Source organism: Diceros bicornis, chromosome 5 (genome assembly GCF_020826845.1).
Source record: "Diceros bicornis minor isolate mBicDic1 chromosome 5, mDicBic1.mat.cur, whole genome shotgun sequence".
In the NCBI taxonomy this organism is placed as follows: domain Eukaryota; kingdom Metazoa; phylum Chordata; class Mammalia; order Perissodactyla; family Rhinocerotidae; genus Diceros; species Diceros bicornis.
The window spans coordinates 7,251,063-7,323,151 of NC_080744.1; the positions used below are offsets into that span (position 1 = coordinate 7,251,063).

The window sequence follows — 72,089 nt, forward strand, 5'->3', positions numbered from 1 at the left end:
TGAAGAACGTGTGATGAGTGCTGCCCCTTCCCCTTGCTGATGTGGTCATGAAGTCTCCTGGTTCAGTCCTCTGTCTAGGCAAGCAAGGCCTCTCCACGCAGAGCATGTCTGTGGTCCTTCTCACCTAAATGTAAGCACTAGGGCTCCTCCTAACCTAGTTCCTTCCTGACATTTGTGTGATAGGTGGAAACAAATCCACCATACACATATACACACCATAGCTTTCCAACAGGCTGTATTAAAGCCTCAGTAAGTCAATGCAGTGACTCAGCTTTTTCTCATATATAGAAACTAAAACTATTTTGAGTGCCAAAAATCGTATATTAATGAGTCCAAGTAGATTTGATGTTCTGAAATGTGGGAACCCGAAGTTGAGAAGGCCTTATTGTGTTTGTTTATTTGTTTGTTTTCTCATGTACTCATCATTATTACCTAAATATTTGCCTTCCTCTCAATTTTGCTGTGAACCTAAAACTGCTCAAAACATATAAAGTCTTTAAAAATATATATTTAGTAGGCCTTTTCCCATCTTTATTTCATGCAAGATCTCTCTAGACAAAAGGAACAAATAATTCCACTGGATCATTTTCTTTAGCAATCTACGTGTCTGTGTTTCTATCCATTGATAAATGTCTCATTTTAATTTTAAATAATTAAGTTTTATTTATTTTCTTTCCAAATTTCGCTAAAGTTTACTTAGATAGATTAAAAAAATAAACTGAAATGCAATAGCTTTTTCTACTAACATTGAATAATGAAAAAACGTACTGAAAAGAATGACTGTTCATACATGTGCATACAGAGATATTTTGGCCTTTGGTCGCATCATTAGTTCAAGATCAATTTCCTAGGAAATGATATATTTTCTTTCATGTTGTGAGTTACTTTCTGCAAGAATTCACTGGCATTGGGCTTTGCAGCATAACTGGTTATATATTTTATTTTCAACAGTTTACTAAAAGATGATTACTAATAGATGTTTAACTCCACTGTATCTTGAAAGCTAACTCTTCCTCGTTAAATAATGTATGTCTAAATTACAATCCTATTCTGAGTGATTTCTATTACATATGTTCCTTGAGAATGTGTCAACAAATTTTTCATTCCCTAGTCACCTGAAAGAAAATTTTCATATAAGAAGGAATTGCCCCCATTGGTACAGAGTAATAACGGTTATGATGATGCAAGCCTTGATATGAAGAGTGAATACACTGGTGAACCCCTGGGGCCACTGAGACAGGCTGCTGAGTTAACAGAGTCTGCAAGGTTAGACCTTCCTCCCATGAAATTGGAATCGGTCTTCAGGGCCCCATGTGGACTCATAAATGGTATAGAAGGTATACCTAAACTTAAGCCATTGTCTAGTATTCTCTTCAAAGAATAAAGTATATGTGTTCTTATGTGAGGGGGATTAGCAATATTAGTTTTCCCCAGGAGAGGAGTACTTCTATTTCCTCCTTGCAAAGAAAAACATTTCTATGGACTCTCTTTCTATATTTTTGAAAAAATAGTTCAACTGTGTCTTGCTAGAGGGGATCAGCAGAGAGATCCTCTTGACGTGGAGTGGCCCTTGGCAGCTCTTGAGGATGTGATTCTACCAGGCACCAAGTTTGATTAAAGTGAAACGTAAAATGGATTTTGGTAAGATAAATGTTAAAATGTTTTTCCTATAAAAATGACATAAGAGGAAAATTGTGTATAATGCATTATAAATATTCCATCATGTATGTGTTAGAATTGTATCACAGACTCTTTTTTTCCTATCACAGAATTTTTTTTTTCTTCTTAAGCATCAGTTTATGGGCAAATACCCTCAGACCTAAGCAAGTGTTTCTCACACTTCCGCTCATAGCTATGGGATGTGCTGTGTTGGATACAAAGGAGCATGAGCCAGGATCTGCAGGGAATCACTCTCCGTCTGCTGCCCAAGGGCTCTGCTCTGGGTAGAACTTTCTTTATTACCTTTAGCCCTCTGCCAGGATTAGCACCTGGATGTAGTTTACCGTCAGCCCCTTGGCTGTATTTCAGGCAGAAACCTGACAGGAAGGAAAAACGTATTGTAGGGAAGTGCAGAGTATTTCACTTTATTTTTATGCTTAGGAGGGTGGTAACTAAAAGCTTTACTTGCTGAGAATTTGACCTCCAATATAAACACAGGATTTCTGTAGTTCTTGTCCATATAATAGGCACCTTCCAGAACAAAATCTCCTCATTATCTGGCATTTACAGGATACCGCTCAGCTCTCTGCAGTTGGTGGTTGAGAGGTGAAATGGCTCCGGAGGGTTGCTCGCAGACCTGGCTGGGGTCAGTCCTGGAGAGCTGAGTCAGGCTGCGCGCTCTCCGGGACTCCATTATACACGGCCTCAGCTTCGGGAGGCTTACCCTTCCAAAACAACTCTTTTCAGGATATATCATATGCACCAAGCCTTTCATTTGCTGTAGACAATCTTTCTCCTTGTTAGATACACACACACACTTAACCTAAGTTTTTAAGTTGATGGTCCTAAGGAGGTATATTTGCATGACCCTACATTGAGTCTTTTACATATGTGTGACTCTTTTTGACAAGAATTTATAAAATAGACGTGTGTTTGCTCCATAATACTTACACACATGTAATATTACTTCTCTTGTTTTTATGAGTCAAATTAAATCGGATGGTGAAGGCGAACAGTAAATTGTCAGCATTCTCCTAGTTTTCCTTCTAAGGTATTAGTTTTCTATTTCTGCTGTAACAAATTACCACAAACTTAGTCATTTGAAACAACAAGAAAAAAATATTATCTTACAGTTTTGTAGGTCGGATGTCCAATACAGATTTACGGGTCTAAAATCAAGATGTTGACAGGGCCATGTTCCTTTCTGGAGTCTGTTGAGGAGGATCCTTTTTCTTGTCTTTCCAGCTTCTGGAGGCTGCTGGCTGTCCTTGGCTCATAGACTTTTGCTTCCATTTTCAAAACCAATGGCAGGTTGAGTTCTTTTCACATCCCATCACCCTGATGTCTTTTGTCTCCCTCTTCTACTTTTAGGAAGCCTCATTGAACTGGCTCTGATGGCCTAGTGGTTAAAATTTGGCACTCACCACTTCAGCAGCCTGGGTTTGCTTCCCGATTGCAGAGCCACGCCACCCATATGTCAGTTGTCATGCTGTGGCAGCAACTCATGTAGAAGAACTAGAACGACTTACAACTAGCATATACAATCATGTACTGGGACTTTGGGGAGCAAAAAAGAAAAAAGAGGAAGATTGGCAACAGATGTTAGCTCAGGGCGAATCTTTCCCTACAAAAAAAAAAGAAGAAAAGAAGAAGTCTTGTGATTACATTGGACCTGCCTGCGTAATCTCCGTATTTTAAATTCAACTGGGTAACAACCTTTAATGCTATCTGCAACCTTAATTCCCCTATGCCATATAAGGTGACGTATTCACAGGTACTAGGAATCTGGATAGGGGCATTTTTGAGAAGGGGGACATTTTTATGCCTACCACAGGATATATGGAATCTAGGATCTTACTCAGACTAGAGGAGTTTAGCGGTTAGGTATAGTGTTTGCTGTTATTACCAGTATTGCTTCTGCCATTTGAGAATATTTTCCTTCTGTTAGACACTGTGCTTTCCACATGCTCCTTCACAAACGCAGCCAAGATCATTGGGCTTTATGACCCGTGCATGCACACATCCTCTGCCCACGTGAGAGGCCCCACCTTTGCAGCACTTTGTGGTAGTGTCTCAGTTCCTGCCAACGGCAGAATCATGGGATGCTCATCCTAGTCTTGGAATTGTCTGGTCCTTTAGTGTCCAGTCTAAGGAATCTTCCCCAAGGGACTGACCACTCCTCCTGTTCTACTCAAATCACCAGCCTCTCTTCTCCTTCCCCTCATCTTGCTAACATGAGCTTAATTCTTTAATTAATCTTAAAACTCAAAAGCCAAATGTGGTGTTGGGGGATGTCCTCCACGGTCCACTAACCCAGGGTGGTTAGAAGAGCTTGGCTTTAGAACAACACGGCTTAATTATTGTTCTAGGAAGGAAAATGTGTGAAAGGAAAACTTCCAATATTTCTTCCCTTGAATTTCCTCTCCTTTTCTTGCTCTCCGTTTTTCTCCTCTCTTCTGATGCTTTTCAAAATTTCTTATCCTTAACTGTCTTCTGCTATATATAGAAGAGAGGGAAGATATCCTAGAATAGATGATTTATTTCTATTGCCTTTATTTATATATCATATTAAAGACATGCATCCTTCTGAAATTAAATCTACACCTGCACATACTAGTTCTTTTCTCTGGGAGCTAATATTTTATTTGTTGCAGAGAATGGTAGGGGCATAAAAGGTGCTTTGTATCCTGTAGTAAACAGAGTAAAAAATTAAGGTGAAAAATTGTTAGGTATACACATAAAGAAGGTGTATAGTATTGTAGCAGTAGACAAAGTAAGAGTGGAAAATCTTGAGGCACATAACAAACCTAAGCCGTAAGTGAGATGATCAAGTCAAGATAGAGTGACAGTGATCAATGAGAATGACATAGAAAATGCTAATGATAAAAAGAAAAGAAGAGGGAAAAGAGGGAAGAAGTCAAGAAGGAGAGAGAGAGAGGAGAAAGAGAGAAGAAAGAAAAAAGGTGAAAGGAAAAGAGAAAGTCTTTAAAGTCAAATTACATTTTCATGAGAATATGCTGGTCTTTGAAAGGGGCACATATTTTTTTAAAATAATGAAATAAATTCCTTGTGCCATCAAATATTACTGACATGACCACATTCCAGAATAGGCTTAGAGAAGTAATACCAAGCAGGAAACTGACAAAATGAAGAAAAGTAGTGGCATCCAGATGCAATCGATTAGTGCATTATTTAATGCACAGCCTGGGCAGTTGCTATACCACACAGCACAAGGAAATCCATTGTGCAGCCTCTGCACTACATATAAATTTAAAACTGAGCTGAGATTCGATTTTGCGATACCAAAGATGCTTTTAGTAGTGTTTGCTTTAGTAGTATTGCCTTAGGATACCATATCTTAAATATGATAATTACTCTCCAAAATTGATAGCTATGACCGAATTAGTTTTCTTGTCTTGGCTTTTTCCTTTCTTAGTGAACTGTAATTGTTTCTGCAGTGGTTCTAACTGAAATATTATACTATATAATGAAAAAGGTCTTGATGTTTTCATTGCTTCCCTGGTATCAAGGGAGCATAATGACCTAGCTTCCTATCTCCTGGGTACCTCCAAAAACCTCTTGAATTACAGATTTTTTCCAATGTCATTTAAAAATCATGACCTTGTTCTCTGAAAATCCTGTTAGTTTTAGCATTATACTACTTGCAAAAAGTAAAAACTGTTGAAAGCACTTAAAATTTTTTCTTTTATTGTTTATATGTTGAAAATAAATTTTAAAGTTGGTAATTACAGGACATGACAAACAATATCTCTCAATTTAAGGAAAAATATAATAGTCTGCCACATGTCTATCATTTTACTTTCTCTACAGAGAAGCAACTTATCCTTTTCATTGCTATATACCAAAACCTCCTAGACGATTAACTGGCATATAGTATGCTGTCAAAAAATAACTTTTTGGGTGTACAAATATGTAATATTTCGTAGTGGCTCCAAGTTAAGAAATCACTGGCATATATTTCCCTTTATCTACACGTAAAAATCATAGGAAAAAATAGGGATCAGTAATTCAATTATTTTCACTCTCAGCTTTATTTATTTTTAATTGTAAATAAGATCGTTTATAAATCCTGGAATATTACAGATTGAATGTTGTTATATTGCAATCTTCAAAATTATGAAGGGGAAAACAAGCCCCCACATATGTGCATGCTTGTGAACAGAGGACTGGTACAAAGGAGTGAGCGACCCTCAGAGTCACCAGTTTGCAGGGCAAATGTGAATAGGCATCTGGGAACGATGATTTTGTGTCCAGGAAATTTGATGTGTGGCCCGCACTCTCTGGTCAGGTCCATCTCACAGTCCAAGGTGAAACCTTCCCTTCCAGGACCTAACACGGGGCTTCCCCCCTCTCCCATTCATTAATTCCTGGGCTCCAAGGATCTAAGGGTGAATAAGTCACAGTCCTTGATCTCAAGTAGTGGAAGGTAAAGTGAGGAATAGAGAAGAGAAAGTGCACGTAGGGGTGCGATGAGCACGTGTTGAGCTGGAGTGAACGTAAAGAAACAATTTTGAGGAGCACTGAGAAAGGGCACCAACTTTTACGCACGTTGATTTCCTAGGCCAGTGAAACAAGGCATCAATTCTGTTTCACACTGTGAAGTTAAGGCAGAATGCTGTTTTTCCAAAATCAAATGTTACTGTATGTGTAAATACTGGACAGGAATTCACATTTTCTGGCTTCCACCACCCTTCTGATCAGTCAGGGTGATTGGAAATGAATAGAGATTGTAAAATACTGTCCATTACTTTTGTCTTCCTATTTACCACTTCTAAAATTGTTTCCTGAAAATTCCCCATGCAATTTAAAACAATTACTCTTATCATAAAAAACAAATCGCTTTTTTGTTTGTATTTTTTAAATCCGAAAAGCCACAATAATAAAAATGAATTTCCTAAAGTTATATTTCCTTCTAGGTCCTGTGTTTTCCTTCTACCCTAAAACTTTCCTATTTTCTGCTCTCACCTTATTTCTTCTATGGTCTGCTTCCCACTTGTGCTACCACGCACACATGCTTTCTGACTTCTGCAGCCTGACTTTCCTATGCTCTTGTCTGTCATACCCTAATTCTCTCTGACATACCATTCCTTGTCACTCACGTTGTCTCATAGATATGTTATCTTTTCAAATAGCCCGTCTTTTATAATTCCTGTCTTCTCCATATTCCTTCTCTGTCACTACCTACCTATCCTCACTTATTATCTGCCTCTCATACATATTCCCAGGCTAATGTCTAAATCTGCAAGGCCAAATATGCTCACACTCAAAAAATCAGTAGTGCCAATGCACCACATCCCAACTCCTCAGCTATGTCACCAAGTAGTGACCTAGAAACACTCAGCTTCCTACAGCACTAAGAGAACACTCGATAAATCTCAGCATTGACCCCCCATCTCTTACATAAGTGCACACACACACACACACACACACACCATATACCAGAGATACCTAGTACACACACGCATGCCCACATATATACACCCCCTCCCAGTGCTGTTCATCTCCACTGTTCTCTCTAGGCTCAACCTTTCTCAGTGATTTCAACTCTTAGTGGTCTTGGGAGCATAGAGGACACAGAAGATGGCCTGGCTGGTGGTGCACGGTACATGGGAGGAAAGGAACAATGCTGGGAATCCTATTCTTTTGTGAGTCAAATATCCTTGGGGAGAAGATGAGTGAACATAATGTCTGTGTGACAATGGAATCTAGGGCTCGAGGAAATGAAATGGAAACTGCCTATGTTTATCTTTTATATTGCTATTCTTTTAAAAAGACAAGAATCTACCATCAAATTTTATCTGGAATTACTCTTATTCAAGAGAGATTATAAAAAATTTTTTGCAAGCAAAAGTTCAAAGTGCAATTTATAATTTACAAGAAATTAACACATTTCCACACTTCAAGATAAATTTGAAAATAACATTGTCATCGATTATTTTTCATTGGAGAATATGGTGCCTTTTATCATGTTCCCTTATAAATAAACTGTTTGGAAGAAAACACATATTTCATCATGTTCTACATGGGCCACAGAATTAACTGTAAGAAAAAGTGAGGCGTGAGTCAGCGTTACCCATTCGCCAGGCTAGAACAATAAAAGTGAAACTGCGTGAGTCCAAAGGGAAAAAAAAAAGGTTGTGTAAATTCAAATTAACATAAATTGAAACAAAAATTTATCTTTCTGGTTCACACTTGAAAGATCTGAGCAGAAACTCGTTTAATTTTTTTTCTAATTTTCAAAAATTCTGAGTAATGTATTATACCAAGATGTATACTACACATCAAACACAGATTACCAAAAGCATCTGGTATTGTTCAAAAACAGCTCAGAAGTATAAGTAAGCAGATTTTGTATCTTCAGGCCTGAACATGCATTAAATCTCTTCTTGTATATTTTCTTAAAGTAATTGGAATTCTTTATCTCACTTTGCACTGATATAAATGATAAAGTCATTGTTTTCTAAGTAGGGTTTTTGTTGGCCCATGCGCTAAAGTCATTACATGCCTTATTTTATTTTTTTAATAAAGTTATTGTGCTTATATATCTGGAATTAATAAAGCTGCATTGCTTTAAAATATTTTGTATGTAGACACTGCAGTTATATTCAATATCTCTGAATCATAGTGTTCTCCCTATTTTAAAAATTTCCTTATTTAAAATAAATTATTTTCTGACTTTTGAATATTGTATAGTCATTTCTAGGTACAAATACATTTTTAAAACCCTCTTTTTTCAGGATAATCCTTATCACTTTCTGTTTCTGCCTCTTTATCCCCCTCAGTGAGAGGATCCAATGTATCTCCCATTTTCACCACTTGGTTTTCTTTCCTAGTTTTTCCCCATTCAGCCCGAGGTCATCTTTGTAGAATGCATCTTCCACTTTGCTTCTCACATTGTAGCATTTGTGAAATCAGGTGTGTTTTATACTTGCTATAACCATCTGCTATAGTGATTCCTTTTCTCCTCGAGAAGCTGTTATTGACTCAATGGTTCATCATATATTAACTGTGTCTTAGAATCAAGGAACTGACACACCGGATTTGCAGGCAGTCACCTGACTTCTTTGGGAATTGCTTTTCTCATTTTCTTCCAGCACCTAGGCCCGTCTTCAGGGTAATGTCCTGCAGGAAAGACGGCACTATTTTTTCCAAGTTTTTGTGTCTCTGACCACCCCAGGGTCATACTCGACCTCCTCTTCCTGCTCGCTCATCTCCGTTTGATCACTCTTCATCAGAGTCCTCTTCATCTTCTATTTTTTGCAATCTCTTTTCAGTGACTATTTTTAGAGCTTATATTACTTTTGAGTCTTGTGGAAAATGGAAAAATATATTCTAGACATATTAAAAACTCTAGGAGTCTCAGTGAGAAAATATTATGGGAAAATGTTTTATAATTTGATGCAATTAATATGATCCTAGAAAAATGTTAAGTATGGGTTCCAAGAAGCACAGAGTTAGTGTGAAGAAAGTGTCACTTGGAGCGCTCCCCAGAGTCCGATCCAGACACCTGGCTTTCTTAAAATCAGCCAATCTGACTAGTCACAGACATTGCATATGAGCTTGATGACAGGGGACAGGGCCTCTGGTCACTCCCTGCCCTTGGCCTTGAGCACTGCTGACTTCAAGGCCACACCTGCCCATCAAATACTATTTTGAAAGGTTCGGGTATGTGTGAGGCAGGGAGATGGAACTGAGAACATTTATAGATCTGGGGCTTTAAGAGGGCCCTAGGGTGACCATATATAGTGGTTTTCCCAGGACAGGTGCCAGTTTTCACCTATTATCCAAGCATAATTTTCCCTATTTTTAAAATTAATTGTATCTTCATCCACTTAATAAGGGGATAGAAAAGCTATGCTCTCTAGTCCAACAGAGCAGCAAGTAATCTTGCCTCTTCCTGGAGCTTAGGGAAGGAAACAGATTCTACCCAAGGCACTAGCACCCTGGTTTGCAAGTTTGGAGTGATATTTACACTTCTCTGGGACCCTTAATAGTAGCAAAACCTTACCGCTGTCAGAGACTCTTCTAGAACAGGAGGTGCCAGAAACCTCCACAGAAGGGGAAAATTTTTGTTAAAGATGAGCACACAATAAAAATATTTGTCACATAAGGGAATGATACACTGAGGGAGATTAAACTAACCCAGAAAAAATAAAAAAAAAAAAAAACCTAGGAACTTCAGATAATGGAACATTCTGCACGGACTATGGCTCTGCCAATCACCTCCCTCCCCATCCTTCCTCCCCTCTTCTTTCTAATGAAAGTCACACACACACACACACACACACACACACACACACACTCACACACACACATATATACAATGAGTTTTAGTTGGGAAAATAGCTACTGGTCATGACTAAGGTTTCAAATGGGTGTGTTTGTGCATCTTCCATATCACATCCTTGAAAATAATTTACTTATTCTCCAGCACCTTCTTGTCTCTTCCCATAAGCCGGAACAGAGACACGGTGGGGATGAGCCAGAATTGACCCTCCAGATATGCTAACAAGAATAACATCCTAGTCAAGGGCAGAATAACAAGAGGAAGAAAACTGTGTCTGTGACAACCTGTGGATAGAGTTGCCTACACTCCCTGCCTGACCTGTTATGTGAGAAGGAAATACAGTTCCATGTTATCTGAAAAACTGTAATTTAGAATCTCTTTCCAAAAGCAGCTTAAAATATTTCTTAACCAATAGAGATACCACAGCATAAATATAGTGAAAATAAATGAGATAAAAGAAGGAAGAGAAGCCAGAATGAAAGAAGAAGACACCACAAAAAAAAGATAAAAAATTTGAAGAGATCCAAATAAAATAGAAAAAAAATTAAAAACTTGAATAGAAATAAAAGTAGAAACATCACAAAATTACCTTGTATCCGTATGTATATATGAAAGAGACTGCTGGGGTCAACATTGTCTGAATAGCAATTCCGGAAGGGGAGAGTATGAATAAGAGAAAAGAGACAATATTTTAAAGGATAATGAGTGAATTTTCCAGGATTGAAGAATGTAAGAATCTTCACATTGCAAAACCCACCTCATTCCAAGAAGTCTACACCTGGACATCGCAATAAATCTGCAGAAGTCCTAAGGTAAATAGAAATTAATATAGGCAACTAGAATGACAGCTGACTTCAAAACAGTAATAGTAAATGCAAGAACTTAATGAAATAACATTTTCAAATAACCAAGAAAAATAATTGTCAACTTAGAGTTCTACACCAAGTTAAATTATCTATCAGGATTGAAGATAAAATAAAGTCATTTTTCAAATAAGAAAGAATGACACATTTTATGTTTAATTGTCCTGAAAATTATTTTTAAAATGTATGTAAATAAATAGGCAGTTGAACTTCAGAAGATGAAATGCAAAGCAAGAAGCAACATAAAGGAAAACAAAGTAAATGTAATGTTAAATATAATTAGCTAGTAGGTATAAAATCATATATGGACTAATTAAACAATTAAGAAAGTGGAGCATAGAAGGTAGAAGGAATGACTGGGTAAATGTTTAACAGACTCTAAGGTTCTTATATTTGGAAAAGAATAGATACATTGATAACCTTTAAACTTTATCAGTTCAATTAGTCAGAATAATTGTCTACACCCATTGTTTCCAAATTCCCCCTCGTCATTCTTTCATATACTCGTTAAAATCATAATTTCATTTCATCGTTCTCTGAAACTTCTCTCATCCAAGTCAACGGTGACCTCCACTTAGCTTAATCAAATATGCAATTCTCAGTCCACATCTTTATGAATGGGTAACATTAGACAAAGTCGATCACTCACCCCTCTTCTAAATATCTCCTTACCCATCTATGAAGACACCATACTCGTTTACTTTTCTTTCTACCTGCCATACATCCTTAGTTTTCTTTGTGTATCCCCCCTCATCTCTCCAACATCTAAGTAGTACAGGGCCCCAGAGTTCAGTTATTGGATCTCTACTCTTTCCTATCTACACTAATCCCTTTGGTAATATTACCAAGTATGATGGCTCTTAATAATAGTCAATATAGCAATGTTTCTAAAAAGTACATTTCTGACCTGAACTTTCTCCTCAATCTCAGAAACATATAGCCGTATATGTACTTGACATGCCCATTTCAGTCTTAATTGACATCTCAAACTTAGCATTCTTTCCTATGTCAGTTAATGACAATTTTATTTTTACAGTTTCTCAGACCATAATCCTTAAAATCATCACTGACTTTTCTCTTTTTTCTCACAACCTGTTCTCAAACTACTGGCCTCCTCTCTGCTTTACCATCAAAATATATCCACAATCCAATCATTTCTCAGAATCTGCACTTCTATGGTCCTAGATCAATTTCAGATACACACACACCACTGACACTTCCTCTCACTATTTTCTGCGTTGTTTTTCTAACCTTAGCATCTATCCCTCTCGTACTGAACGATCTTTGCATGTTTTTTTTTAAGAAATGGTCTGTTTTCTACTGATATTTGTTTCTGCTTTATTTACTACTGTATACTCAACACCTTTAACGGTGCCACGAAATGCTAGGAGCTCAATAAATATTTCTGGATAATATTATAGAATGATTGATGCATGGAAGTTTAAAGGTAAGTTTTGAAAGTAGAGATACAATGTATAATATCAATCAATAGAGGAAAAAAACTCCTGCTGAAAATGAGAGGAATTTATTAGGTTGAATGTAAAAAAATGCAAACCAAAAATATGGAATAAAACCCAGATAACTTTAGTTTTTCTTGTAATAAAACATGTAAAAATTATAACATAGAAGAGTTAAAATTAATACAGTGGAAAATATTTATCAGGCAAATACAACTTAAAGAGAGCTATTGTACCATTATTGACAATAGACAATTAATTTTAATGTTACGAAGCACTGAGAGATAGTTCAAAGATTATTAAGTATGAGAAATTAACAATTCAAAATATTATAATATTTAAAGACCTAAACTTAAGAGCTAAAACCATAAAACTCTTAGAAGAAAACGTAGGAGGAAAGCTTCATGACATTGGATTTGGCAATGATTTTTTAGATATGACACCAAAAGCATGGGTAACAAAAGGAGAAAAGTAGATAAATTGGACTATATCAAAATTGGAAACTTTTGCACATCAAAGGATACTGTCAATGGAATAAAAAGGCAGCTCACGGAGTGGGAGAAAATGCTTGCAAACGATACATCTAATAAGGAATTCATATCCAGGAAAGTAAAGAACTCCTAAAACTCAAAAACAAAAAAACCAAATAACTCAATTAAAGGATGAGAAAAGGATGTGAACAGACATTTCTCCACAGAAGGTATACAAATATCCAAAAAGCACATGAAAAGATGCTCAACATCACTAATCATTAAAACCACAATGAGATACTACTTCATACCCATTATGATGGCTATTATCAAAAAACAGAAGATAAGTGCTGACAAGGATGTGGAGAAATTGGAATCCTTGTGCATTGTTAGTGGGAATGTAAAATGGTGCAGTTACTGTAGAAAACAATACATTGGTTCCTCAAAAAATTAAACATGCAGTTATCATATGATCCAGAAATTCCATTTATATTTGTAGAATTTATTTTTTAAATATTTATTTATATAAAAGAATTGAAAACGGACTCAAAGCCTTATTTGTACACCCATTTTCATAGCAGCATTATTCACAAGAGTCAAAATGTGGAAGTAACCCAAGTGCCCATTGACTGATACATGAACAAACAAAACGTGGAATATGCTTACAATGGAATATTTTTCAGGCTTAAAAAGGAAGGAAATTCTGGTGGTTGTTACATGGAGGAAACTTGAAGACATTGTGCTAAGTGAAATAAGCCAGACACAAAAGGAAAAATATTGTATAATTCTACTGATTGAGATACCTGGAGTAGTCTAATTCATAGAAACAGAAAGTAGAATGGTGATTGCTGGGAACTGGGAGTAGTGGGGAATGGAAAGTTAATGTTTAGTAAATGCAGAGTTTCCATTTGGAAAGATGGAAATGTTCTGTAGATGGATGGTGGTGATGGTTGCATGAGAACGTGAATGTACTTAATTCCCTAGAACTCTACACTTAAAAATAGTTTAAATGGTAAGTTTTATGAATATTTAATCAGGATATTATGAAGACACATAAGTGGCCATTGGATTCGGCAAAAATGAAGAAATCTGGGATTCTGACAACAGCATGCTCAATAATATTTCTGTGGCGTTAGATTTATACATATAAATTTATATTTGAGTTCTTGAGTTTGTGCAATTCTTAGCAACCTAAAATGTTTTAATTGGATAGATAGCTTATCTCATTTTTTGTGTCCCCAATAATTTCTACACAACACTGTGAATTTAGTTGGAGCTCAAAATTAGTTATGGAATTGATACCAAAAAAGAAAAATCAGTTTTAAAATTCATAAAAATATGCTAATATAAATTTTCTGAAATGATATGCCCCGAAATGGAGCCTGACATTGAATAATCCATGTTTTCCCTCACAAATCAAGTTGTCACCTTTCTCATACTTAAAATCCCATAGGGGATTATGGGACAATTCTATTTTCTGCATTTGTTCCATTGGACTATCTAGGTATGTGATCACACCACACTGTTTTATTTCAGCTCCACGGCATAGCTCCAGCATGCTTCGTTACGTTAATTATTCTTATCATTCTTCTTTTTCAGATTTTTATTCTAGCTATACTTGCTTGTTTATTTTTCCATAGAAATTTACCTAGTTGTAAGAATATCTTATAGTTAATTATCTTAAGATTATGTTTATTCTTCAGTATTACTTTGGTGGAAATGGGCATCGTTTTAATGTTTAATTATCTGTCCAGAACATGGTACACCTTTCCACTTACTCATGTCATCTTGTAGATTTAGGAACATATAGCTATTTTCAAATAGAATTCACTTATTTATTGTAAACATTAAGATATTTTATTTTGGGGGTTCCTGTTGTAAGGGGGTCTTTTTTTCCAAATATAGTCTTTGTTTTTTATATATGCAAAAGTTATTGTTTTAACTAGTTAATTTTATAAACAACCACATTGCCGTTTTTTCCTATGGGTAGTTTTGTAACAACTGGGTAGCTTTTTGGAAGAATAAATTGAGTTGGACCCATAGTTCTCATCTTATATTGGAATACGTGTCATATCAATCAAATATTTATGAATGTGAAAACTAAAACCATAAAAGCACTAAGCAAATCTGTAGGAAAATTATTTTTTAATTCTTTTAAATATTATAGTGTGTAAAGTCTTTATAACTTAAATGAATCCCAGAAGACATAAAAAATTAATATCTTAAACTACATAAACACATTCTGCAAAGCAAAAGCTATTGCAAGTAAATATGAATGACCATAGGAGAATAGACTTTGCAACTTATATCACAGTAAAAAGACAAATTTTCTCAATCCATAAAACATTTCTTCGAGTAAATAAAGATTAAAAAATCTAACCACCAATTATGAACAAGTTGAAGAATATTAATAAATGATTCACAGAAAAAAATTCTAACTCTATGATAAAGGTACTCAATATCACTTTAATTTAAGAAAATGCATATCAAAATTTTATTGATATCATTTTTTAACATATCAGATGGGCAGAGATCAAGAAGTTTGATAACCCTCCTCTTTGTTGAGTTTGTGGGAGAAAAGTCATTCTCAAATATTATTGGCTGGAGTATAAATAAATATAATTCCTTTGTAGAGCATTTTGGAAAATCAACCCAAATTATGACTGTGCATTCCTTTATTTTGCTGAGAAAGATTCACCCTGAGCTAACATCTGTTGCTAATCTTCCTCTTTTTTTTTCCCTTTGCAAAGTCCCAGTATATAGCTGTATATTCTGGTTGTAAGTCCTTCCAGTTCTTCCATGTGAGCTGCCGCCACAGCATGGCTAGCGACAGGCAGGTGATGTGGTTCCGTGACCAGAAACTGAGCCTGGGCCGTGAGAGCGCGGATCTTTAACCACTAGGCCATCAGAGCTGGCTCCTAACTGTGCATTCCTTTAATCAGAACTTCTACTTGGAATTTTTATACAGTCGTGTGCCACATGATGACATTTCAGTCAAGTATAGACCACACATACGATGGTGGTCCCATAAGATCAGTTGCATCGAGCCTAGTGTGTAGTAAGCTATATCGTCTAGGTTTGTGTAAGTGTACTCTACGATGTTTGCATAACAACAAAATCACCTAACAATGTATTTCTCAGAACATATCCCCATCATTAAGTGACACATGACTGTATTCTTTACTCATTATAACATTGTTTATAATACCTAAAGATTGAAAACAACATAAATATTTCCCAATAGGGGTTTAGTTAAAGAATTTAGAGACCAAAAGTACAATATAATGTTATGCAATATGGGAAAGTGTTTTATGTATTGGTATGACATTATCTCCAATATACACTGTTATTTTTAAAAATTGCTGAACACAGTGTACACTATACTACTACATCTGCAAAAAGAGGGGAAAAACACAATACCTCTGAAATTCGATTTGTTTGTGTCATCTTTGTGACGTGTGTTAGATCTTTGAAAACATAAGTATGAAGATTTCCTATTTAGCCATAACTTGTTTATTTTGTATAGGATTATATAATTCAATGTGACTCCTTTCTCTCATTGTAGCATTTCATCTCTTTCCAGTTTAAGTCCCTCCAAATACCATGACAATCAGACTATTATCAGGAAAGAGTCAGTTTATCACTATAAACCTGTTTCAAAGATGTTTGTCCTGGTAAGTATCTAGATATCTTATCGCAAGGAATGTTCAGACTCTGTGGTATTTAGAATGACAACTTGATGTTTGCATCCTTCACCCCTGTCAAACTTCAGATAAAATCCCCAAATCTTATCATTCTTAAATACCAACTATAGAAAAGGTCAAAATAATTCATGTAACATACGATTGTGAATGTCTGTACTCCATGGCTGAGTGTATGACATTATTTACTTTGGTAAAATAATAATAAGAATATTAACCAGAGCAGATTTGCCTCTAGACCACTGCTGCTTAAGATAGAGTCCAGAACAGACTCCAATTTTGCTGAATATATCCTTAACACGTTCTTCCTTATGAGGTGTCATGGAATTTGATTTAAACAAACAACAAGAAATATTTATCTTCTTCTGCCTTTCTTCCTCCCTTGCTTGCAATGATAGTGATGATGGTAGGTCCATTCCTTTCATTATGAATGGCCAAGTATTTCCCTTCACAAAGTAGAAAGGTGATCATCTCTCTTCAGAAATTTGTCGAGCAATTCAACTGGTAGATGAGTATAATAATGCCAAGATATAGAAATAAGACAGAAATAGCAAAACTGATAGAGAGGAGTGGAGGCAGCCTCTGCCTTCCCTGTTTGAACTGAAAAGGATGAGAGGGTTTCCTCTGGGTTGCAAAACTCCAAAGAAGGTAGTTGTGCTTCTGCTATCTTGCTTGTATGCCCAGAGCTGAGTATATTAAATCAAATCAACAAATGGACCAAAGTAGCAAGAGGATATGGTGCAGACCCTCATTGTTGTGATGACGGCTGTGAAAAGGACATGTCTTGTCGATATGATTCAGTCAAAAGGAATTGTCACTCCAAAATCACCTAATGTGCCACAAGGAAGTACAAAATCAAATGACATCTGAGTTCTAAAGAGGGGGTCACAGACCAAACAACACTTCTGTGGTTTATACAGAATTTCCTGCCTTCTGAGATGCTTTCAAGCCACTTTCAATGAGATGTGGAATTTCTGATATTGAGATTATAAACAAGATTGTTAGTGATATTTTAGGAAGTGCTGGTCTATAAAAATCTCTGAATGAGAATGCCCAGGACAAAGTTGAAATATTTCTTACAGCTTCTAGGCAGACTAGTGGAATTCACGGCCAAGAATCAAGAGTTTATGCAGATTTGAAACTGTGTGGTAACTATTTAGTACAGCTGGTACAATTACATTTCCTAAAAATAGATATTTGTTATTGTTGTTGTTTTTTTATGAAGGATTTCTATGGCTCTGGGAGGTAATTGGTGAGTAATTTTGGCAAGTCGCACATTTTGTAGGTTCGACAGTGGCGTGGCTCTGAAAGAGCATATTTAGAACTGCAATCACAGCTCTCCTGTGTAGGTGACAGTGCTGTCCCGGAGAGGAGTTCTGGAGAAGAGATTGGTCTGACCAGAAGTCCTCTCCACAGACACATTTTTGGCATGGTTGAGTGTCTTCTTTGTATCAAAAGACCTTCAGCAAAATCAATTTCTTGTAGTCATAAAACAGCAATCTGTCTTACAAATAGCAGATTTTTAAAATCGTTTACATCAATAACTCATCAAACACAATGTAAGTGGCAGAAGAATGGGAGGGGAGTATCTTTTTTTGGAAAAGATCTTTGAGTACCTGTTGAGTGCAACTGAAATCATCACAATCTGTCTTTATATGCCATTAAAAAAATCAAGAATAAAGGAGATTGGAAAAAGAGAAAAATTATTAAAAGAGATAGAAGTTATATTGAATGAAAATCACCTAAGTGACAATAATTACTGTTTTGCACATTTACATAGTCATGATCCTTCAACAAGACTTAATTATCATTTTCAGAAGTCTAATCATGCTATCTGCTATCAAGTATATTCTGACTTGATTTAAATTGATAAAATGAACACTAATAACTGAAGTGCCAAGTAGCAACAAGCAAATGTAATTTCAAATTAAGAAAATCCATTTTAACCTGCACTAGTTAGAAGATAGAGGAACATGATCTTAACGGAGCATCGCTGGGAGAAAAGTCTGAACTAGCAAGTATAATGTCCCGGTTTAGGGTCAGATCTACTAGCGCCTACCATCCTGTGGACACTTCAATATAGACATGTGTATTCTCATTATGATGTGCTAGCTAAGAAGGTAACACATGAGAACTCGAGCCCAGAGGCACAAAAACATTTGGTTGCCTTGAAGTAGTCAAATTTAGGGAAAATAAAGCCAGTTAAGATTGAACCAGTTAAAATGTAAGGCATCAATGGTTATTTTGATTTGATGATTTGTTTATTTTTCCCTCATTTTGAAATAATTCAGTGATTGGAAAATTTATTTGTAGAGGAGATGGGGGAAATGCCAGAAAATGAAGGGCCATTTGTACCAATTTAATAAATCTTTGCCAGTGACTAAGTTTCAGTCGAACCATGGGAACAACCATAGCACAATTAAAATAATTTTTATTTTTACATGTTAATCCTAAGGTGTCAGGTTATAACAACTATATTTATTTTCGAAACAAAGGAACTGGGAAGAAAGAATCTAGTGACTCAGACCCAATTAAGAATTATCAGCTTGGATAATGCTACATTCTAACCACTATTTGAATTACACGGTGACCTCTCATGATTAGAGCAATGCATTGGCAAAGATGTATTTGCTCGTTTTTATTGAAATATTGGAAATAATTGTATGGTCTGTTCTCCTATTTTAAAATGTACCATTATTTTAATTCTTAACCTTTCTTGGAAGACCTGTTACCACACATAAGTCATACCCATCAGCTTTAATTACGAAGGTCGTAAATTCTCTGATAGAGACCCCAGAGAATGAACTACCACCATTCACGATGTCTGTAATCTCATGCTTTCACACTGTCATATAGGATAAGAAAAATCCAGAAAGCATGGAATAGAAATTAAATGTATAAATCAACCTAAAGTTCTTTCTAAAGCTGCTTATAAAAGAAAACAAATTAGATGATTATAATTACACTAATTGAAGAGCTTCAGGTTCTTTTATTTTGGGGTGTGGTTGTAGTGGAAAGTTCTCTATTCCCAAAATTTTTATAAAGGAAAAAATAACATCCGTGTTATAAATGGAATGAAATGCAATTTCACATGGGGTAGATTGGCTTTACATAACTCAGCAGTATTTTTAACATATTCTTTGGTATTTTTTCCTATACTTAAAAATAGTTATATTATATATTTTCTGTTATTGGAACAGTACACTAATGTCTTTATTTCTCTTCAACAGTGTGTCATATCTTAGCAATTGTTGGAAAAATATTCTTTGCTTTTAACAGTCCCTTATGTGACCTATTTTATAGAACTTTCCAACATTTAAGGGTCCCTGGAGACTCTTGAGTTTGCCAATGTTACTGTCAATGTTAATAATTTATACTTTCCCTACGTGAGAAAAGTATTGGAGATAATAGAAATGAAAATAAGGAAAAATAAGAACAAGGGTGCTGTAAATTTGAAGAAAGTTCAGAAATTTAAAGTAAGAAAGCATCGTGTGTAGGGGGTATGTGATAAAATAAGGAAAAACAAAAAAGAGAGAATGATTAATTTATAGTTTAGAGTTTCTAATATTAAGAAGCATAATAAGGGGGCAGGCCTGGTGGCGCAAGCAGTTAAGTGTGCGTGTTCTGCTTCGGTGGCCCAGGGTTCGCCAGTTTGGATCCTGGGCACACACCGATGCACCACTTGTCAGGCCATGCTGTGGCGGCATCCCATATAAAGTGGAGGAAGATGGCCATGGATGTTATCCCAGGGTCAGTCTTCCTCAGCAAAAAGAGGAGGATTGGCAGATGTTAGCACAGGGCTGATCTCCTCACCAAAAAAAAAAAAAGAAGTATAATAATTATTTAGGTCAGGCAAATACTTTTAGACCTTAAACTCCTAGAATTATGTTTTCTATGACTGTAATAGCTCTTGCATTTATTCTTTCATTTTGCAAATCTTGATTAAATATTTTTACTGTGTTAGGCTTCCTGTGATATGTGTCAGAGGCGTCAACATCTTTAAAGAGCTTAAAGTTTAGTTTAGCTGGGTGAATTCATCAAAAAGTGGCACAACACAATTTCATAGGTATTGCATGGATATCTATGTGGGGCTCTGCAGAAGGAAGAACAAAGGAGAAATGTCCCATGCTACCTGTAGTTAGGCTATGATGAACTTCATTGAAGAGGAGTTGAGTATTTAGACAAAGATCCCTAGAAAACAAAGACAGAAAGGCAAAAGCTTATTGATAAAACTTTATTAGGGAGTAAATCCCTGGGAAGGAGCAAAAGGAGATTGAAGCAAGCAAGAAGAAGAATGAGTAAAAGCTGACCACACCTCCCTGACAAGCTATTTTCTCTATTTCCCAGGACATCTTCACAAGGGCCCTATGACAGGGGAGAAGAAAGGCAGACATATTTTTCTACTGGCTCGCATCTCCCATTGGTCAAAATTTGCCACCATGAGTAATAACTCTCCATCATTTCCAGGTGAGCATGCTGAACACCTGCTGACTTTGGCTACTTCTCATGCCAGAGCAGTAAGAAGGATGCCCCAGATCTAGAGGCAAGAGGCGGCAGGAGCATTTGTGCAAGGTGTGGCTCTGTATGTTGTGCATAGAAGCAAGGAGAGGGATCAGGAGTAGTGGCCTTAGAGATCCTTCAGCTGGAAGCAGCAGCAGCAGCAGCAACAGGAACTCACATGACCATGAGAATCCCACAAGTCTGTGCTAGGGCAGATCTGACCAGAGAAGAATGAAAGTGTACAGATCTGAAATGATCCATAAATCGAATCTTGTGCATGCTGGTTGAAGTTGGTCTTGAAAAATAACTACATGTTCACCAAACTGACATGAGAAATGCAACCAGAGGGAGAGCATCATAGGAAAATACATGATGGTGTGTAAGAATGACTGTATTACTCTTGAATCCATCTACGTCTCTCCATTGATACAGCCACAATCCTGCCCCAGGTCTCTAAATTAATAGCGTCTTAATTAATAGCCTTTTAAAAATCACCATTTAATTAATCTGTCCATAATCAAGTTTTCCACTTCCCTTTTATAAATTCATTTTTCATCATCAAATGCAAATCTGGTCATGGCATTTCAAATCTTAAAATACTTCAACAAATTTCCATTCACTTAGGATAGAATTTCCAATCCTCAACATAGCCTACCAGGATTTTCTAGCACCAGCTTATGTTTTCTCTTATCCCCAAACTTAATGGCTCACTGCTTCCTTCAGGTGACAAGATCTTTCCCATTCCTGTGTCCTCAGTGCCTAGCAGAGTGTTTGACACCTATCGATGCAAATAGTCAGGAAGTGAGTGACTACAGTATTGCCCCTTAGAAGCTCCATTGAGCAGGAGGGGCAGACTTATGGATGTGTCAAAGATTGGAATACAGTCTATATAACATTCCATAGATGGTGGTTGTTGTTGTTGTTTGTTTTGTTTTGTTTGGAAGAGGAGAGGGGCATTAGAAAATCTTTAGGGCATTAGCCCCTGAAGTAAAAGAGGAGTGGACATCTAGTTATTGACTGTAGTGCGTTCTAGAAGAAAAATACAATGGCAATGTTTGGCATTGTGAAACCCTATGGCATGATCAGAGGACGGGGAGTGATCCTGTGTCACGGGCCCATGGGGTGTCAGGGAAATGCTGGAGATGAGACTGGATGGCAGGCTTTGCTTCAGCATATTTTACTCTCTACAGTCTCAGATTTATGTTTTTCCATAAAAGTAATACCTTCATAACAAGCTCCTCTTCACTTGTCCGTTTGTTGTTATAATGTTTGGACTTACTATGGGATGCTTCAATTATAAATCCCATCCTATCATACTTAGTATTACTGTAAGGTTATATTTACCTCTTTGTGTTAAAACATCCAGTCCATTTGGTTTCTTACTTAAATCCAGTTTTTGGCCTACAGCTATATGAGTTCAAAATTGCCTTTTACTTCCCTGTGTTTTGTCTTGATTTTTTTTTTAAATCAATGCAATCGCTATTGTACTTTCTTTGTCAAAGCAGCTGTTCTCCAAAATATTTTCTTTCACAGTTTTATTAGCCCTTGTGAATCAGTCAATGAGTCTCTTGCCAAACATGTGACACATTTCCCTAGAGATATTTTTTTTCTCTCTCGATAGCTATTTATTTTTCTGGGATCATAAGCAATGACCTGAAAGAAGAGAAGCTGTTCTTTGACATTTTCTATAAATACAAGTTCCTCCCTGCTCTACTGCCCTTTTTATCCAAAAACATAGACTTCAAATAAAAATAAAGATGTATTGATCTTTTCAGAAAAAAAATAAGACCTTAAATTTATATTCTCTATTATTCATATAAAACACATTTCTATTATATCAATACATGGGTAATTCCCAAGGATCAAAGTAACTAGAAATAATAACCGTCTTCCCTAGGTAATAACAGTGTTCAACATGAGCCAAAAATAAAAGTAATAATGATTGTTTAATAGTCATAGTAACAACAGTGCGCTCTTTTCAAAACTCTGTTCTAAGCACTTTATATAGATTAATTCAAATCTTCAAAACTTCCTATGATGTTGATAAAAATATAATATCTTCTGTTTAAAATAGTGGTCATTAAAGTAGAGAGATCTTTAGGTAAAAAAATAAGTAAATTTTTATTACTCAATTATGTAACCCCAGTCTGCAGGTAGTAATAATGTCGCATGGACACAAATTACCAGACTTTACATGCTCATTAAGCCTTACCTACCAGTAGGATCTCAGTAATCATTCCCACCATCAAATTGCCCTGGTTGATCTTGCCATAGAAGATGTTTTTAAACATGTGTTTGGAAGAATAGCCACTCAGATTGGCTCTCCGAGTACAGGTGTGGTGATGGGTGATGCTAGTGGTGGTGTGGACATCAGCTGTACCTATATCATCGAACAGTCACCTCCACTATGTAAGTAGATATAACACGAGAGGGGAAACAATTATGTACGGGAGTTAAAGCTTTTGCAAATGTGAAGATCCTGATGTAATCTTATCTGTGACTTTAAATTTTTTACATTTGTTCTTTTTTATCTTTGAGGATTGAGAAAGTCAAATGAGAAGCTATTGGCATAATAATACTTTTTGCATCAAACAATAATAACATCATTTGTTTTGAGACAATTAAACTAAATTTTCACCTTCTATAAAACATCCCTTAAAATAAAAAAAAATTTAATTTAATTTTAAAAAGTCACAAAGAAAACAAACTTTTAAAATGTATACTCACAATAATAGCTTTTGAAGTATCTGATTTCAAGTCACAATTCAAAAGCATTAATTAACGTGTTATCCCTACTGAATGTGAGTTTTTCAGTATAAAGCATTTTGCGTTAGCAAAATTGTGTTTGGTAATTACTTTTGTTATAGTCCCTCAGAACAAATTAATGAAAACTAAATATATTATTTTTTAGCCTAAAGTAAAAAATAAAATAAAATAATTATAAGTAAATAAGCAGTCTGCCACACATTACTGCATAGTATGGTGGGACTGCCAGTAATAAAACTCAGGTCACTTGTCTCCCAATTGTATGCTCTGTCTGGTAGTCTGTTATCCTTCAGCCAGATTATTTCACAGCTGCCAGTTGGAATATTTGCACAAAATAGACCTCAGTATTTGATTTTCCTAGGAAAGTGTCATATCTCCCCTCTTGTCTGATTTTACATGTTTTAAAAAAGAAAGAAATGGAAATAAAATGGCAACTGTTTTACGGACTATGTATGCTAATTTCCCATGAGAAACTATTTCTCAATTAAAACCCATTCATATTATTAGGGATTTGTTGAGTTCTGAGTATACGGTATTTCTGAAATAATTTTATGTCTATTTTTAACCATGAATTTTTTTACATTGTTGCCAAATTTGCACATTCTATTTCCTAGATAGTGTTTGGTACAGACAAAAATTCCCAATTTTTCAGTTTCTTAGCAATCATGAAAACTATCAGTTAATAATTGATACCTGTGGAAATTTACATCAGTGACACAATATTTCCTGAGATAAATGTAACCATCAGAATGAAATCTAAAGATGAAAAGCAGTGTTTCTCACATAGTTTCTCACATAATTTGATTCAATCATGCAAAATGAATATGTAAAGATTTAGGGGAAAATGTAGCTTAACTATTAAGCATCTTGGTTTTGTGGTGGTTGGTAAAGGAGCAAAAATTCACTGATACAATCACCATGTCTGTTTCACTCACTGCTCTGTTCCCTGGATGTCTCTTCATGTACAACTCTTAGTAGATATAATTGTTCGGTGAATGTACAAACACAGGAATGAAGGGCTGACACTCATCAATCCTCATTTTTTTTTTTTTTTCTGTGAGGACGATCAGCCTTGAGCTAACATCTGATGCCAATCCTCCTCTTTTTGCTGAGGAAGTTTGGCCCTGGGCTAACATTCATGTCCATCTTCCTCTACTTTATATGGGACGCCGCCACAGCACAGCTTGACAAGCGGTACATCATTGCGTGGCTGGGATCCGAACCTACGAACTCCTGGCCACCAAAGCTGAGTGTGCACACTTAACTGCTATGCCACCGGGCCAGCCCCAATCAATCCTCTTTTTAAATTTTTATTTTCTTTACATTTTCCAGTCCAATACAAACTCATAGTTCAGAAATCCAGTATCTTTTTTCTTCTAATCTCAAATGACTTTTTTTTTTTTGTGAGGAAGGTCAGCACTGAGCTAACATCTGCTAATCCTCCTCTTATTTTTGTTGAGGAAGACTGGCCCTGAGCTAACAATCGTGCCCATCTTCCTCTACTTTATATGGGACGCGACCACAGCATGGGTCTACAAGCAGTGCGTCAGTGTGTGCCTGGGATCCGAACCGGCGAACCCCGGGCTGCCGCAACAGAGCGCGGGCACTTAACCACTTGTGCCGCCGGGGTGGCCCCTCAAATGACTTTTTAATCTAGTCAATTCAGGATTATACTTTGTATCATAAATAAGGAAATGTAATAATTTGTTGAACAGTCACACCACTGTATGTGCCATCTTATTTGTTTATGTACCAAATTGATTAATTTATTTGTTTTCCTTTGATATGACACAGGCAGAGTTTGAAGCCATTATTAGTGCTTAGGTCCTTAAATTATTTCTTGACAAAACATACTAAATTCTGAAAACTAAAGAAAGGGTAAAACTGGTGAGTCTCATTGAATCTATTCATTTAAACCTATTCATTGCAGGTACACAAATTTTCCTATAACATATCCTACTAGCATACCTTAATTATGGGTTTAAATTTTAGTTATTCTGGCTCTTTACTCCTTTCTGTACTTGATGTTAATTACATACTTTGTTATCGATGTTATATACATTTACGTATTCTCTTCTACTGATCTGGTATTTCTTGTCTCGATGTTTATATAACCTAACTTTTGGGACAATATGCGTATTCTAAATCAACTGATAGTCTCCACGTAAACGTTTGTTGACAATTTTTATGTTTTACTGCACATATGTCTTTTCCTGGAAAGTCCAATGAAATTTAAATAATCGTAAAAATCACCTTAGGTATGTGAAGTCATATTTGTATTTATAACTAGATTCCTTAGTAATCATTGCTTAATTTATGATATGTTTAGTTTGCAGGGAACAGTGAAAAAATCCAATTACTCTTTCCTGGGACTAAGTGTAGAACTAGATTTATTCACCTTCCTTATGTTCAGGCAGTCTGGCTCTATTTACCTATGTTCACTCACTTTACTCCTCCCCCAAAGTCTATGAGATTCTAGTAAATACTGAATAACTGTGGATAGTTATCATGGGCCAGTCTCTAGTATTCTGATTGCTTTTAAATATGTAATCTCATTGATACTCACCACAATACTGTGAGGTAGGTATTACTGCAATTTCTGTTTATTCAGATGAGGAAATTGAAAAAAAAGTCAGGGTAAGTTACTTTCTCAGGGTCAGACAGTTAGTGAGTTCACTCCCAAACCTGAGTGCGTGAACACGAGCTCTTATCGCCTCAGCCAGGTACAGGCAGATAAAGTTCTGTCTTTGCGTCCCTGAAATGACATGGCAGCGTGGAAAGAACATGGTTTTAGTGGCAGACAGACATGAGTTTGAGCACGGATCCTAGACAGTCTATTAACCTCCCTGAGCCTCAGTTTCCTCCTCTGCAAATTATAGAATTACTCTGAGGACCAGAGAAACCACCTGTGGGTTAAGAGTGTTTTGTAAATAGTAGTTCTTACAATATTAATTTTAAAAACAATATTAATTACTATAATAAACAGTTGATTGATTTGGAATATTAGGATAAAGAGTAAGTCATTTCAGTGAAAACAAAGATTGGATGTGGGTTAAGAAAATACCATTTTCATTGCACAGGAAAAGCCGTTTCATTTTGTAATTCATATAGAATCTGAGGTTTCCCAAGGGAGCGTTTGAGTACAGCCACAGCAACACCTGCCTCAATTGCCCAGATCATCTTTGACAGAGTTGGTGGATGAATCCCTGAAAGCTGAAAACAGACTCAGTGTTGACCATCCTCAGTAGGTGTCTTGATTTTCTTTATTCTCCGTGGTATAAGGACTGTTGGACTGTTTGTGTCTGTATCATTTAAACACAGACATCTCTACTGTTCAGATCACCCAACTGTACTGACATACTGAGAAAAACTTCATTGCCCTAAGGGTGCAGATGGAAAACCCGCATTCAGTAGGGATAATCAGGCTAGTGTAGCTTTATGATGATCGACGACTTCCAGGTTCTAGGTACCCAGGATTAGACAGTCTTCAATACTTGCAGAGTTGGGATCCAGGATACTTAACACTGGAGACCTGGACCCTTAAATATGTATCCCCAACACGACACTTTCTTCTGGAAAGAATGAAAAGCGTAGAACAATGTCTCTCTTTACATTAATGTATCACCAGAATCCAGCAAAGCTCCAGGCACATGGTATCATGCTCCCAAATTCACTGATATCTGTATCATATTTACTTTACTCTCCCTTCCCACTTCCCCTTTTGATAACTTGCTACATTTGTATGCATCTTCTTGAGGCCGTACTCATGAATGTCTCTATGAAACTGGCCGTAGAACCACAATTAAGTGGTAGATTAACAAAATTATCTTAGTTTCTTCAAAGGAACCAAAAGTTCAGTACGTAATTATGTCAAAATCATCTTTCTTGATCTTAACTTATGTAGATAGTTTTCCCACACTGCTTTTTATCTGGAATATAGAAATTGATAGGTTGCTTTCAGAATACAAAGAATATGTATTAATCTTTATGAAGTATTTGCATAGCTTAAATCTCCTTTTGATAGGAAACTGTGGACATTATTAATGTTTTACTAACCATGTCTATGAAAATAATACAATATACAGTATATGATTTATTTAAAAAATTCTTATTGTTTTAGTATATTTTGGACACATTAAAGATTCTATTGTGTTGACCCCATTTAGAGTTTGCATATTTTCTATTTTTGGAGATAAATTAGAAAGTCCTATTCTATAAAAAATAATGATATAAAACCATTATCAAATTATCATTTTTTATTTAAAAAAAGATTTCATAGGAACTCTCTTGCAAATATTTGAAAAATGGTTGACTTTAATAAAATTTCATGACAACATCAGTAAGGTATACCATAGACCAATAGTTTTGAAATAGTGTAGAGCATCAGACCCACATGAGGACTCTGTTAAAAATGCACATACCTGAGTCCCCTAACACCTGTTGAATAAAAATCTCCAAGGGAAAGGTGTGCATATCAATATTTTACGTAACATAGATTCCTGTGATTCTGACACCCAACCTAATTTGGAAATCACTTCTATAGAAAATGTATCTATCCTGTACAGAGTTTAGGACCATACTGAAGCTTCAACTGGCTTGCCGGTAATATTTTATAAATACCTGAAGTGTACGTAAGGTGTCTTTTTTCATGATCATTCAGTCTTTACATTTTGAGCCTTCTCTCTCTCTTTAAATTGAGCTGCTTCAGAGAATGCATTAGGTAGAGACAATGTACACCACTTTGGTCTATACATTATTCCAGCAGAGAGTGGTAGATGGTGCTATCATCCCCGTCTCTCTGCCTCTCCCTGCATCTACAGTATTGGCCTTGTGACTTTTGCAGTTCCTTTCATAAGCGGTAGTGTTTATGTCCCTGCCCATTAATGTTGGGCTTGGCTGTGTGATTTGCTTGGGCTGACGGAATGTGGTCGGAAGTGATGGCTGGCCAATTCCCAGCCTGTGTCTTTGGAGATATCGTGTTCTACCTGTCGTATGTGTACTTCTGCCTCCTCCATCAGAAGAATATACCCCTTGTAGTTTCTGCCTCTCAGTCCAGGCCCTAGAATGACACGTATAAAGCAGAGCCACCCTAGTCAATGCACAGAGCCATAAGTGTACATGAAACTTATTGTTACACACCACTGAGATTTTGCGGCTGTTCATTATGTAGCATCACAATGGCCAGAAGTAACCCATATCTATACTTGGGATAGCATATTCAACAGCCAGTATTCACTACCTTTGCAAGAATCGAATAATCCCGCTAATACAACTTAATAGACATTTATTTAAACTTTTCTAAATGCATTGATATTGGCAAAAGTATTCAATATAAAAAGGGTTAGAAATTTTTATAATTCACAATAAGCCATCTTTATTATTCTGTATTCTTATATCTCTGGCAACTAGCATAGGACTGGCAATAGAGTTAGCGCTTAAATATGTGTAGAATTATTGTGTGAAATACAGGATTGACATGAACTGATGAATTTGCCTTCAGTTTTTAGAAACGTGTAATATTTTATTACTGAAAGATAGTGAATGTATCTATGTTTTCAAGAAAATATGTTTACACCATTTATGATAGTTCTTTTTAGGTCTTATAAGTAAATATGTAATGACTACTTAAGATTCTAATATTTTTTCCTTGTTAACCTTGTAACGTATAACCTACTACTTCCAGAACAAGATAAGTAAATGATATTTGTAATTAAACCTATTTTCTAGTATACTAAGTATTGTATTAGGATTCATTCATTAACAGTCACAGCAATACTTTATTTTTGTCGTTTCGACAGTCAGTGAACCACAAGTTCCAGGTGAATGGCATTTGAAGTTTATGTAAGAGTGTACTGAATATGATTACTTCTGTTAATGACTTATATGGACTTGAATGTAAATATCTCATAACAACAAGATTTAGATCATTGTGATTCCAGGCAGGTTTAATCCACAAACCTCACTAACAATCATGTATTATTTTTTTGTGGACCCTTGAATTTATTTGAGTGTGTTTAAATTTTTACTGTGCCAGTGGCGAAGTTCAAAAAATCGATAGACACTATAAAAAGCATGGCAGACTACTGAGTCGTTATTATCTTTGAATAAAAAATAAGTATACGTTGTGATGCATAGCAAGTTGCTAAATTTTAATGGTTCTTCCTTTGTTTTGATGTACTAAGTCAAAGGATAAATATAAAGTGCATTAGAATGTGATTCTCTTACACTTAAGTTTGGAATCTGATAACACCTTTATAATGAAGAAATTCCCTCATCATTTTGACTTTTTTATTCATAGACAATCTCTTATTAATTGTAATTTTTTCTAGTCTTATATCTTTTGAGATGCTCTCCAGAGGAAGCTGTTCTTCCTTCCGATCTCTTTTTAATACTCATGACTTTGGCAAAGGAACTGAACAGCTTCGGCTCTCTCTTCCACCAGAACCTCTGTGTCCCGATAACCACTTGCATGTGATTTGCATCCTGACACCACTTTTACCGTCTTTCTCTTTGGGGCCATCTACTAAACTCTAGGACACTCATCTACTTCCTTCAGTGATTTCAGTTTAAGGGTCACAATTTTCTTATTCAATTCATCCTCTACCATCATTTTTGAAATCTTAAAAAGGCACAGTGAGGACTCTTCTAAAATTCTGGTCTCACTCTTCCTTAATTTTTTCAATTATAATAAACTTCACTGTACTTTAGGCAACCAACAAATAACTAACATTAAAATGTGTCTTTCTCAGAAATGTTCTATTTCTTATATTTCCAATTCTGAAATAATTTTTCTCACAACATATTCATGTCTTTCTGCCACTCTCATCGCCATTAATTTTACTCGTGGTGACCCTTATTAACTTGCCTGTCACAGATACTAGTCGTCCTCGGTCTCATTGTGGTTTCCACTCATACTTCACCCAACCTAATCTCCATAGTCTTTCACAGCAAGGTACACATAACCCTAGATATTTTTCATCTCCTTTTCCTGTAGTTCATATCTTCCAATTGCTGGACTTTGGTGAGTCCACTATCTGTTTTATCATCCAAAATCACAGTATTTTTTTCTGAAATTGGAGAGATGCAATATAATGTCATCTAATCTCTCACCATGTTTTGGAAATTTTATTTATTGCCTGATGCTAAGTACCCTTCCCCTGACTAGTGACCCTCAGCAGAAAGTGTAGTGTGGTCCTCTCACCTCCACTTTTATTACTTTATTGAAGATACACATGTTTTCCCTAGGTCAACCGAGCAGCATCTCACCTACCTGGAGACGAGCCCCAGTAGAACGTCAGAGCTGTGTGAATCTCACTCTGCACTTTCACCCTCATTCTTGTTTTTCTCCAAACTCTGAGGATATATTTTGCTTTCTACTTGCTAACACTATTCCATTGCCTCTAAGCTCATCAATTCCAGCCTTCTCCAAGACTTTGTTCTATTACAATTCTTAGAGATGATCTTAGATGGTCCCAAAACTCATAAGGCAAAGTCTGGACATAGACATGATGAAGATACACTTATTTCTAACACATATAATACAGGATGAAAGTAACCACGATAGCACTCTCTTCTAAAGTAGAAGCCTTAGAATCTGTAAGGCAAGCTCAGGTGTTTTGTTTTGTTTTGTTTTGTTTGTGAGGAAGATTAGCCCTGAGCTAACATCTGATGCCAATCCTCCTCTTTTTGATGAGGAAGATTGGCCCTGGGCTAACATCCGTGCCCATCTTCCTCCACTTTATATGGGATGCCGCCACAGCATGGCTTGACAAGGGGTGTGTCAGTGTGCACCCAGGATCTGACCCCGCGAACCCCGGCCTCTGAAGTGGAGCGCGCGCACTTAACCGCTGCACCACCGGGCTGGCCCTCAGGTGTTTTTTAATCATTGGTATCACTGGACACTGACAAATTGGAAAAGACCCTTAATTTATCAGTTCCAGAGAGAGCTTTGCCATTGGAACCTATTTTAAAAGATGTTTATTTATAAAATGTTCAACTCTGTTACCCCACTCTACATCTGAGGCAGGGACATTATGTGTCATATGCATTGCTGAATGCATTTAGGATCAATTTGAGACATGTAGTATTGCTGAAAGAATGAATGAGTGATATAGGTAATAATACCAACCCTTGTGTTACTATCTCTTTTTGTTCACTACGTAGCTTCTGAATTTCATAGCATCTCTCAAAACCTTAATCTCTTCAACTGAGAAAGTGGTGAAACTGATATAAATTATTTCACGGTGTCAGTGGGATCATAAATGAGTTAGTATGTAGAACAAGCTTATAATAGTGCCTATCACCTTGCGTGCACCCATGCACAAAATGTTAACGATATTATCACTCACTAAATATTTCCTTGCAATATTACCTCTGATCTCTACTGACACTGCTCTCCAAACCTCCTAGTCAAGTAGCTAATGATGGCGTAATTCGAAGATCTCAGTTGATCCTTTCTCACTTATTTTCTGAAGCCTTTGTTGATCCTTAGCCGCTCATCCTATTTGCGAGACCTGGGGTTTCTAGACCACCACACCACACTGGTGGGTATTCGGCCTCTCAGACTAGTACAATTTACTGATGCTCCTTCTGTCTCAGGAGTCTGTCCCCAAATTTCTTCTCCATTTACAAGCTCTTCTCTGTGATTTCAAACCCAGTGGCTCTGTAGGTCTGATTAGCCTATAACAAGCTTTATTTTGGCCTGGGCAAGGGCATTCCTGATTTGTAATCTTTACAGGCAGCTCATCTCAGACCAAAATGTGGTCATGGGCTTTTCTGTAAACCTTGAGAATCTCTCATACTCCTTGCTATGCATCTCTTTTTTGCTAGTTTTTCCTTTAATGTTTTATACCTCTTTGTTTGTTTGCTTCTTTCTTTCTTTTTCCCTCTCTCCTTGTCTTTCTTCTTGCCTCCATCCCTCTGTTCCTTCTTTCCTTCCTTCTTTCTTTCTTTTTCTGTTTTTTATAATAATTATTGACTCAATACATTGAATTTCATTTATTTTATCAAAGTTATACATGCACATAATTTAAAGCATCAGTTACCTTTACACAGTGTGTTATGGGATGGGCTAATGCCCTGAGAACAGCTTTAACTTCTTCAGCTATCCTCTCTGATACATCTTAGCCCCTGAGATAACTTTTATTTTATTATGAACTTACCTATGGATTTAAAAGGAGATTTTATTATGTCCAGCATTTCTAGGTATTTGGTAGCAAAAGTTTTCCTTTAATGTATACTATGCCATATTGCTAACTTCTGAATTAAGTTGTCTTGCTAGAAATTCCAGGTTTAAATGTGATTTTAATTTCTCTGGTGTTTGTATTCTAGAAGTTGGACGAGATGTTAAAGTCAATTGTTTTGACTGTAAATATAAACATTCATTCATTTATTCAAGCATTCATTTACACATTAACTCAGCAAATATATATCAGGTGTCTACTATGTCCCAAGGCTGATTCTAATTGTGGGATATGCAATACTGTACAAAATAGATGAGCAACAAAGACAAAAATATCCCTTTTAGCTGACATGCTAGTGATACCATGTGCATATCTGACTATCTGATGTTTGGAATCTCATATTTATAATTTAAAAATAGAACATTTTAAGGTTTAATTTAGAAACATGCAGAAGAAAATATTTATTATTATTTCAACTGAAAATCATTAAACATATTCATATTTATTCATGGTTTTCCTTCCATGTTGGTGATAGGTGATAGGTTATTACCTTATATGATTTATTTACAGATATTTCTATATATATTATTATTCTAATATGAAAATCAATATTGAATAGATTTTCCTCCACAAATTAAATTTACATAATAAAACATGGAAATGGTAAATGCAGATATCACTTTATTTTTAACAATTAGAAATATATAATTTTCAATACAGGCATAATTGTTTGGCTTTACGTTGACATTTTCTAAATGTTGTTGTTGCCTGGGATATTCATTTTCATAAATTTTGGAATAGAACTGCCTGAGCTTTTAAAGCCTGAGCTTTAAAAAGAAAGACTTTATTCTTAAAATAATTTAATTAATGATGTTGGAATAAATTTTTGAAATTTGATCTTATTATCTGAAATCTTATGAAATTTAATCCTCAAACGCTGGCATCTAATGAGTGTGAGTAACATCTTACATAATTTCATATTCAAGGAAGAACAAGTGCGGAATATAAATTGTGTTTCTTCAGGTCACAGTTGTTGTTAAATTTAAGAATGAACGCAGTCATAAGAGAAATATATATTAATTAATCTAACATGTTTCATGTACCTGAATGCTTTATTAAGTCAAGAAAATGTTAACTGAAAAATATTTATATTGGTAATTGTGTGCTAACACTCAAAAGGCTCTTGTATTTGACTTCGATGAATTTTGTAAATTATTTTTTTTCCTTTTAAATAGACTATTTTTTTAGAGCGGCTTTAAGTTCACAGCAAGGTTGAGGAGCAAGTGTCACATTTCCGTGCCTCCACACACGCACAGCCTCCCCCGCTATCAACATCTGCACCAGAGGGGTACACCTGTTACAACTGATGACATGGGCACATCATTATCACCCAAGGTCCATACTTTACACTAGGATTCACTCTTGGTGTTGTACATCCTATACAAAGTAGATTCACTGCCGTATAAATCCTCTGTGCTCTGCCTATTCATCCCTCTCTCTCGCTTAACCCCATAGCAACCACCTATCTTTTTATGGTCTCCATAGTTTTGCCTTTTTCAGAATGTCATATAGTTGGAATCACACAGTACGTAGCCTTTTCTGATTGGCTTCTTTCAGGTAGTACCATGCATTTAAGTTTCCTCCATGTCTTTCCATGGATTGATAGTTCATTTCTTTTTAGTGCTGAATCACATTCTGTTGTCTGGATGTACCACAATTTATTTATCATTTCACCTACTGGAGGACATCTTGGTTGCTTCCAAGTTTTGGCAATTATGAATGAAGCTTCTATAAACCTGCACGTGCAAGTTTTTGTATTGACATAAGTTTTCAACTTGTTTGAGTAAGTAAATTCTAATGAGTGCGACTGTTGGATCATATGACAAGAGTGTGTTTAGTTTTGTAAGAAACTGCCAGACTGTCTTCCAAAATGGCTGTACCATTTTGCATTCCCATCAGCATTAAATGAGAGTTCGTATTGCTCCATGTCCTTACCAGCATTTGCTGTTGTCAGTGTTTCGGATTTTGGCCATTCTAAAAGGCATGTAATGGTCTCTCAATTCTGTTTTAATTTGCATTTTCCTAATGCCATATGATATGGAGCATCTTTTCATATTTTATTTACCATCTATATATCTTCTTTGGTGAGGTGTTAGTCAAGTTTTTTGCCTGTTTTTAAATGAGTTTTAATCAGGTTGTTCATTTTCTTATTTTTGAGTTTTAAAAGTTGTTTGTATGTTTTGTATAGCAGTTTTTTATTGCATATATCTTTTGCAAATATTTTCTCCCATCAGTGGCTTGCCTTATTCTTTTGACAGTATCTTTCACAGAGCAGAAAGTTTTTAATTTTAATGAAGTCTGGTTTATCAATTATTTCTTTCATGAATAATTTTCATGGCATGCCTTTGGTGTTTTATCTAAAAAGTCATTGCCACGGCCAAGGTCATCTAGATTTTTCCTATGTTATCTTCGAGGAGTTTTATAGTGTTGTGTTTTCCATTTCTATCTGATCCATTTTCAGTTAATATTTGTGAAGGGTGTAAGGACTGTATTTAGATTCGTTATTTTGCATGTGAATGTCCAGTTGTTCCAGTGCTATTTGTTGAAAAGACTGTCTTTTTCCCAATTGTAATCAGTTGACTGTATTTATGTGAATCTATATAAATCATTTTTAACATCTGGTATTTAACACTTCCTATATTTTCTTTTAAATGTTATTGGTATTCACACCCCTATCACATTGCCTAAAAAAATAAATCTTTCTTTTTCATATTACCATTCATATTTCAAATGACACTCGCATTTCTTTCTACTAATATTCTTAGGTGCATTACTAGAATTATTGGTTCAGGCATGCTGTTTCCGTATCTTCGTCATGTTATATAACACCTTGTGACAGCTTGGGTATCAATCAGAACAAGTGGAAAGCTCAAATATTATTAGTGATCTATTTATTCATGAAATTTTCTGAATGACTCTGATGTGCTGGGCACTAGTCTAAGGTCCATAATATCTTTAGGAACTTATTGTTTATTCAGGTAGATTTATACATACGTATATGTAAGTGTATGCATTTATGTATATCTGTGTATGTGTATATATGTATGTACACACAGATATATATATATATATTTATATTACCAAGATAATTTCTATAATGGAGTATGTGCACAATACGTATTGGAGCAAAGGAAAAGCCATTAACTATTTATGGGAAAGAAGAGAAGGTATTTGAATCAGATCATTGAAAGATCAGTTAGAGATGACTTCTGCAAGAATGTAAGAGAAGGTAATATTCAGAAAACACGAGAAGTTCAACACTGATGTAACACAGAATGTGAAGTTCCATGACAGTAAATGTATCTGGACAGGTAGGTGGGGATAATATTGTTAAAGTCAGGTATGGTTAGAAAATGATTTTGTTTTTTATTGAGGTGCAAATAATATGACTAGGTCATGCTACGGTTATATTTTTATTTGAAAAGATTATACTGTTAGCATTGTGGAGAAATGACTTAGATTAAAAATCAGCGACATAGTATTGGTAAAGAAGCTCTTTATTTCAATGGTTGAGATGAAACATGAACCTGAGATCAACTCCATGGTGAAACAGAGAGGAGAAAGTTGGTCCCGGGAATGGTTAAAAGGTTGAATAAGAGCGCTTCATGAATGTTTGGGTATACAATATGTAGAAGAGAAGAAGGAATTCAGGATGGCTTTTGGCTTTTAGCTTTGGTAACTGGATTCATGGTGGAGTAGTTTTCAGAGGCACAGAATAAAAAGGTAAAGTTCAAGTTTGGAGGGGTGGGAAAACTAGATTTGTTTTTTAAAGTTTTGCTCTATAATAGCCATTCCTGTGGAGATGTTAATTTGGTTGCAGGATAAATCAGTCTAGAATTCAAGACAAACATCTGATCTGGAGATCAACATTTAGGATTATAAGTGCTTAGGAGCTGCCACTGATGATCTCAAGAGAAATCATTGATTACTTCTCTGTTCTCAGCTGCAAATTTTACCTGTAGTCTGTCCATCTTAACCATTCTCTTTTAGACATTCTCTTTTCTGTTCATGGATTTATTTCCTTTGCATTATATTTCTTAAATGATTTCTCCTTTGTTTTAGCAAACAAAATAAGGCTTTCCCAAGCTTCGAGGAGAAACACATTAATAAGTGCAAGTAAGTTTTAGTTTGTGATGATTAAAACAAGCAGTTAATGTTTGCATTTTGAATAGGACTCTAGATAAACGATTCATTAAATATTATTCATTTTTTATTAGGCATATTTTGTTCGGGATGAATTAACGGCAATTTCGGGGGGAGTTTCATATGGAAATCATTCATTTTCACAAAGTAGACTTCAATAATATTGCCTCCCATTTATATTTACTGGTAAAAGCAATTATTTCATTTAATAATTTTGAAATGTCCTGTACAAAATTCAGAGGAGACTTAAAAAAAATAAATTAATGATCCTCATATGCCACAAATATTAGTACTTCTCTTTTCAAGATTCTAAAAAAGTTTTGTTTTGATTTATACTAAAACATAATAACCCAAAGCTTGAAGAAAAAAAGAGAAAGAATGCATTTGATTGTGGTTAGAGAACACAGAACCACAGAACTGCACGGGACTACCCAGCATTAAATGGATTGTTAGTGGCTGTTTTTTAGCATGTAGGTTAGCATATGTATTTAAAGTGTTAAAATTTTCAATATATTTTCTCCAGAAACCTGAAAGAAGAAACGAAAATATGGATTTTTCTCTTATAGCATGTTGAGCTTAGACAGTGTTTTGACATTTTGTGAAATTTTATAAATGAAGAAACTTATTTCCCAAGATGTTCAATTAGATCCACTGGGAATGAGAGGGTTCCACTACACTGACGTGAACAATTCTGTAATTCTCACTCCCTCCCACACCCCTCATGTGACTTTCACTGGCTACATGGAGCTCTCCATACGAAGGCAAAGAGCTGGCTATAGTCCAAAGAAGTTGGTTGGTTGAGATATGGTCACTGTGACTTCCTTCCCGGGGCCACTGGACTAGGAACTGAGAGAAAGAGCATCCTTTCTCCACATAAATGGACATGTAACACACAAACTTGAGAGCTGTTCATCATCATGTTTTCCAAGATGCGGATGGTAGAAACAAAATGCTCAAATTTGTAAAGGTGAGAAGATAAATAAACAAGAGACAAAGGGGAAACAGTGAAGTTCTGAGTTTCCTCTGGTTGATCTGAAGAGACATCCTTTTAAGACATATAAAATGATCAGTCACTTCTAACCTTCCTGATTCCTGACAATCAAAGACTGTCTCTGGTACACATCCTGCATTTATATTGACAGATTCCTGAACAAACCCTTTTCTTCTTTGCTCTAAGATTGGAAGGAAAACTTTTCCACCTTCCTTTTCATACTCTTCACTTATTTTATTGTATGGAAATTTTCATTGCAAAAAAAATGCAGACCTGCTGAAGCTAGCTTAAGAGAAAGGTACCAGTTCTAACGAAAATACCGGTTGTGTCAAAAACAAAAATAAACAGTGGCAGCTTTAAGGCTTTCTCTCCCTCTGACCTCTGTTTTTCTCTGCTTTAATCTTCTCTTTATATGCAAACTTGAACTTGAAGCATGACTTTTTTCCTTTCTCCTTTTTATATTTGGGAGAATATGGACATCAATAGTTCCTATTTTTGCATGTTCTATGTCCCTCTCTCTGGAGATATGTTCTTCTCTCATTTTTTCTCTCATTCTATTCCAATTTCCCAAGGAAGGGAATTGCATTGGCTCATGTCTAGGCCGATAATATATGACCAGGTAAGAAGAGTCCTGCTGTGTGGAGGAAACAATAGAAAATCTCTACCAAAGAGGCCATGTGTTTAGAAGTGAGGCGAGGATAGCAGTGTCTTGAAAATTGCTATTAACTTGGGAGTCAATTATGTACTTCTCCATTCTACCTGTCTACCTTTTATTTGTATTGGGATGTGAAATGCCTACCCACACAAAATGTTTATCTTACCTCTCTTACTCAGGACAGACATTGCTAAATTTGTCACGATGCCTTCTGTTATGAAATTCAGATGCAGTCACTAAATCCTGCATGGCAGAGGGCTCCAGGAACCTATTCCAAATCCAGCGGCATGCGAGGTAAATTCAATTTCCCATCTCTTTCTTTTCTCTTTCTCATTATACCTTCCATCCATTCTATAAATATCATAAAAAGTAGCCACACTGTGTGAGTAATACAATAACTATAGTTTCCTCACAGTAATCTGAGAAGATGTTTTGGAGAAACAAAAAGATAAGGGATATATAAATACTTGATATTCTTGTGTATTTCATTGTCTTAAAGAACATTAACATATTGCTTATTAGAATTTTATTTTCTAAAGTTTCAAAAATTTCTAAGAGCCAAGATATCCTAAGCAAACCTTAAATCTATTTTATTTTTAATATCACTAAATTCTCTGAACATTGATCATATATAAATTTACATTCTGCCTTTTTTCTGATTTTCATGCTCAATGGAGTTTCCCATTGTCAATTGTATATAAAATATTTTAGTTAAAATAATCAGTGCTATTATACATTTTAAAAACAAAGTATCATAACTTTGTAACATAAGATTTAAGTGATGTAATAATATTTTGGTATATTAAACTCATCTTCACAAAGAATTCATATTTTGGGGGTATATCATCTGCTTCCTGTTTTTTAGGAAATCATCTTTCTTTCTTTATTTCTCTTTCTTCCTCCCTTCCTACCTTTTCCCTCCCCTCCTTCTTTTCGTTCCTTCATCTGTCCCTTTGTTAGCTCTGTCTGTCTCTCTGTATCTATCCTACTTATAATTGTTATTCCTAGCCCCTCACAACATAACCTCTCTTCTAATCATCTGATGGTACAGCCCCTGCAATCGTCTCTTCTAGTCACAGTGGTCAGAGAGAGACAAGGAAATCAGGAACTTGAACTATTGCAGTTCTTGTGGAAGAGAGTGTTTTTCGTAGGATCATTTCTATGTGTGAAACAGCACATGTTTTCATTATGGAAATGGATATAATGGAGCCAATCCATTAATTACAGAACATAATTCATATTTTATAGAGAAGTATTGATTATTATATGATATGACAGTAATTTGTAAATAGCAAAACAGAAAAAATGAAAATTGTACTAACAATTCAGTGTGTTACTTTGAGTAGTCTTGGACTTTTTATATAACAATACTATGGAAGATGGGAAGATTCAAGAAATACTACACTTATTGTGAGGATAAGGATAAGAACATCTCCTTATTTTATCCAAAACTGCAAGTAGACGTAAGCTAAATTTGTATAGTAGAGTTTAGATATCATAGTCAAAATATTCTAGCAAAAAAAAATCATTTTAATATGCCTTCAGGAAAATAATATTATTTTCAGACTAAATATTTCAAGCCACCAAACTATTTTGCCTATTGCAACAATTGTTGTGAAAGTGTGAGAGTTTTTAGGACAACATGTGAAAACTAATAGGTATTGCCATATATGCTTTGTCAAATTTGTTTTTTTATTTTATTTTATTTTTTGTTTATTGTGGTAACATTGGTTTATCACATTATATAAATTTCAGGTGTACATCATTATACTTCTATTTCTTCATGGATTACATCATGTTCTCATGTTCACCACCCAAATACTAATTACAATCCATCACCACACACATTTGCCTGATTATCCCTTTCACCCTCCTCCCTCCCACCTTCCCCTCCGGTAACCATCAATCCAATCTCAGTCTCTATGTGTTTGTTGTTATTATTATCTATTACTTAAAGATTGAGATCATACTGTATTTGACCTTCTCCCTCTGACTTATTTCACTTTGCATAATACCCTCAATGTCCATCCATGTTGTCACAAATGGCTGGATTTCATCATTTCTTATGGCTGAGTAGTATTCCATCGTGTATATATACCACATCTTCTTTATCCATTCATCCCTTGATGAGCGCTTAGGTTGCTTCCAAGTCTTGGCTACTGTGAATAATGCTGCAATGAACACAGGGGTGCGTGTATCTTTACGCATTGGTGTTTTCACGTTCTTTGGATAAATACCCAGCAGTGGAATAGCTGGATTGTATGGTAGTTCTATCCTTAATTTTTTGAGGAATTTCCATACTGTTTTCCATGACAAGGATGCCCACTCTCACCATTCCTATTTAACATAGTATTGGAAGTCCTAGCCAGAGCAATCAGGCAAGAAAAAGAAATAAAAGGGATCCAAATTGGAAAGGAAGAAGTGAAACTGTCACTATTTGCTGATGACATGATTTTATATATACAAAACCCTGAAGAATCCACCAAAAAACTTTTAGACTTGTTACTTGCTCTGTAAAAGACCAAAAGTCTTTTACAGACTTTACTGTCTTTGTAATAAACAAAGACAGTAAAGTTGCAGAATACAAATTCAACATACAAAAATCAGTTGTATTTCTATACGCCAACAATGAAGTAGCAGAAAGAGAAATTAAGAATACAATCCCATTTACAATTGCAACAAAAAGAATAAAATACCTAGGAATAAACTTAACCAAAAAGGTGAAAGATCTGTACACTGAAAACTATAAAACATTGCTGAAGTAATTGAAGAAGACAAAAGGAATGGAAAGATATTCCGTGCTCTTGGATTGGAAGAATTAACATAGTTAAGATGTCCATACTTCCTAAAGCAATCTACAGATTCAATGCAATCTCTATCAAAGTTCCTACAACATTTTTCAGAGAAATAGAGCAAAGAATCCTAAAATTTATGTGGAACAAGAAAAGACCCCGAATTGCTAAAGGAATCCTGAGAAAAAAGAACAAAGCTGGAGGTATCACACTCCCTGATTTCAAAATATACTACAAAGCTATAATAACCAAAACAGCATGGTACTGGCACAAAAACAGACACACAGATCAATGGAATAGAATCAAAAGCCCAGAAATAAACCCACACATCTATGGACAGCTAATCTTCGACAAAGGAGCCAAGAGCATACAATGGAGAAAGGAAAGTTTCTTCAACAAATGATGTTGGGAAAACTGGACAGCCACATGCAAAAAAATGAAAGTAGACCATTACCTTATACCATACACAAAAATTAACTCAAAATGGATAAAGACTTGAATGTAAGTCCTGAAACTATGAAACTTCTAGAAGAAAACATAGGCAATACGCTCTTCGATATCGGTCTTAGCAACATATTTTCCAGCACCATGTCTGACCGGGCAAGAGAAACAATAGAAAAAATGAACAAATGGGACTACATCAAACTAAAAAGCTTCTGCACAGCAAAGGAAACCATCAACAAAATGAAAAGACAACCTAACAATTGGGAGAAGATATTTGCAAACCATACATCTAATAAGGGGTTAATCTCCAAAATATATAAAGAACTCATGCATCTCAACAAAAAACTAACAACCCGGGCCGGCCCTGTGGCTTGGTGGTTGAGTGCGCGCGCTGCGATGCTGGTGGCCCGGGTTCAGATCCCAGGTGCGCATCGAGGCACCGCTTCTCCGTCCATCCTGAGGCTGAGTCCCACATGCAGCAGCTGGAGGGATGTGCAGCTATGACATACAACTATCTACTGGGGCTTTGGGGGGAAAAATAAAAATAAATAAAATCTTTAAAAAAAAACAAACAAACAAACAAACAAAAAACTAACAACCCAATTAAAAAATGGGCAAAAGATCTGAACAGACATTTCTCTATAGAAGATATACAGATGGCCAACAGACACATGAAAAGACGTTCAACATCATTAACTATCAGGGAAGCGCAAATCAAAACTACAGTGAGATATCACCTCACGCCCGTCAGAATGGCTATAATTAACAAGACAGGAAACAACATGTGTTGGAGAGGATGTGGAGAGAAGGGAACTCTCATACACGGCTGGTGGCAGTGCAAACTGGTGTCAGATTTAAGTTTTATGTAATTTTGCCTCTTGTACTTGAAAGTAAAACTGTTCCAAAGATATTTTGAGTATTTTTCTTACTTCTCCTTTATCTCCTTTCTCTGTTAATCTATTTGTGTTTCTCATGGCATATTTTCATTTTAAGAGGCTTGTGTTTCTCCATTCCAGGGCTTTTTCCACATTGGGAAATAAAGTTGCATCACATTCCATGTTCTTTTACTCATATTTCTGCATTAGCAGGTTTCTAAAAATTAACCTAGCCTGGGCCGTGGATTTCTGCTGACATGTAACGGCAGTGCTGCAGAAGCTGAGCTACATAGAAATCTGCTTGCCTGTGCACTAATCACATTTCCTGCAAGCTTTCCACAAAGATAATTCCAGAAGAAATTATAAAAGTGGAACTTTTGTTACAATAAAATAATGACAAGATTTTCTTCTTTTGTGGGTTATAAACACTCTCTAAGGTCAGAGTTGGCCTTAGCAGAATTTGAAAAAAATGTCCAGATCTTTCTTTGTATCCTCTCATCCCTACCATCCTCTTTTTCTTTCTACCTGGACTCCCTTTCCTAGATGGATTTCATTTTTCTCCTGGTACTCTTTTGAACCTAGTTGTCCATTTTTTTCCCACAAAGAGAGAGCCAACTAGTAGATCCTGACACTCTCCCTCTTTGTCTTCTGGAATGATCCAAGCTCCAGTGCTTTCACTGGGGGAGGTGTGTTCTCAGTGCTACGTCTGAGATTCAGTGGTACCTAACAGGTCAGGAGAAATCACAGTGGACAGACTAGAGAGCTTACTTGTAACATAGGGTTTGCAAAACCAAGGTGGAAGTGAAACTGTGGCAGATCTTAGAAGGTCTCTGACAATCAATAACATAACACAAATGCCGCGCAAAATTTAATCAAAATTTACTCTTGACAAAAAATAATAATTACTCTACAGATCATTTCTGGGCACCTTGCCTTAATCTACAGAAAATTGTCAGCCTCTACTTCCAACACATTTTTATAAGATACATGCTGATAAGTTTTGTTTTGCTGGAGGAACGGATTTTTTTGTGTCTGGTTCTCCATCCAGATAATTCTTAATATTAGGAGGCAAAGTTTTGACACACATATCTTGCCTTCCTAACTCTGCAGAGTTCCATTGTTGCAGTTTAGCATGAATGTTAGAAACTAAACAAACAAGCAAAAACTTAGACTAAAGCTTTGACTGACATCTCCCCAGGACCCGGGTTTGATGGGCTTACCTCTGTCTAATATGCTTCAGGCCCTAAGATGCTCTCTCACCTTCTGGGTCACCTGTCTTCCTCCTTTCAAATGACACCTGAGGACAGTTTTAAAATCTGTGTTTATTCTTTCTCACCATCGTTTGCGTTTCCCATGCCTGCTTGTTTGCAAAAAAATAACAGCTCTAATTCACGTAACATTAGGCAAAGAAACAAAGCTCACGCTTCTAGGAGTGTGGCTCAGGCTTTGAAGAGATGGTGTTCATAATGTTGCTCCTTACGTCACTTGTGCAATCAGGTTTTGAACATAGACACAAAATCTCTACTCCCACCTCAAATCCGTAGGCGTGCTTGGATGCTTGGCTCACTCCTTATCGTAATTAGGCAGAGAAACAAACGACAAAGTACTATAAAATTTCAGTACAAAGCACGTAGTGACAGCTTGGTAATAATACTCCTCCCTTTAATTTCATTCTCAAGATTGTGTTTATGCACAAATTATGCTATGCTAAGAGTTTGTGGTGGCAGAGAATGAATGCCATGTGAGTACATTTTACAGGCGACAGCTTACGTATGAGGTAAATTTCAATTAAAAGTATAACCAGACCATTCTTGCTTTTTCCAAATTTGGTTTAAAAAATATTGTTTTCATCCATACAATATTTTTTATGGTCCACATCAAAAGACCCTATCCAGTAAGTCAAAATATGTTCAGTGTTTTTTGAAGTTTTATATAGCTTCCAGCAGGATTAAGGCTAGGTTCTGCTAAGGAATAGTAAAAATGTATGAATGTCTTGGAAATTGTTCAAAAATTCTCTCTGCCTCTCATTAAACTCTCGGAGTCTACCTATACAGAATTACACATGGAAAGCGGGCCAGATTAAAGAAGGCAGGAAGAGTCCGGAGGGCATAAACAAGAGGATCCAGAGAATGAGACGCGAGATTCTGGGAGCGTGTGCCACATAATGATATTCCACTTGTGCTACCTTGTCGGCTGATGCGCGTCGCGAGCATCTGGGGAGTTCTGAGAATCCGCATCGCTCAGATGAGTGGCGCGCTGTGGTTTCTCCTGCTTTGGGAACATCTAGGCAAGTTACCGTATCCTTTGTCATTAACAAATATATAGCTTTCAAACGTGTCTGTCGGCTTCTTTATGTGGACTGCAGAGCCTTCTCATTTTGATGCCCAGCCACTGGCTCATCTCTAGTATGTATATTTACAACCTTGCTCCTAACCTTTCTAGATAGTTTGCCGAGATCGGATTCTCGGCCAAGGTGAGAGAGCTGCAACACGACATATGCTGTATCCACCCTTCCTGAAAACACCACAAGCCCACCGTGACCTCAAGTCATCAGGGAAAAAGGCTCCTTTACACAAATTGGCAACAAACTGCGGTATACGTGATCCGATCTGAATAAAAAGTCCATTTTAAATATTTATTTTGGTTTCACACCAACACTTCTCGACTGCTCTGTGCACTAAGGCCAGGTGAAAATACAAAGATTTTAGTAGGAGAAAGGGTTAAAAAAGAAAGGGTAAGGAGGAAAAAAATTACTTCAAGTCAAAATAGACTTTGAAAATTAATGTGACTGACGTCAGGGAGTCAGCAAAAAGACTTGAATACATTTACTATGCCAGGAGAGTCGGAATTATTTCAACTGAGGCCTCTGAGAGAGATTTTGAGTTATGTTTCAGGTGAAAATATTAAAACATTAGAGACAAATGCTCATAAAAATATATGTTTTTGAATATATCATTATAAGAAGATGGTGTTTTCGGCAATATATTAATTACAGAAAAATACATTTAAACACCCCAAACAGTTTAGCTCTAAGCTTTTTCTGTAATAGCTTTGTGAAACACATAAAATTAAACTGAGGAACTGCTGTCTTTCTATCTTCAGGACAGAATTATTTTTAACTCTTAGTGCAATTAATTCCTAGAAATCAATAAACTGGTTCAGAGTAAAATCTTCTTTTGACCACCTCCGCTGGGTATACATAAGGAATTTGCCCATTTGAATTATGTCATTTAGTTGCATTTCATCAAAGGAATTTAAAAACTCTTCATATACTGAGGGCAGAAGCTTTCTAAACAGCAATTCGTGCGTATAAGATCAATTAAAGGTAATAGATGCTCTACTGTCGTCAACGCAATTGGTAAAGCTACTGGAAAAGTGCGTTGTGCATTGGAGGCTTGTTGTCTATAATTTCTATAATGTCTATAATTTAATTTTGCACAACAGATTTGAGAAAGAAAACCATAAATAAGTAGATACTACTTCACTGCTGGAAAGTGGAACGTGCTTAAGTTGTTATATGATTTAATTCAATTATACATTTTATAACCTTATTATTTTTTTAAATTTATTTTTATTTATTTTTTTGTGAGGAAGATCAGCCCTGAGCTAACATCCAATGCCAATCCTCCTCTTTTTTGCTGAGGAAAATTGGCCCTGGGCTAACATCCTTGCCCATCTTCCTCTACTTTATATGGGCCGCCGCCACAGCATGGTTTGCAAAGCACTGCGTCAGTGCGCGCCCAGGATCCGAACCCACGAACCCCAGGCCGCCAAAGCGGAGCATGTGCACTTAACCGCTGCAACACCAGGCCGACCCCATCAATTATACATTTTAATGAAACATTTTAACTCAATTGCTTCATAGTCTAATCTGATCATTATATTTGAGGGATGTTTTAGAAGGCAATGTGAACCAAAAAAATTGAAATAAATTTTTTAATAGAAAAAATGTATTTTATCATGTAGTATAGTAAATTATTAAGGGCATATTATCCCTTAGACATATATACATTATTTTTCAAAAAATAATAGTTTAATAACAATCTTTCTAAAAATGTTATAATGATTGAAATTTCCAAATTAAGCATTACTGTTCTGTTTGAAAAGAATACTTAAGATTGTGCTTCATGTACTGGATGCTTCAAACAACATGTTAAAATATGTAACTGTTTTTAGCACACTTAGGTGCTAAAGCATTTATTGAATAGATTTAGAATATTTAAATTCTACTCATGTAATTCTTTTTATTTAAACTTTACCTGAAAAGATTAGAGGTTGAAAAACGTGTTAATTTATTATTTTTTAATTTAATTTTTAGCTATATGTGACATTTGTGATCACCACTGGAGAACTGAATTTTGTAAACATATGCTTTTAGAGATTGACAGGGGTGGGGAGAGGTAGGGAGGGGGATGTCCAACATAAAAGAAGGTTTTCTCTTGGCAGTAGCGTTTCAATATTTGCCATAAGATGTTATTCTTTCCCCATTTCCTGTGTTGGAGGAGGGATGGAGGCATTAGACTGGTTCTTATCCCTGAAGCTGAAAGGGGAAAGACAAAAGGATTTTGGTGGGGGTATTTTCAAGAAGACAAGACTCTTATTCTGTGCCTTAGGTTATTGACTGCTTAGCCATCAGACTTGCTATCTGGCTGGTGTAGACAGTGTTCCAAGGAGAAATGGTGCAGATATTAGTTAGATAATTCTTATTTGCTCATGTTCTTGGTTCTAAAGAGATATGTGAGATGAGTGTATGAGATATATCCCTGCTGAGGGGCCTCAAATGGAGAAGAAATTCTGTGCTACAGACTTGGAAGGGACAACATAAGTCATAGGGGGAGAAAGGAGACAAGCAAATTAGACGAAGATGAGGGTGAGGTCAGCTGATAATTGTTAAGAACACGTGTAAAATTAAGTGCACATGAGCCACACCTCCTGTTGTAGATGACCAAGAGGATGAGGACAGCAGCCTACCCACTGCTTACCAAATGCTCTTCACATTCCGGCCTATACGAACTAGCACTGTCCGCTCATGTGGGGCACACGGAACTACATTTAACTCCTTTCTTTTCCCTTTTCCATTCCCTGATGCCAGAAGCATAACACACCAAGGGAAGACAGGGGGAGTGTGGGAAAGCATATTCCAATATTTGTTCTCACTAAGACTCTGAGACGATGCCATTTCGTAGTGAATGAGGGTGGCACTTTGAATCAAAATTGAAATGTTGAAATAGATAGGTTGAAGCCCTAATAATAAATGTTTACAGAAATAATAACTTGTTATTCAAGGACCTCATTACCCAGAAAGAAAGTTGTTTTAACAGAGTATATCTGTTAGATTTACTAGAAAGACAAAATAATTTCGTGTCAAAGCATCATTTTCAAAAAGTTTAAATATGCCTCTCATACAAATATAGTACAGATGTTAATCAAAATTTTATTTAACTCATTGAAGAGAGAAGTTGCAAGATATGAAGCTCTTTAAAATATCATCTGAGAAAAACTTTTATAGTCATTTGAGAAAATTTTAAGTTAGAAAACAAATTGATTAATGTCCCATAGGACGATAAAACCCATAACCATTGGGGTTGCCGTCCCTACTCAACAGAAATCATTTACATCTCTCCTGATGAAAATCTACATCTTAACCTGCAACTTCAAGAGAACAGGGGAGCATAGCTGTGTTTAAACACAATTTTATCCATGGATGCAGAAATTTGAATTTCATGTAATTTTTATGTGTCGCAAAATATTCTTTTTTTGATTTCTTTTCAATCGGTTAAGAACATAAAAAACAATCCTAGCCTGTGGGTCATATAAAAGCAGGTGGTAGGCCACATTTGGAGAGCAGGCTGTAGTTTGCCGACCCGTGTCAGACAGTGTACAGCATTGAAGGGACGTGTAGTCATCCATTTACTTTACATCGAAGTTTTCTTAACACACGAGCATACATCAATGAGTTGAATCTTTTCACACCTGTTCCACCTGCAATCGAAAGTTCTCAGTTTACAATGGTTTAAAGATATCGGACCTTGACTAGAAAGACAATGGACCGTAACACACACTGAGAAATAGTTTTTCTAGCTTTAACCTTATGAAATCCTAGACAGGTGAGTCCGTTGGATTCTTTGGGCCTCTCATTGCCCAGATATAGTTGGGCTAAATGAATTCTAAGATGATTCTTATGTATAAGACTATTTGTTTCAGGTAAATCTAAAACAAATTATAATTATTTATGAAATTATTTTCTCTATATTGTTTTTTCACACTTGTAGAGAAATTTATGTCAAGTGAAAATTGTACTCTCATCCTCAAACACGTATCAGCATTATCTACATTTTATAAGGTTTAGTGTGCAAGGGGATTTGCATTAAGGGTGACATAATATGTTTCTCTTCATGAGGATTCATATTAACAAATATATGAGCCCTAGAAGCTTTTATTTTATTTTATTTTTTTTATGAGGAAGATCAGCCCTGAGCTAACATCCATGCTAATCCTCCTCTTTTTGCTGAGGAAGACCGGCTCTGAGCTAACACCTATTGCCAATCCTCCTCCTTTTTTTTCACCAAAGCCCCAGTAGATAGTTGTATGTCATAGTTGCACATCCTTCTAGTTGCTATATGTGGGACGCGGTCTCAGCATGGCTGGAGAAGCAGTGCGTCGGTGTGCGCCCAGGATCTGAACCTGGGCTGCCAGTAGCGGAGCGCGCACGCTTAACTGCTAAGCCACGGGGCCGGCCCTAGAAGCATTTTAAAAACTAAGCAATATTGGAGGGAAAAAATATGATCCAAATGAAGTTGTATGAAATATTGGCAATTACCATTTTATTACAGGAATCTGAATATTGAATCCATAATAGAGAGGAAAAAGGCATTCAAGCCTAAATGAGCTATCAAAAACAAATTCTAGTTCTATAAGCAAAATTGTAAATTCTAAAATTTCCATAAGCAAAATTACTTCAAAGAAGAGAAACTAGATCAATTAGAAATTGATATGAAAATTATAAACAAACAAATCTTCTGTCAAACACATCTGAGGCATGAAAATAGTGCTTATGGCCCATTCTGCCATCTGAAACTATTTAGAATCACACTTAGTCCAAAGAAGAGATGAATTTTGAAGTTAAAGATAAATATACTTTTTACTTGCAGAAATAATATATATTAAAGAGAAAAAGAAAATATTCAATTACATCACTGTTAACCAGGCTGGTGACACTAGCATAGAAACATTTTGTACTGTGATAGTTGACAAGAGAATATTTCTAACTCTCTCCTTTTATCACATTGCTTCTTAGAGACAGACAACTAGCCCATCTGAAAGTTACAATTCAAATGGTTTGTAGGAGTTCTGTTGCGTGTGTTCAGAGACAGAAAGGGAGTGACAAATAATCTGAATACTGTATTTGAAAGAAAAGTTTGTATGGGAAGTTTGTTATTCAAAAGTACTTTTTCCTCCAAATTACCTTTCTTTTCTCTCCTCATCTATTCAATTAAAAAAATGTTAAGTTAAATAAAAGCAGCCTAGTATGCCCCCCAAATTCAGTGACCCTACTCTTTGTGGAAATATAAAATGAATGTAAAACCTTCCTTTTCCTTTTCTAAATTCTTTTGTTAGTTTGTCACATATAGCAAGGAAAGGTAAATTTAAGAAAAATCATCAGTAGACTAAGAAAATGTTTAACACACAATTATATAAATAAGAATTAGAGCAGTGTGGGAATAATTAACTTCTGTTAATTGCATTTCCAGATTGTTAAGTCCCTGCAAGACTCACGTTCGTGATGGGCCTTCCATATTTCAAACACTGTACTAGAAGAAACTTCTTTTTGGTTCTTTTGTTCTTTCTTACAGCAAAAGAAGAGAGACACAGACAGAGAGACTATTTCTGAGTAGTAAGAGTGCAGTTAAATGTTGGTAAATTAACATTATAGTGCCGTTCAAGAGACAGAAGGAAGACGAAATCATAGAAAATATCATTTGTTACAATGCAAAGTAAGCACTTTCTTGTATTTATGATGGGAATGATTCATATTAAAATCCCTGGAGTATTGGTGAAACCATGATATCTAAGTTAACCTACATTTTAATAATAAAGCATTTGTTAAAGTAGGACAAAAGTTGAATAAAAATAATATTAACATTAATAATTATCATTATAATGCTTTCAGTTTTATAAATATGAAGATTGAAGAAATATATGACTTAAAACTCATAGGCATGAAAATCATTAAATTTTAAATTAATAAAACATAATTTTAAACAGTACAATGAACTAAATGGTTAATATATCAGATTATTATAAAATTTCAAGATAGTGTTTAAAATATATTTTCATTGTTTTTTCCTTATTTTTTATATCACTTCCTATCATGTTAATATACCTGTCCTAATTCACTTTTCTGTATGGGTTTTATAAATGTTACATAGTGCATGTGGCTTTCAGGTGTCAATAAGAATTGCTTTTGTTCATGGGTGAGTGTGTTTTGCTTATGTAAATATCCATAAATGTATATTTTTCCAAACCAGCTGTGTAATTTGAATGCAAACATATCTTAATTTTTATAAATTGCTTATCAAGATTGACATGTAATGACAGTGAGCAATAAAATATACATGAATTTGAACAACTTTCACATATATTTCTACTGATGCATCTGTGACATTGGCAGAGCACTTGGAAGAAATTTTGAAATGTAAAGCATGCATTTTTCAGTCAAAGGTACTTACAAAAATCTACCTACATAATGTATTATATATCAAATATATCCCCATGGTCTCTAGTAGTTTTAATGTGAACATTTGTTGGAGATATTTTAACATGACCACTCCAATTTTGAAGAAATATATACATACACACCATTTACTAGTGTAATATAATATGCACAGTAAAAATTATAAAAAGTGAACATCTTCAAAGAATGTTCTGAAAATAAATATATAAGGAAGTTCTAATAGTTTCTTTCCGCATCCTTTGGAGCTGGTTGTCTGCCCCCTTCTGTAACTCCGGAGGCCACTACTGTAGTTCAATAATTCACAGCCGAGGGATGGGAAAGGTGAGTTTCCTGCTGTGTAGGCAATGTGTACCATATTTGAGGGTCGATGATAGGATATATGTTTTAAAAATAGGTTAAAAACAATTGGTCTGGAAGAAGAAACTGGAAAAGTCTGAATCCTATAGATTTTTTTTCTATTATATATCTAGGAATCCTTTTCTCTGCAATCTGTTTTCAAGGAATGAGAACTTTGCCACAGAAGAAAGGGAATTAGAGGATTGTGTCATTTAAAAAATACGGCACTCCAGATATCTCATAGTCAAACCTGAATCCAGTAACAAGGAGATCCTGGGAACTTGTACTTATTTTCTGGGTCCTCAGAGAACAAGTGCAATCCCTAAAATAATTAAGCCCATTTTCACATTTGTAATTTGTCAGTAATGAATTTTAAAACAATAATTGTGATGTTCGTGTTAATTCATCTGTTAGCTGACATTCATGGGAGTGGTGTGGTTTCTTCCAAAATGATAAATAACATACAAGGAGCAGAAACCATGAGAAATGGAAGTGCATTGTTATAAATAACCAAGGAAGAAAAGCACTTAACCTGCACTACCATGATCATGCTTTTACAATATCTAACGCAACTTTTAGAATTCAATTGTGTTATTCAAATGTTCATAATGATTTCAAATTATTCCTTAAAATTAAGTTGATTTTACTCTCCAAATGCATGTGCTCTGGGCATCTCGACATATAAAATGTAAGTTGGGAAGCATGACTTAAATGCCCAGATGGTTGATTAAAACTCTAATGAACAATTTTAATCATCTTGCTACGTAACTAATGGCTTTCACCTCTGCCTTGGCTCACTGGTTAAATAAAGGTAGAATTGAAAGGGTGACGTGTATACGATAACTGAGCGATTTGATTTTCCATCAAGTCAACAATCTTCTCTTTACAGGGTGTCTGTACATGTAACAGAAAATGTATTCCTTCAGGCGAACTGTATTTATCAAGACTCTATTCACTCCCTTAGGTAAAACATGGATTCACTTAGTGACCTAGAGTGACATATTATTTATTTATTTTAATTCAGGCTAAGAGGCTAAATGTTATAATTAACGTAATGCTCTTCTTACCTTTTATTTGTATATAATACACCCACTGGGGCCTGAAAAGTGGGTTGCAGTAACTCTAACTCATTCTTGACTGGGATGAATCACTCATTAATTTTTTAAGCAGTAGAGCTCAAAGTAGACTTTCTCTTTTCAAGTTTTGGAAAGTAGGCTTGCAAGTCCTGCGGGGTTTCCTTTCCTATTCTAGGTCAAGCATTAGCTTCTTTTATATAGAACAAATGTCGCTTCTGGAAACTGCTTGTGAAAAAGGATCTGATGTCTTTTAGAAATGTCAGGCTTTAGTCTACAAGTTATCTCCATCCTTACCCTCTTCCTTGCCCAATAATATGCACATCCTAACAACTAAACTGTGAACTAATCAAAAGGAATTGAAAAATATTTTTTTCTATAGTAGTAAGTTTCCCTGTGAGATATGGAATAAAGTCTGAATATTTTTATTGGAGAATAGTTTATCTAAATTTCTTCTTAGTTGACTCGTAATCTATTATTTAAACAGACAGAAGCCTGAAAAGAAAAAATAAATAAATTGTGATGAACAAACCCTTGACTTTACAGTGTTATAAAAATAGTACAGTGACATAAGGGATCAGCAATAGTAAACTCCAAGCTGGCCATTTTTTATAAGTATACCTCATTTATAATTTGAAAGAAGATTAGATAATAAGGATCAAAGAAGATTAATTAAATTATATTTCTGTTCTTTGATTTAAAAGGTAATTTGGGAGAGGAACTACAACATTCATTTTGATGCCAATAAGATTTAGTATATAATAGAGACCGTCTGTATATACCCCTAAAGGCTTTTATGACCCCCCATATTTCGTAAGACCTAGAAAAGATGGTCTCAAATTCCTAATTTTGTGGCCTGGAATATTCCAAAGCACTCCAAGTTTTCTATGAATTTCTAAAGACTTAAATTTTTATGGCTTCCTTTGTACCAGTAACCAATACTTATCACTTTGGGAAAAAACAAAACAAAACAACACTCTAATCCATTACATGATTGGTTTTTCCCACAAAGTCTGCACTCGTCAAAAATATTGTTTTTCCTTTTTAAACAAGGGTTTTCTGTTTGTAGACACATTGCACTATATGTAGCCAACTTCAGCCCAGAATCTATAGGAACATGATTTGTTCCTCCCTGACCGCTCTAGTATGAAAAATCCCTCTTCCCTCCAGCTTGATGTCTCTGCTACCCTGTATTTTACTATTCCCAACTTTTCCAGCAACACCCAACTCTAAGTCAGATACTGACAAAGCACCTCACCATTTTCCTCTTTATTCCTTTATAGCAAGGGCAGATTAGCAGGTTCTATTTGAACTGTGACCCAACACACAACCAGCCTCTCTCCTTTCCCCCAGCAGATGGATAAGTGGACTGGATGGTATCCCTTTTGCCCTTGAACCAATCCACCCACCTGCCCTGGCACTGACCTGCAAATACCAGCCTCATCCCTCGTTACTCAAAGCTGCTATTAAGGAAATGCTGCCTAGCACATTCTATGAAAATTCACACTCTGAAAATATTCCACTTTATGACTGTGAACATTTACATGGCCCAAGGTGAGACTTACAAAAGGCCTTATTACATAAGTGAATGTGGCATGAGCTACTTATTGTTTGACTTAAAATTGCAGAATATAAGAAGGCAGGAGGCAGATGGAAATAATGAAGTGATAAAAGATTGCTGGTTTTATAAGTTTAAGTGTTGACACGGTAGTGATTTTAGTAAATTCTCTAATTGAACTTTCAAAATCCAAAGGTCATTGGCAAAATGGATTGATATAAATATCCAGTGTTCTGCTTTGAAAATTCTAGTTGGCTGTTTGGATTTTCCAAATTCATTCAATATGTTGGCACTCTGTAGCCCTACTGTTAAATTAGTATTTGCCAAGCAGTCCTGAATTTTATGACTTGTGTTGACAGTTAATATTGAATTATTGATTAAAGCTAAAAACAACCCTAGAAAGCATTGAGTTTAGCAATAATTTTTATCCATATACTCACATATACCACAAATAGAAAAGTATAAACATATTTTAGAATAAAATTTAAATAGTATGGAAATTTTCTAAATAGCTTTACTTTTATTTTCAACAATTGTGGGTTTGAAAAATTCTTTTCACGATATAATGCAATGATCAAAACTTTAGTTTAAAGTTGATAGGAAAGTGATGTGATTATGGATTTTTATATGAGAAAATTTATAAAGTAAGAATTTATTTGTATTAGGCAAAATGTGTGATAGGAATAAAAATATACATTCCAATTTGCCTAACGAAAGTAGAATGGAATTATTCTGCTGTTATTCTGAAATTAAAGAATATGTTGAGGGAAGATTACCAGGGTGAATTCTACCTTTATCTTCTTATTATTAGCTATGTCACCTTAGGCTTGTCACTTTATAGTTCTATGTTTTGACTCTCTCCATGTTTAACATGGAGACGAAAATTGTGCTTGTTTGCCTCCTGGGTTGCTGTAAGGGTATATATAATGCTTGGCAAGGCTTTGACAAGTTTTTTCTTTAGGTCTATTAAATAAGAAATATCTGTCTAGTTGGATGTCTCAGAACTAATGCAAGATAAAAGTTAGTGGAGTGACCCCATGAGACAGATGGAAAATGACAGAACCCACACTTGGTAGAGTGTAAGAAGTCTGGAAATAATATCTAAAACATCTGCTATCAATACCCCATGCCACAGACATAGCCAATTGAGTTGATGAAAGTTTCAAGCTAGCCACTCCCAAATGGACCAGATCCAAAGTTCTCTGAGAAGTATTTTCTCCTGTCTGTCCATTTACCTTCTAACACTAGAGTTGTTGGTGTACTTTTTATACTCTTATAAGAAACACTTCACTTGTCAGTTTTCCATCCCATTCATCTCTCCCCCTGTCTCTCTCTCTCTCTCTCTCTCTTCTTCTTGTTCCTTATTTGTTTCTTTCTACTTTCCTTGCTTTTTTGGGTTATTATGTTAACCCATGTTTATCCTAATGAGGAAATTAAAGCTTATTGTTCTACAGATATGGTTTATAATTAATAATAAGGTTAATATTTTCATTTACTTAAGTTTTCTCTTTCAGCCTAATAGAGGCATTCTTACAAATCTCATATGTTTCAGTTAAAATCCACATCAAAACATAATAGTGTATAGCACTTTGTTTTTCAATTTAATGAAAAGTTTAACATCAAGATTTTACCTATGTGATAGCTAATAAAATGGGAAAGGAAAAAAATCAGATAAAACGATGAATGCACTTTATCTAAGAGTTGTTTTTATTTTAAAATACATTTCTATTGTGGTGTTATGGTCTATTCCCTTAATGATAAACACTATTAAGCCAATTCTCTGAAAAGTTTTTTTCATATTATTCTTAGCCAATGAAAGTTGGCTTGTTTTTGTTAATAGTCACAAAAGAGGATAATAAAAATAAATAGCAGTAACAACTGAGGCTGAAAATATGCCTGTTACACTAAGAGATATTATTACTAAAATATCTCATTTAAAACTAATTTATACATTAAAAACTGAGATTCCCAGAAGTTATGAAGTTTTCCAAGAACTGAACCTCATAGTAATAGAGGGATACACAAATGAGGTAGGTTGTTGAGAAATATAGATGACAATTAAAAAGAAAAATGTTGAGGATTTCTTAGTAGAAAAGTGAGTGTAGAAAAATTAAAAAAAAAATCTAAGAAGCTCAGGTTTGATAATAATTATTATGTTAGTAACCATAAGTATTAATACCTCCTTAATGTTTGATAATTAATAAAGGTCTTTTACTTGTGGTAGAGCAGAGTGAGAAATCCTAACATCGTGATGAAAACTACAGGCTCTTGAACTCAACTATGTGGGTTGAAATCCTGGCTATGTTTTGTTTTGTTTTGTTTGTCTATAAAATATCAATTAAAATACTTTCCACTTCATAATTTTTTTGGAAATTAAGTAAATACATGTACAATATTTATAATAGTATCTGGCTCATAGCAATCCATAATTCAGTGTTAGCTATTTGAGTTATAATTACACAGATTATTATGCCTTACAACAATCCCTTGAGTAACAGAGATACATTAGGCACAAACCTTGTGCACTTTTTCCGATTCCCTTGATGAATCCCTTCTTTTCACAGGCACCGCCCGCCACCTGGACAGTGTTGCCCCACGACCTTTGCTGGTGTCCAAGTCAACCTCCTCACCTTGCCGGCAAGTAGAGTTGAAGTCTTAGCTCTGCGTGGCCCTCACACCCCACAGGCCAGGCTCCATCTGTGACAATCCACCTTTCCACTTCCAGATTAGGATGGAATGTCACACTTCTGGCTATGGAATATGGTTTCCTAAACCACCAACCACAAAGTCAAATGGCAGAATCCTGGACCCTCCATGTGGTCCCTTGACCCATGGTTAGGATTGTCTGGGTTTTCTCGAGGCAATCTTGTTATTCACTGTTGTCAGGTATAATTATTAATAGTAACCCATTGTATTCCGAAAACTGACAATGAATGATGCGGCTACCCTAAGGATGAGTTGAGAAAGAGCTGGTTTGGTATTGGTGAAGTCATAAACAAATAGATAAATGGACTAGAATGGAGAAGCCAGAAATAGATCCACATAAATATAGTCAATTGATTTTTGACATAGGTACAAAGCCAATTGGGAAAGTACAATTGGACACCTATATGTAAAATTTAAAAAAAAAATGAATCTTGACCTATATTGACACATTTATACAAAATTAATTAAAAATGAACCAGAGACCTAAATAAAAGAGCTAAAATTATAAAATACTAGAAAAAAATATAGGAGAAAATTTTTGTGATCTTGAAATAGGGAAATATTTTAAGGTCTAACACCAAGAGCATGTCCATAAAAAAAAATGGTGAATTGGACTTCATCAAAATTTAAAACTGCTCTTTGAAAGATACTGTTAAGAGAATGAAAAGACAAGCCACAGCCTGGGAGGAGTTATTTACAAATCATATATCTGATAAAGGATTTGAGTCTGGAATATAAAAAAAATGCATAAACTCAATAATAAGAACATAAACAATCCAGTTAAAAAGACATCAAAAGATCTGAATAAATACTGTATCAAAGAAGAGAGACAGATGGTAATTTAGTTCATGAAGGATGCTCAGTATGACTAGTCAGTAAGGGAATAAAATTAAAACCACAATAAGATACAGTACACAAATACTAGAATGTCAAAAATGCTAAGTGTAGTGAGGATATGGAACTACTTGAATTCTTAAACGTTGCTGGGGGCAGCCACTCTGGAAAATGGTGTAGCACTTTCTTATAAAGTTATTTATACTTACCCAGTAATTCCACTCTTAAGTATTTACTCAAGAGAAATAAAAACTTATGTTCATATGAAAATGTATATGGAAATATTCATTTATAATCGCCAAAAAGAGTACAAAACAAATAAAACTCAATGCTTTTTAACTTTGGTATACCCATATATCAGAACAATACTCAGCAATAAAAAGGAACAAACTATGTAACAATATGTTTGAGTCTCAAGTGCATTTTGCTAAATGAAAGATGCCAGACTCAGAAGTCTGTAAAGTGAATTAATCCATTTATATGACATTCTGAAAAAGCAAAGCTATTGTGATAGGAAACAGGTAAGTAGTTTCCAGAGTCTGGGGAAAAGAAATGGCTACAAAGGACACAAAGGAATTTTTTGTGATAATAAAACTGATCTTTGTCTTGATTATTGTTACAAGGATACATGAGTTTGTCAAAACTCATAAAACCATCCAACAAAAAAAATTAGTTTTACTTTATGTAAATTATACTTCAGTCAAAAAAGGAAGTTACCAAAAGAAAACAGTAGATTGAGGTCTCCAAGGTTTTTTTACTGAGAAAAAGAAATTGAAGAATCCTAGACACTTATAAATAAAAAAGAAATATAACATTTTGAATGTTTGAAAATCCCTTGCTTTAAAATTCTCATTAATATTCAATATTCCTCCAGATTTATAAAACATTAATTATATTTAAAAATACTGTGCCTATGGGACACAAATCACATTTCATCAGAGAATTTGTAAGTCATATAACAAGATCAACTGTGGATTTTTTTTTTTTTTTTTTTGGTAAGGAAGATTCGCTCTGGGCCAACATCTGTTGGCAATCTTCCTCTTTTTTCGCTTGAGGAAGATTAGCCCTGAGCTGACATCTATGCCAATCTTCCTCTCTTTTGTATGTGGGATGCCTCCACAGCACGGCTTGATGAGCAGTGTGTAGGTCCACACCAAAAATCCAAATCCACAAACCCAGGCCACCAGACTGGAGTGTGTGGAAATTTAAGCACTCAGCCATGGGGCTGGCCCCCAACTATGGGTTTTTTTAGTATTTGTTTTTTATGGAGATCACTTTTGCACATTTCAATACTTATCTTCTTATCTTTTTTATTTTCCTAAAAATAGACCACATGGTCCAAAGTGTTTTCTAGCCTTGAGTTCTAGTTCTAAGGCTATACTATCCTAATATGTAATTAGAAATAATTTATGCAATTTCCTTTTCATTCATTTACCCATTGGTAAAAGAGAAAAATACTTGGCACATTTGGTACTCTGTCCATATTATAACATCTGGAATTGAAAATTTTTGTTTTCCCAATAACGATATCTCTCCATCTAACAAGGCAAACTTGATCCCAAGCTATGATAATGTTAAATAATATTAAGTATTACTAAATACTAAAATCATAAGAATAACTCAAAGTATTCGAGGCTAAAGCGAAGTGTTATTGCATCACCCAGTTTTAATGCCGCAAGTGGCATTAGAAATGAATAAAATAAACAGTCTCATTTTACAAAACAGGGAACCGAGGCCAACTAGGCTGATCCACTTATTCAAGATGGTGCAGCTAAATGGCAGCAAAGGCTGGAATCAGTATGGACCTCCGCACTATCAGTTTGTTCATTACCCTTTCCCTATAGTATGTAGTTAAATATTTTCCTGAGATTTATTTGTTAAAAATGTAAACAATTATAATTAATATCTATATCAGTTGACAACATGATTATTCAAATTGCAAAATTCTAAATTCTGAAGGAGGTCTAGTAGTTCCTGTAATTCTCACCAGTTTTTTGGCATCAAATATAGTCTTGATATTCTATCTGTGTGAAAAATTATGAAGTCAAAATTGCAAGTAAGAACACTCATTCAATATTTATATCTAAACACACAAGCATATAGAAATAGAAAGTAAAGCCCTCTTTTGGCCTTGAATGAGAGAATTTGTTAGGAAATATTAAACAGAAAAACTTATTTACACTCTGAAGTCTTCTGTTATTTCACCTTCCTTTCTGTTAATGCTCAACTGTTAGGACTCAAATTAGCCTTAGAAAATAGAATTTATGGTGTCAATTCATCCTAAATCAATTCATCCAGTTTTACAAGTTATTATAGGGAATGGAATAATATATTTTATTTAAGTGCTTTCTGAAGTAATTGTGTTTCTGTGTGTATATATTTATTTATTTCCAATACTAGTATATTAAATGAAAACAATTAAATTGCAAACTTTTCATGTTATTTAGTGTGTTCTCAAATCTTTTCCTCTCAACTACAACTGTGCTTTAATTCTTTGATTTATTTTTAACCAGCTGAAATAGATTTGTTTCATGAAAGGTAAATTGGTTCTATTTTTCTAAATTGTAGGTATTCACAGTATTTTTGTAAACTCTTTTACTTAGTATTTTAAAGAAAACACTCTACTATTTTCTGACAACATGTGTAGTAGAGAAGAAATGTACAATCAGCATAAATTATAGTCCTTTGTAAGAATCTTGCTATGTTTTTTCTTTCTGATATGTTATATAGAGGATTCTTTCTTTATATGTTTAACATTCAGATATTTCCCCCCAGGAAATACAAAGGTTAGTTTATTTTTTAAAAAATTGCTAATTTGTTGAGCACATTGACTGTGCCACTGCATTTTCACAACTACAGTTTCATTTGTTCTATTATGTTGATTTTATTTTATCACCTTTCATTCCTGTGCCTGCTTTTTCATTCTCCTGGTGAGAAGGCTTCTTAACTTTCCTTCCATATAACTTTTACTTCTTTTTCTTGATGATTCTGCACATTACAATATTTAATATTAATCAAAATTTTAATTTTGTAGTGCATATTATTTTTTTAATACTCTCTCCTCTTCTCATCCATTTTCTGCTTTAGTTTGTTCTGTCTCTCAGCCAGATTTTAAAAATTATATTCTTGGGCCAGTCCCAGTGGCCTAGTGGTTAAGTTTGGCACACTCCACTTGGGTGGCCTGGTTTTGGTTCCCGGGTGTAGACCTACACCACTCATCTATTTGTGGCCAGGCTGTAGTGGCGGCTCACATACAAAAAGAGCAAGACTGACAGCGGATGTTAGCTCAGGACGAATCTTCCTCAGCAAGAACGAACAAACAAACAAACAAAATTATCTTATCTTGTCATGTAATCTCACCTTTCAGGATTCATTAGTCTATACTTTCTAGAATTTCATTAAGTAAATAAAAATGATGTTCTTTTTATTCTTATTCTGTTTCCTAGAGGAAAACATTTTCAAAGGAATGCTTTCTCTTTATTTTTCAGGGTGACAGGATAAATGCAGCAGAAAATTTTTATAAACCATAGGTTACGTTTTTCTCTCCATTCTCCTAATTTTCTATGAAGGATGTAGAGCTTGTTAATAAGGGAATGGCCACTTGCTTTTGTGAGAATTCCTTCTCAGTGACTGACCTTTCACACTCATAGTTGTCCGTTGCCTCTACTTGAATTCCCGGTGTTTATTAAAGATCTATCTGAAAACGCAATCTGAGAGGCTCTCCTGCTCCTAGGAGCTGGCCACTTAATTAACTGTAGTGGTGTTTATTAGCTGATAATCAGAAACTGTCTGTAGTTCTATCCTGGCCAGAACTTGAGAAAACACTTCCCATAGCCTTTTCCTTTTGCTAATTTAGGAAACCACAGCCCTGAGGTCAAGTCACCATTGTCCTTCTCTTCTGCCCCAAGCTAGGCTGCAATGTGGGGATCATAGAAGTGACATGGCTATCCACCAAAAGACATTAACAAGAGGATTGTGAAGAGAATATGCGCTGTTTTTAGGAATCTACTCTCATATATTAAGGCAGTGATTCTCAAACATTTTGGTCTCAGGCTCCTTTGCACTCTTAAAAACAACCGAGGACCCAAAATAACTGTTGCCTCTTTGGGTTTTACTATCTGTATTTACTGTTTTAGAACTTAAAACTGATAAATTGACGAGATCTATCTATCTATCCACCTATCATCTATCTACCTATGCATATCAAATATTTATTTATTGTGTATTTATATTTTACTCAAAAATATTAGTAAGAAACATTTTAACATAAAACATCATATAAAAATAATTAGATTTTCCAAAACAAACAACCAAATAGTGAGAAGAATAGCTCTATTTTACATGTAATGTCTGGCTCAATAGACGATATCTGGATTTTCATATCTAGTTCTGCATTCAATCTACTGCAAAATTATGCCATGTAGCTTCTGAAAATTCTTACCTTTCACTTGTGAGAGAATGAGAATGAAAAGATAGAAAATATATATTGTTATTTTTTTTATTTTGTGAGGAAGATCAGCCCCGAGCTAATATCTGATGCCAATCCTCCTCTTTTTTGCTGAGGAAGATTTGCCCTGGGCTAACATCCGTGCCCATCTTCTACTTTATATGGGACGGTGACACAGCATGGCTTGACAAGTGGTGCGTCAGTGCACGCCCAGGGTCCGGGCTGGCGAACCCCAGGCTGCCAAAATGGAGCAAGTGTGCTTAACCGCTGCGCCACTGGGCCGGCCCCTATATATTGCTATTTTTTACGAAAATAGTTCTGATCTTACAAACTTCCTCAAAGGGTTGCAAGGACCCCTCCTGATCCCCAGGCCACACTTTGGGGACAGCTGCATTTGGGAAGGTTGGGCCACTGTGGGAACGTTTTCTTAACACCCTGTGAGGCACTGTGGACTCAGGTTAAGTGCGTGGGCCGCCAGGGTTGTAGTCACAGCTCTGCCACCTGCTAGATCTCTGTGCTGGGGCAAGCTGCTTCACATCTCTGCACCTCGGGTTCCTCGGCTCTTAAATGGGAATGATGTGAAATGGCTACTTTTTGGCTTGTCGTAAGAGTTTAAAGAAGTTAAGTCTTAGTAAATTATTTAGATATCTCACTGGGATGTAGTAATCACTCAAAATCATAATCCTTCAGGATGGAACATTTGCATTTCTTCAAGTGGACAATCTTAAACCTATATTGGCTGAAAATTGTGATTTAAATTCTGCTCCATGGAAGATAGAAATTGATGAATACTCACCCTAGATTCCAAGAATAGGCCACATTTATTTATTTACTTATTTATTTATTTATTTATGGATTTCTTTTTTTTTCCCCTCAGTCTGAAAGATATGACAGAATTTGGTCAAGTAAGGCTCTACCAGTGACAGCTTGCCTTCCTATACTCTTGACAGCTTAGCATTAACTTCTAAATGTTTTATTACACTTTCAAATTAGAACTTATTTGGGACTCCAAGACTGAGGAGACTCACCAAGAAAGGTAAGAAAATCTACTTACCTATTTGTCTAAGCAACGTATTTTGAAACATTTCTGAGGTGCTAAACAAATGTAATTCATATTTATTGTGAAAAGGAACAAGATGGACATATAAGGAAGATATTAAAAATCACTCCAGGGGCCGGCCCCGTGGTTTAGCGGTTAAGTGCTCGCGCTCCGCTATTGGCGGCCCAGGTTCGGGTCCCGGGCGCGCACCGATGCACCGCTTGTCCAGCCATGCTGAGTTGACGTCCTACACGCAACAACTAGAAGGATGTGCAACTATGATATACAAATATCTACCGGGGCTTTGGGGAGAAAAAGCCAAAAAAAGGAGGAGTGTTGACAATAGATGTTAGCTCAGGACCAGTCTTCCTCAGCAAAAAGAGGAGGATTGGCATGGATGTTAGCTCAGGGCTGATCTTCCTCACAAAAAAAAAAAAAAATCACTCCACATTATAAACACAATTAATACATTTCTCCAAAAGATTCCTATTTGCATAAAAATGTTATACTATAATATATTATACAAAATATATCATTATATGTCATTCCAAATATTATTGCCTTCATTATATATGTATAAATATATGAGGCATATTTATGCATGTGTATGTATGATATATATATACACATATGTCCATACACACATGCACATACAAAGACTCTATATGTGTGTCTGTATATGTACATGTATGTGTATACACATGCATACATATATATGTATATATGCATGCATACACATGTATATATATAAAATTGTATACTACTCTTCTTTCTCATTTAACATATTTTCTCAAATCATAAAATGCATTTATAATTTACCTTAATGTTTCCTTAATCAGAAATTAACTTGTTGAAGCTATTAAAATATAACTTATTTCTTATGAATTATAGTACCATGGACTGACTAAGGGAACAGATGCCTTGAAATTTTCTGTACCATCAAGTGAAGGATTTAGAACAAGTCCACTAGAAACAAATCCCCACAATCCTCCCAGTCACTCTTCTTCATTCACCGAAGATGTCAAAATCCAAATCAGTGTCTTACGCCGCATAAACTCACGTTATCAATGATGAATGAACATCCACGTAAATCACCCATCCAATGTCTGTATCTGCCAGTTCCTTGTGCTCCTAATAGCGAAAAATATTTTTGTGTCTTTCACCACAATCACTCACTCACAGCGTCATAACTTGGCTGTTACTTTTTGGGGAGACAATCTCCATGGATCTCACATTTCCACACATCTGGTGAGCAGAGGTACTGGCTGCCTTTGTTCTGGACTATCTCTTCAAGGATATTTGTATAGCAAATGGCCTTGGAAGGTGGAGATAGTGTCTGCCTCTGGAACAAAGGGCAGGAATGCTTAGTTACCATTTTAAAGTATTCAGATTTCCTAAGCTCAGAGTTCCTCTCTTGTAACAGAAATGACTGTGTGTGCAGGTGTCACCTGGCCCTCTTTATGTCACCTTGTGGGGATTGAGGCTTGGCAAGCCAGCACAAGAAAAGGCTGCTATTCTGACTATTGCTATTGCTGTGAATATAATAAATTTATTTTTCTCTGACCAAGGATTCTTGTTTCTTCTACCAGACTCTATGAAACAGTGTCAGACTAACTTGTTAGCTGTTAAGTGGAGGCTTTCTGGAAGAGGAAGGAAGTGAAAGGATGTTTAAAAGGATTTGAGTGAAGTCCACATGAATTGGTAGTGAACATATTGAATAATTTGTATGGTCAACTGTGCAATAAATGATCCTGCACTCTGCTGCCTGTTAATATGGATAAGTAGGGTAGTGGATCTCCTGCTGAGTACTAGGAAGTAGGTTCAAAGACAGTTTCCCAAAAAGTGTCCAATTTGTTGCGAACGAGTCTGCACAGAGGGAACTCTCTGGTCAATCTGGTGATCAGCCTCAGGGCCACTTTATTGTAACAACTAGTACTGGGATTCACCCTTGATGCGCAGATTCTGGCCCCTTTCAAACAACATTTACAGATACTCACGCCTACATTGCTACGCTGAGCATAAAAGAGGGAAATTTGTGTCTGCTATGGGCAAAAACCTAGTGAATCGTTGGAACTTTGGTTGGTTCACTTGGGAGAGGAGGGGGAAAGCATGTAATGTTTGTTAAGAAAAGTAGCAGCGTCATGCTGTCTTAAGGCTCAGCCCCTCCTAAAGTCTGCCATGTCAATACATAGATGACGGTAAAATGTCTCAGAGTGTTTTTCAGTGGTTTCTGGCTACATAGGAGAGATTTCCCTGAGAAAGTAAAGCCTTAGGGAAGTCAGAAATAAGGCCATTACTATTCAGACTCTTACTGCCCTGAATAAGTTTTCAATGACGAAGAAAGAGAATCATTGAAGAATGAGAAATTGACCCAAAGAAATCTGGATAAATTTTTGCAGTTAGTCCGACCCCTGGGGAAACTCTGCTAGCCTTTATATTGAATCTGAGAGATGACCTAACAAATACTATCTGGATAGTGGAGGGAGCAAATGCCGGGATAAGAGAGACTCCTGCAACAAGGTAGCCACTGTGCCAGTCTAGCCTGGGTGCGTCAAAGGGCACAAATCCTGTAGCCATAGCCAGAACTCACTGTGTTTGTGTCTGCTGTCTCAGACAGTCTCCAGAGCTGTCAATAATGATGACCTTTCCACCAGCTATAGAGCTTTGGGTGGACAGAAAACATTGCAAGTCTGGTTGAGCCACAAGCAGCTGCCGCGGTACTCAACATCAAGTTTCTCTTCCACACCCTCTCATCCCTCCTTCCCCCACTATCCCTAACTCAGTTGTTCTAAAGAAGAATTGAATGCATGTGAAACTAAAATTTCCTGGAACACAAGGGGGACTGGAGGCCATATGTACTCTTTTGAGTATACAGAGGAGTTTGGAGGAGAGAAACCAATCAAACTGTTATGGCTCTGTTTGATATACACATACAAGTCATTATTTCACTGGGTCCTGTGGGCAGCAAGGGGCACCAAAATTAACCTGATAATGTTTAGTCAGGTTCTCAGTGGAGAAGAGAAGTTGGCATGACAATGTGAGTGTGATCTCACAAGCCAATTCAATGAAGGAATTAATGTGTTATTCTTATACTTCTTGGCCTTATAAAAGACACAGGAGACTCTCCTGATTGGGAAAATCCACATACAAAGAAGTGCAAGTACATTTGGGCCCTACAGCACTAATGACACCTTCAAGATCAAGTTTCTACACTGCTTACTTTGCTGATTGGAGTCTCTGATTGGAAAAGGGAGGCAGCCTTCCCCAAGGGATGCCCTATGAGGTTGTGGATTCACCACCTTTCTGACATAGCTGCTAGGTACACTGATTTTTTTAAAGCAGCTATTTGCTTGCCATTGGGCTCTTGTTCAGTCTGAACACCTACTCCATGAAGTAGGTGTTAACTCTCTGGTCTGATATTTCCATTATGGGGTGGATCAACTTAGGTTCAATGACCAATACAGTGGGGGTAGGAGCCAATAAGTCTTGCTTGCAGAAAATAAATGGTATGTGTGAAAGATCTGCCTGTGTGGTCCCTATGGTATCTTTGCTAAACATAAGAAAGTAAACAAAGTGACAGATATCCTTTGGGGGAATCTTTATCCCCTACTTTGTCATCTGAAGAAAAGCTGGCTGCTCATTGAGATCTGCAAGTCACAGATATTCCCATAAGTGCCTGGTCCTGGTCTAGTGATGATTCAACTAAGCTGAAACCAGATGGTATCCATTGTACTGGTATAACTATTCAAACTCAGTGCCAGCTTTGCAGAACTGAAAATGGATGTAAATTCTCCACTCATTGGGCAGAACTCAAGGGATTATCATTGCTCTGGCCGATATTCCTTGATGAATCTTTTTATAATTTTATGGATTCTTGGGTTGTTACCAATGGCCTAGTCTGTCACCTGGAAAACTACAGCTTAGCACATTAAAGGCACTCTTGTTTGGGGCCACACACTGGGGAGAAAATTCACAGCTGTTGATCTAACCATTTGAGTCGCTCGTGTAGGTGCCCAGTACAGGTGCATTCTCTGATGAGGCCATCTGGAATCTAGCTGCTGATTGAGCTTATACACAACAGATTGCAAGCACTTCTGCCTGGATCCATCATCACACCAGATTTGGCAGTGTATCCACCATCGTAGACTGGACATGAAATAAAGAACTCTGTTTCTGTTGCAGAGGCTATGACTGCATGAAAATGTTACGGCCTATGTCAAATTTCACTTTTTTTGTCTTGTGGTGAAGGAGGCCACATCATACTGGGCATGGACCCTACCTGCTCTGACAGATTGACTACATTGAACCTTCAGACCAGTCTCCAGGTTGTCGATGGTGTCACGCAGCTTGCTGTTGATACTTGTTCAAGCTATGGTATTGCTACCGCAGTCCAGTCAGCTGATTCTGATGTGGACAGCAATAACAAAATGGATATGTCAAGACTTCTACAATGGAGCTGGGAGGCCATTAAGAAAATGGGGCTAGTGCACACACACCATGTCTCTACCCAGATGGAATGTAACTTTTGATGTGTGCTTCACTGCTGTCATGTTGACCTTCTTTCAAAAAATGTCTACTCCTGTAGATAAGAACTTTTTCCTTAGAGATGGCCTTAGCAACCAATCACATATAGCCAAGAAATAACAGTTCCTGCCAGCACCAATCACAAATCTTGCAAAACAACCTGTATAATTTACCTCTTTTTGCCTTTATAAACCCTTGATTCCTTTGCCTTCCTTGGAACACTTTTTGAGTTTCTACTTGAATCTGTGTCTCCTGAATTGCAATTCTAATTGCCCAAATAAATATCTGCCGTTTGAATTGTAGTAAGTTTTTCCTCATTTGACACTGGCCACATACTTGTGGCTCTTGAAACTAACCTGTGTTAACGTTATCAGCTTCCCAATGTTCAGTCTGTTAATAGTGTGACTTTTATAACAAATATCACCCAGTGCTAATCTGAAAGTCAAGATATTTGATAGACTTTTCATGCTTCCTACCATCCACATTCTTCTGGTATTGTTGAGTATCGTAAGGGCATTGTCTAATAAGCCTATCCAAAGAGATTTTAATCCTCTAGGTGTTACATCTCTGTTTTACCTGATATTAACTATTTGTTTAGGCTCAGTCTCCATGAAGTTAGATGCTAATTGTAGACTTTTGTCCAGTAGAAAAGATAATCACAATGTTTATGGTTTATTTTATGTTAGCTTGTTTTGTATATTAGCTATCAATTTCATTCCAACATTCTTTATCAGCCTCATAAATACTCAGTTTCTCAAATGCTCACTGAACCAGCTGAACTCAATGATTCTCACATTAATAAGTTTAAGAAATCTTTGATACTTTTTCACTATTTGTCTTATTTTTATCTTCCTTGAAAGTTATACTTTGAGAGAGATGTAATTAATCTATAAGACATTAAACTCAACAGGCGGTAAAAAAGAACTTAAGTGGAACACAGTAGCATGTGTTCCCCTGTATGAAGTGCAAAACCACCCAATGGGAGGAGCACCTGCAGAAAAAGGAAGAACAGGGCAAACTGAGAATCATTCCAAGACAGGCCAAAATGGTTTGCAAATGGGAAAAAATGCTTTAGTAATAAATAGCTGAACAATTAGCTGAATGATAATAAATTCAGAAGGAATGCCTCTAAAATTCACAGATACCCATGATAAAAAGACAGAGGATTTTTCTAAAGCAAGGCAGACACAATGCCTTAGTTATTCTTTATTCTTGAGTAGAAATTTGTTACTGTCTCTCTTCAAATTATATCCATTAAATAGGTCTCAATGGGTTGCCTTTTTTAAACTGCTGCTAAGAAATCCTAACAAAATCAGAATTATATAAAATCTGATTGAACTCAGGCCTACTTAGTGGTAAAAAAAAGAAATGAGTAATTTGTTACTTAAACTTTACTGACTATGAATCAGCTTAGCTATTATATATAAGTCATAAAGAACAAAGAAAAAAAAATTTTATTTTTGTTTGTTCCAGGAATAGTTTATACCATACCTTTGAGGCTGAAGTCATACATTTCAATATCAAGTTCTGAAACCATATTACAGAAGCTGGTTAAAAAATGTTCTAATAGAAAACATTGGGAACATTCTATTGGGAAGAAATAGAAAAATGTTGATAATTATTCTTTTTAAGTAGAAGAAAAGAAGGTGACCTCAAGTGGGTAGCAATAAACCAAAAGTAACTCAAAAAGAAACAACAGCAGAATGCATTTTATAGAGCTAGAGAAACAAATATAAGAACAAGGCAAAATAGATCATTGGAAATAGGATTATGAAGGGGGGAAGAAAGTGAAAAAGAGGACAACAAAAACAAAAATACAATGAACTTAAAAGCCAAAATCCCAGAGATGGTGGCAATAATAATGACACCAACAAAGGTAAATGGTTATGTTTAAACTTTGAAATATTTTTGTACTAATGAGGCAAATTGCAGTTGGAAATAATTTCCTATGTATATCTCCTAAGATTGCTTGAAAGAGCAGTAGAATCCTACTGCCCAGGACTATTGCTTAGGAACTATTTAAGAATTTTTTAAAATTTCTTTCCAATCTTTGTTTCTTGAAAATATCTTCAATGTGCTCTAAAATGTTTGACCAAAAAAACCCAAATGAGTGATAAATATAATCCTCATGCATATAATGGAGGAAATCTTTCCAACATCTTCCTAAATGATAGATTAATTAGTTAAAACCAAAACCATTCTTTCAAAACTCTCCTACATTTGAATCATCATAGTGACACTGAAGACATAGCAATAGAGAACATTTTCAGAAAAATATTAAGATGTTGAAGTATCTTGGCTACTCTCACAGTCTTACATGTGACATAAAGATAAGAACAGAAAGGAAAAAAGCTTTTTCTTAGTGTGGTTCAGCATATGGTCTAATATTCATAGTTGATGAAAAATCTGGTGATTGTGATCCTTGCAAGACTGTGAAATCTGACTTATCTCTCCAGGGTTGTAGAACTTAGCAGGAGCCTAGGTGGATATATTTTGCTTTTGGCTTATTGTATTTCCCGCCATCTTCAGATGATGGTACTTTGGTCAACTTTCATTTAGGCGATTGTTCAGGCTGCATACAATCACAGTCAGCCTTCCTTCCTAAATGATCTGCATATGTATATATAAACAGAATCAATGCATTTTAAGAGGTACAGTATCCCCTTCATTTCTCCTTCCTTCTTGATGGGTCTTGGAACGCTTTAGTTTGGAGAGTGATAGTGGGTTAAGTGCAAGCTCTCATAGGAAACACTTTATATTTTATAGAGTACCTTCAGGAGAAATCAGTCATGATAAGAATTTCGAGTTCTGCAATGAAAGAAAAATGGTGAAGATGTTTGTGATAAGTTAGCATTTAAAGACCTTTGGAATAGAATTGATTACCCTCAATAACCTTGCTTAGGATCAACCCCACATTCTCAAGGCGAAAAATAAAAGTTCCACACAGCTTAGGAATTTACTCTGGTGAGTGAGTGGTGGAGGCCTTGCCTTATAGATCATTTGGGAATAGAGTAAATAAAAGGATGGAAATTAGAATCTCTTAATACTAATAAAAAAGGTCCCGAGTAGATTTTCCTTTGCTAAGGAGAGCATCTTAATGGCTTTACAATGTTTACGTAGGCCAGGAAATAGTTTGGAGCTCAGGGAAGAAATGGACACTCTTTTAGACATGAAATTAATGTCAGTTCAAGACTTAATGCATGAGAGAGAAAAAGAGAAGGATCTGGTGAGGTATTTGGGTGTGGGAGGGTAAGAAGAAAGTTGGTGAGAGATAAGGGACAAGAAAGAGAGAGACTGATTCAGAAGTAAGATATACACAGCCAGTTGGAAGGTCTTAAAAGGTGAATACTTTTAAGACACGGATAAGTAATATTCAGTTTTAAGTTCAAGACTACTATGCAATACTTTAATCCTCTAGAGTTCCTCCAAATAGGAATAAAAAACATAAATTGAATTTATTGCTTAAATAAAGAAGGAGAGGGAGAAAAGAGGTAAAACTCTTTGGGAAAATAATGCATTTATAAGAAGTGAGACCAGAACGGACATATAGACCTCTGTGGAAACAGAATATAGAACATAATAGGTCTCGGAAAAACGTAAGATTTTGGGAATCTGTGTATGCGGGGTAAAAAATGGCTCTCTGTCAGGAACAGATATTCTAAAAGGACTAAAGAGATTGTCCTTAAATATTAAGGAAATGGTAACTACAATATTCTGAAGGACTCAGGTAATATGGGCTCCAATGAAAATTTAGGATTTTAACTAAGTGAATATAAATTAAAATTCTTTCTTTTAATACCGTTTATTTTTAATGGCTATTTATACTTACCTGATTTGTATTGGTTGAAATATCGGCTGTTTTTCTGTATTATTTAATCCCATGGATTGTGTTCTCTCGGACCTCAGCAAGATTCCTAGATATAAAATGTTTATTTGTGGTGAGATAGAAATAACAACTTAATATTATTAGAA

The 72,089-nt window shown here is 35.7% G+C and overlaps 1 pseudogene; it reads right to left on the reverse strand.

Annotated features, from left to right (window-relative positions):
* Positions 1 to 8,397: 8,397 nt before the first annotated feature.
* LOC131405261 (mitochondrial transcription rescue factor 1-like) lies at positions 8,398 to 45,103 on the reverse strand (annotated as a pseudogene).
* Positions 45,104 to 72,089: the final 26,986 nt, after the last annotated feature.